Source organism: Balearica regulorum, chromosome 1 (genome assembly GCF_011004875.1).
Source record: "Balearica regulorum gibbericeps isolate bBalReg1 chromosome 1, bBalReg1.pri, whole genome shotgun sequence".
NCBI lineage: Eukaryota > Metazoa > Chordata > Aves > Gruiformes > Gruidae > Balearica > Balearica regulorum.
In genome coordinates, this window is record NC_046184.1 from 49,820,367 (window position 1) to 49,892,455 (window position 72,089).

At 41.5% G+C, this 72,089-nt stretch overlaps 1 long non-coding RNA gene across 1 annotated transcript; it reads right to left on the reverse strand.

Annotated features, from left to right (window-relative positions):
* Positions 1-15,797: 15,797 nt before the first annotated feature.
* On the reverse strand, positions 15,798-40,718 carry LOC142601038 (uncharacterized). Its single transcript, XR_012834596.1, has 5 exons — positions 40,185-40,718; positions 32,054-32,151; positions 30,480-30,544; positions 30,124-30,302; positions 15,798-22,869 (listed from the first exon to the last, which is right to left on the reverse strand). It is a non-coding gene; the product is annotated as an uncharacterized LOC142601038 (long non-coding RNA).
* Between the last annotated feature and the right edge of the window lie 31,371 nt (positions 40,719-72,089).

The following is a 72,089-nucleotide window of genomic DNA, read 5'->3' on the forward strand; positions in this document are numbered from 1 at the left end:
TAATTTAGGCTGCAATAATCAGCTTGGTAGGGTCAGGCTCTTATTTCTCATGTATCACAGTAATGAAACAAGACATCTAAAGCAGGAGGGAAAATCTGGCCTAAAACCTATTGGGCAGTAACACAGTATTCACATTCTCTTTATAACCTGTCACTCACTGAGTTGCCTAATTTTCTGGGAAGAGAAATATTCCAGTGCCTTCCCATGAATTCACATGTTTTATATTTGCAGAATTACTCAACCGTTCAAGTCTATCTATCCCAATAGTTAGGAAGTTCTCCTTGGAGGGAGAATATTCACTTTCAAATGCTTCTCTTCAGACTCTGCTCTAAATCATATTAATTAATCACTGATTATAAATCAGTGCTTAAAATGTAGGATCAGTCTTTCGCCTATGCATAGATGTATCTGGGTAATATGTCACTGTTCAGAATCTGTTTAGGCTCGAGCCTCTGTTCTTAGATTACATCAGACAGTACATAAAAACATTTACTAAGTAATGTAATTTGTCTGGCATACCCACACAAGACATACTATTATGTACAGCTGCTGATGGTTGAAAACAAAATTACAATCCAGATAATAGTGAGAGGTGATGATCTATTTGGTAAAGGAAAATGGAGATCAGCCTTGTTTACATGTAATCAAGCAAAGACCCAGACTAAGCGCTGGGCAATACAATTTTAGCTCATCACATTCAGAAGAACCCAAACACACTATTTTATGATGTGACCATGTCTGAATTTAAAATATAAATAGAGACAGATATGTAGTCCAGCTTCTTCTAACTGACTAAATGAATAAGTGAAGTTCTTCAAAATAATGCACATGGTACCTTTCTGCTAAATGTCTTACACCCATTACAAACTTGGTTTTAAACCAAGTTGCTTTATTTACTTTTTCATGAAATGGCTTTGCGGTTCACTTATACTTAGATATATAACTGTCCATAAAGTCAATACAAGCATGGTAGTAAAGTGGAACCAAAGTTGTCAATACAATGAACGTGCTTAAGAACTACTACATGAATTTGGTTTTGTTATTTTGTTTTCTAACAAATACGCTTTAGGTTCTTTTTTGTTTGCCTCATGGTTGCTGAGCCTTGAGGACATATAAGAGTCACATTTTGATGCTTTCTTCATTGTGTCTGGGAAAAAATAATACTCTAAAAGAGAAAGGCAAGAATTAAAAATTAATAAGAACAGTGGGAAGAATGAAGAGGGAAGGTGGAAAGATAGATGTTGATAGATGTTTCCAACTGACCAATGGTCCCAGCTGTTCTCAAAGTAAGCCCCTTTCAGGTCAAAGACCTTGACAACAGAAGGCAACCTGGGACCATAGTGCAGACTGGAGCATGAAATATAATAAACATAATTGCTTTCTGTTCCTTGAGGAGAGAAGAGAGACTGAATTTTATGCAAGGCCAAATGTTGGAAGAGATTGACAGTGGGAACACAAAGTGTTGCAGACCTCTCTTGCTCAGCACTATTGCCAAGCCAGGGAGTTGCTCCTGACATACACCTCTCTCACCAGGAGGCAGGCTGCTCCCACCTCCCAGGATGAGGGTCTATGAAAGGTCCTTAAGACAAGACAAAATTAGCAAAACCCAAGTTGTTTCACGCTTCCCTGCTACTCTCAGTCAGAGAACTACTTATTCACTAAAGTTCCTACATGCTCTCTTGTGTGCCCCTGCTTCTTATTTCACCATCAGCTTCCAAGACCAAGAGGTCATTTACTCCCTCCTTTTTTTTTCCTTTCATTGGCCTCCTGATCCCCTGAAGATGGCCCCTCTGCACACCAATGCAGTTTGAAAATTGCAAGAAATTAAATTTCAATCTCTCCCACAATGGCAGGTGCATCCTTTTCTACTCTGCTGGTGGAAGAAGAATAGCAGCTGCCCCGCCAGAACAATAAAACTACTTTCCAGCTCTCTGTGACTGGCTGTCATTGAACAGCCGTGCATAAATATAATCCATGGAGATCCCAGGGGTGGCGTTTCTCATCTCTTATCAGCTCTGCTGCACACACCAGAATTTGATAAGACACCTAGAAGGATGATAAAACTGGTATCAATCTGTCTAAGGAGAAATAATAAGAGCAATAGTAACAATATCAATAGATTTATGGAAAATCAGTGGCTATATTAGTTTGATGCTGGTTTAATTATTCATTTCTAAAATCTTTTCTTCTTCTCTTTAGGCTAAGGGCAGCTAAGATGATAGCAGATCTGTATTTTTATATTAACCTGACAGATTAATGTCCTTTTGTATGCCTGAAACAAGCTCAAAATATCTTATAATTAATTATAAAAAAAAGAAGAAAAATCAAATATAATGCTTCAAAGTAACCTTTTGAGCCCTTTTAAACATCCACACCACTATGCACATACACATCCATATCGGGCCATTTCCATCCCAAGTGTTTGCAAAGTGGTAGAACACGTAATCCTGCTAAAATTATTTTGTGACTTATTAACACTGGAATAGCCTGGTGATCTGGCTGGTTCCATATCCTCTCTCAGGCAATGCTCTATGGCAGATGTTCCAGAGGAAAACATTAAATTCCCTACAGTGTACTTGACAATTGTGTAATACTACTGCTCGAGGGGAAATTTAAAACTTTCCCCAGCTGGTAATCAGCTCATATATTGAAGTATGAGGACAGATAATTGTTATCCTACCCAGTGCGACTGCAAATTATATTTTTATTCCTGAGCCTTCCTTTCTGAATCCTACTGATTACTTTCTTTCAGTAATACCCTGTGACTGTGAGTTCCCAGGGCTAACTTTGTGTTGCATTTGGTTTTGTTCTTGTGGATCTAAATAAGCATGTTTCAGTTTCATCCCATTTTCTCTTGCGTGTCTTTCTCTTCTTTGTCACAGGTTGTGCAAAGAGGAGATTCCAGCTGTCTTTGACTGTCTCTATAATACGAATCATTTTATATGGCTCTATGGCATCCATTTTTACCTCTTCACTCCTCAAAAGAAAAAGTTTGTGTATTAAACAAATAGTTCTATTAAAAGTCACGCTGTTCAATCTTTCCATTCAAAACCACCAATAACCCATCTAACACATCTCTGTGACCTAAAGGAAAGCCCTATATGAGAACACAGTAATAATAATAATTAATTACAATAATTTGACCTTTGTAACTACCCCCAACTGTACCCTTGCAGAAGTTTCTCTTGAGTACCTTAGCAGTGCTGACTGACACTTTTGCATGTCAGGTAATCCCATTCAGAGGAGCAGTAGTAGAGGACCAGCATGAGCTGGTCATTGCAATATTTTCAGAATTGGTGCTACAGATGCAAGCATTACTGCAAAGTACACAGAGCAATATGCAGTCAGTGAGGCACATCTCTCTCACTGAAACCAGTTGGCAGCTAGAGGATCAGCCTCTCACCACGCTGTGGTGCTCAGGGAATTATAAGCAGAGACTTTCCTTACACATCTGTGTGACACTCTGTGACTGCAGTATCTTAAACATAGAAGGGATGTCGGGAGCACTTCCAATGAGCCTTTCCATGCCATAAATATATAATTGCTGGTCTCAGATTTCCACATGTTGAAATCTGTTGAGTGGAAGAGGTATCATTTGAATAGATACTTCTGTGGAAAAAAAGTGTGTTTTGTGGACAAGATCTAGTGATACTTGTCCAGTAAACAGAAACCTTTTTAAAGCTTGATTATCCAAATTATTTCCTTTTGTTGAGGAAAAAAACCCCAACAAACTACATTTCTGGTTTTTTTCTTATACATGTTTGATGGGAAACCAGAAAGCACAAATTCTCCCTTTCAAAAGGAGAGGAAAAAAATAAGGTCAGCGCTGTAGATCTTCTTGAGGTATTGGGCAAGGAAGTACGCATGAAGCTTTAAACGTAGGAGGCATAATGAAGCACCATAGGGAATAGAAGTCAGTGGAGTGCACGGATGCTTCCTTTCAGAATGATACCAAGGGGGTTAATGTCTGGCCTGGTGATAAAATCCTGGCATCTGTTACAGAAAACACAATGAGCATTGTTGTCATTGAGAGAATGGCTCTGTTTTTCCTGGCATGAGTTACTGTTTGGAAGCTCTTTTAAAATAGAAAAGAAAAAAAATCTCACTCTGAAAACTTAAAAATAAAGGGCTTTGCCAGAATCATGTTCTCCACTGTATTTCTAGGAAGTGTTGCTGGTTCATTGTTCTGACAACATTATATTTATATACCTTAAATACAATTGCTGCTGAAATGTACAGCAAACTGTACAGACTTTGACACAGACACCAACTAGTGCACTGAATGCGCATAAGCTCAGAAATACAGGCTAATAGAAGCCTTCCCAAAGGCCAACTGCAGGCACAGGGCAGTAGTCCTGCTGGGCTTTCTCCTTTGCCAGAGGAGAGCCTGCCATCCCCAGTGCAAGATTCAGAGCACCCAAATTAAAAGCCTCTTTGGACTGTCCCTAGATGAGTTTCTTTTCTTCCCATTGGAGATTAGCCCCTAGCTAAAGTTCATCTTTCTGGAATGCCCTTCCAAAGCATGCCAAGTATTCACACGTGAAATGGGATTACACCCTGCCCTCTTCACTAACTGGTTCCCATTTTTATGCCAGTTTTTCTGCAAAGATGAAAAGATTTTGTTTGTACCTTCTAGTCCATATACATTAACAATGTATAAAATATATCCTTCTGCTATGACATAGCATCTCAGTTTATACCCAACTAGACTCTGCCCTCACTGGTTTTGGTACCAGAGGCAGTGGAAGTATACAGCAGGCTTTTCATTTTCCCTGCTAATTGCTCTTTCCATGTTCTGTTGCTGTCTGCTATTTGTTGGCTTTCAGCTAACTAAACACAAGCACGGAGAAAAGGTGAAAAGAAACAGTTCTTCAACCTTGGTTTTGATGTCACTGATTCCCCTGTTATGAAACTTCAGAACTAACGAAGAAAATAATCTCTGTAGGTGCAGCGCAGAGGAGATAATATATTGTTATTCCCAGGCTGCATTACTTGCCTCAGAGCAATGCAAAGGATCATGCTGACTATGACCACAGCTTGTAATGAAAACACTGTTTTCTTTCTTATTTCAGACAATGTCGCCAGTCTGAGCCAACTGCAGAAAGCCTAAGCTGTACAACCTCGTCAGCTGTAGCCAAGATATGCCCACGCCTCTGGTAAATCTGTGCCTCATTCAGTCAATTCCATGGCTCAAACTGACTGCATTTCAGAAAGCTGAGGACCCTTCCACAGTTTGTCAAAGCCATCATCAAATGGCTTATCTAGCTTCCAGATTGCATCATTGAGAAGCCATACAATGGGCCTGATGGGTAAGTAAGTCAAGAAAAGTTCATTGCATCTCTTTGCAACTGGAAAATGCACTTTTTATTTTCTGCAGAGTTAAAACTGAAATTTCAGTTAAACAAATTATAGGAGAAAACAAACAAAAAGTACATTGAGGAAACTCATTAAAAAAAAAAAACGCTATTTTATATTTCCTACAATGATTGATTAGATTGTAGGTAACAAATTTCATTAAGCTGTAATGCATAAGACAGCACAGATAAGTACCACAATGGCAGAAAGCCTAGTTCAGTTTGGTCCAGTTATTCAAAAATAACTTGTAAAAGCCAGGAAGCTCAGAGTTGTGATAAAATATATGGGAAATTTCAAATACCATCTGCTTCACCCATTTTTCAATGTACAGAATGCATAAATAACCCAGCTAACCTTAAGCCTCTACGGTTTCACCAGCATCAAAGGAATGCCACAGGAGGCACACTTCAGTCCTTTAGCTGAATGGTGCATGGATACCTAAATGTGCTTTGAACAGTTTGGATTCATTTCCAGATTCTTGTCTCTGGGCACCTGAAATCTATTCCCCAATCCTCATTTTAGTAGTAGCAGAGAACTGCCATAAAATCTTGAATTGCACAATTCATTAGTCTCACAGTACTGGATAGGGTATCACAGAGCCTTTGCTGGCAAGACAAGCACAATATAGAAAGAAGCTGGCAGCAGAAATGCGATGGACTGAGTTACGCCGTGAACTAAGGAAAGAAGCTCTACCAGCCAAGAAGCAGCCTCAGTACATAGCTCTGTTTACTCATTACCCAACATGACTCACGAGAAGCTGGTATCAGCCTCTCGCCCTATGCCACCTCTGACACATCTTTTTTCTCACAGGGGGCAATTTGGACAAGACTGTTTTGGCAAAGGTATCCCCACATGAGCACTTGCGGACGTATTTCAAGCCACTCCTTGCCCCTGAGCATGATCAGTAAGTAGCATGGAGCTGTGGTTTGCTGCTGGCAGCAGGTCTCCAAAGCTACTACAACATGGTAGAGTTCGCCAGGAAGATGATCCCCCAACTGAAGAGCCACAGTCAAAGCATGTACTGCATCCTTTGTGTAAATGGCAAGGAACCGCCAGTCAGCTTAGTGTGAGCCGTCAGCAAAGCAACTTTGATAGGGTCAGGGTGTCAGAGGACTGTGACTTGCCCAAGGACATTTGCTAGTCAAACATATTTTTTTTATTTTTTTTTCTCAAAAGCATGTTCTAATAAAACAGGTCATCACAGAATTAATAGCAAAAATCAGGGAAAGTTTGGAGCACCACAGTAATTCCATTTTGCTCTGAATGAGGTAACTGATCTTACTGAACTGCAGCCTTGCTCAGTCTAGCCATCTGTGACAGGACAGTGAGCAATAAACAAAACACCATTGCATAATGAGCATTTGGGCCTTCACTGTAGCTGCATTCTGACCTTTGTATAGATTCAAATGGCAATACCTGCTCATGTGCAGCCATAGCTTTTTAGTGACCAAGTTGGATAAAGAGATTACTTCTTTTTTTTTTTTACCTGGGAAAACCATGAGATGGAAAGAAAAAACGGAGACTGGCCATTTTCTGCTAAAGAGAATGGACACAGAGACACCCAAAAGTCCACCCTATTTGCATATACTTTTAAATAAAACATTAATTTTTTTTTTCCTCTGTACTAGTTCCCGGAGATAAATTACACTTGCTGAAAGACTAAGTGGGTATGGAGGACAGAAACCTCTCAGAAAATTCAGTCACTGTACATTCTGAAGTCAAAAAGCCCCATAAAAATTTTACCCTCTTCCATTCCTGCCTCCCTACAGAAAAGAATTGCAGCCACCCACTGTGCTGCTGGGGACACATTTTTAGGTTCAGTTTAAGCTGCAAACCATCTTGACTAGAATTCTCCAGTTTGGGATGAAAAAAAAAGCTTCGCGTAAATGTTCACTGAAAGGGAGTTACAGGCATCGTCTCAGTTAGAATCCCACCTCTCTGAGATGAGCCATCAGCAGTACTCATCAGCAGCACTCTTCGAAATATTTAAAAAAATATTCCTGTATCATCATTAAGAGAAGAAAAAGATGTGAGAGAGGAGGTCTCTGTCTTCCACATGAGCTCAAGCTTACGATGGTTTGCAATATCCTTACGCAGGCATCCAGGACAAAATCAATGCACAGCATGTGTCTAAGGCCAGGGTCTTGAGGCTTCACCTGTTGGTCACACACAAAGGAGCCAGTGGCTGTAAGGTAGCACTAGCAGAGGTTCCCATACTGCCCAACACTTTCTCAAAGACAATTCTTGCAAGACTCTGGGTTTGTTTCTGTGACCCCCCTGCCAACACAAGGAAATGTTACTAATACCTATGGATCATTATACATGGGTTTCTGTTCATGCGGATGTTTATGCTCCACCAGAAAAGACACACTAAATTGCCTCCTTCTCTGGCAGCATCTAGTCCACGCATTGGGTCTGCCAGAACAAAAAAGTTCTTCTTGGCTATGGGAATGTGCATTAACAAATAGCAATCAAATGCTCTCCTGGGCTATAAGCAACCTCTCAAGCCAGGAGGACGTTATTAAACAAAAAAATACAACTTGAAGCCATATTCACATCCCTATAATGGCTCCTACACACTGGGAAGCCCCTCCTTTGAACACAGCCTCCCTGAGGGGATAGCATTAAATTTTGCCTCCAGTGAGATAACCTGGAGGAAATTGTTTAGAAGTGTTTGTCTGTTTGTTTGATGCTGTTCTCTGTCTTTTCTTTTTCTTTCTTTCTTTCTTTCTTTCTTTCTTTCTTTCTTTCTTTCTTTCTTTCTTTCTTTCTTTTTTTCTTTCTTTCTTTCTTTTCTTTCTTTCTTTCTTTTTCTCACTTTTTTCATGTGCTTTGTTTACTCTTGAGGAAGGATTTGTGTGACTGTGAAGAGGATTGAAGCACCACTTTCTCAGTCTTTCCTCAGATAACTTCTTTGTGCTTTGTGCCATCCTTTCTTCCTGTGACTCTTCCCTTTGTGGCAAAAAGCACTCCTAATTGCATAGATTAGTTTCAAATCCAGGATCAAAGGTTTAGCATTTCGATTTTCTGCTCTTCAGGCATTTTATTTTCTTTCTCTCATTATGGGAAATTTGCAAAACCACTCACTACAGAATTGAATTGATTTTCCTCTGTAAGTTGAGGGAAAAGGCTAACTAGGGAAGGGGAATATTCTTATTTGACCTTATCTGGTGTTTTGGGAGGTTGATATATTGCATTGTATCACTGAAAATGCAGAGTGCTGTTTTTCAAGAGTGTTTACAAAACACCTACTGCTGGAAGCCACATTGCTGAGAAAGAAAAGACTGTCACTGTGTCACTTTTACCATTCATGAGAGTGATAAAACTGAACCAACTCTAGGCACATAGTTCGGTTATACACCATTTGCTAGGTTAAATGAAAAGATATGTTGTGTTCCTTGTCTATCAAAAATTTGTACATGCATTCAGAGCGGACAGCTGGCATTTTGAAAACCTATTCTGAGCTTTTAAAAAAGAAAATTTATACTTCAGCTGGCATGAGAGACTTCTATTTCAAACATCAGCAAAGAACAGTGCTTGTGAGAGTGCCTTGTTCCTGAGGGCAGCAAGAACTTGGAGTTCCCTGTGCATTTCTCAGTGAAGTTAAGCCTCATTTTCTCAGCTGTTATCAGAGTTTTTTTAAAAAAGGGAGAGGGGCGGGGGGAGAGATTTTCATATTTTAAACCTGGCTTTACTTATCTTTTGCCTTTGAAAATAAATTTTGTCTTTGATGCAGTTTTGGCATTCAAATTTTGCAAAATTGCTTGCATGCAATTTGAACAACTGTTTAACACTATACCTTGACATGCTGGGTTCAAACAATCCCAGGTGTAATACTCCTGGAATAAACAGACTTATACTGAGAGTCAACCTATGAAGTGAAAATTGTGTACATGAAAGTAGATATTACTAATTCTGTGCTTAAAACTTTCAGCCAAAGAAAAGAACTTAATGGTATGGGGGTGGTGAAGATGAAGCTAGATAAAAGCATAGCTTTCCACAGCACCGTGTTAGAGTTATTTTTCTTATGTACAACCACTACAGAGCTTTCCTTTCCCTTAGCAGTACCCAATCAAAAAAGTGCAAAAATGGCAGATGACTAAAGCATCCTTAACAACAAGCAGCATACCATTTGCTCAGTGTCTGCATTAGCTAATTAAAATAGAAACTGAAAGAATCAGAAGCAGATCCATTACGTGGTTTGCTTTTATGTAAGTTGGATTTATTTGTGTTCAAGCTTACAGATAAACAGTTCATGGTTCAAAACTGCCTGCATGTACAGTCTTTTCATGTGATATTTTGTTTCTTGAAAGCTTCTCAAGATAAAAAAAATAAAATTACCCTTCCTATAGCTACATTTTATCATCAAAGACAATGGGAGTGCAGAATTATGGTTGACTCGCCCACACACTGAAGAAAATTGTATGTCATTCCTGCATCCTAATTGGCTGATGACTGCAAGGGATGGATATATTTTCTTTCTCCTTTCTTTTGTTTCTTGCATTTAGGAAACTTGAATGCCCTCTTTCCTTGGTTTTCCCACTTGTCCATCTACAACATCTAATGGGAATTTTTACCAAAGGTGTTTGGTCACACTGCCAGACTGTGGGAATGAGCTTTTGCTATTATTTCTGTTGTCACACGGATTTGAAAATATAAACATCTTTTTCTGGTTTTGCTTTCTGAGGCAGTGAGAAAAAAGGGCATTGAACAAACACACAACATGAAAGTTATAAAATATAAAATGAATTTCTTCTATATTTTGAGCTAATTACTTTTTCCGCTTTGGTCACACACAGCTCAGAAGCATTTAAAGTGATGCAAATTAGAAGAGGGTTGATATACAAACTGTAGCTTCATCTGCCCCTCTTCAAGCAGAGAATCACTCTTCCCTCTCAACCACCACTTTCAAGTCCTATAGCTTAGTGTAACCATTTTAATTGTTTTTTTTCTGCAAGGCATGAAGATAAACCATGCATGAATCAATACATGAATGAATCAGCCTCTGGTCCAGCTTACTGATGTACTCATCATTTATATCCTTGCATAATTTACAGAAATTGAAACTGAGTCTGGGCTTTGCATTCAGCTGAATGTGGCTTCTTTACACAGTCCAATAGGGTTTCATGTTCCAGAAAAGCTAATTCTGTAAGGATTGCTCAGGCAGAATGAAAACATCGAAGGCTTTGTGCTAAAACAGATGCAGTTAAGTACTTAGGTGTCCCAGCACTTTAAGCCAAAGCTTGGTAAGATCACCAGCCTCTTGGCTTTGGCACATATGGTCTCACTTAATTCAAAGGGATCTTTGGCTCCCTAGGCAAAATGTGTTTGGGCCCCAAATTCAGTAAGCTGAAATGTTGGCCACTGACTATCAGACAGTCAGATTCATCTCGGTGAACTATAGTTACTTAAAAAATAGGCATGTATTCTAAATTACTTGTCCAGGTTCCTGCAATTCACTGAGATACCTCCCCCATCCAGCTGTTCCCCAGCCCCTGGGGTTGTCCCCCAAATAGGTAGGATTCAACTTCTGGGACCACCACTTCCTAACTGGATGACTCTAGGATCTTAGCCTACTGTCTTCTGCCACTGACCTTAAAGGGAATGAGATCTGAGGCAACAAAAAGCAAGTCACGGTAACAATTCCTAACATTTTTTGAAAACTCCTCTTATTAGCGTGTTCCCTTCTGCTTTCTGTATCCTCTCTTGTCATATATCACAGGGACGAGGACTAATGGGAACACAGTGCCTGCCAGGTTCCTTCAGAGATCTTCGCCTTGGGGAATGGTGTTCTTCTCTTCCTCCATTCTCTGCCCTTCCTCACAAACACACCCTGCACTCCCCCAGGCACCAGTGGAAACAGGAGGCCCTTACAGACTATCTGCCTCCACAGTCACTCTCTTATTTTGTATTTCATTGGCCTTTGGTAGCGCAAATCTCCTTCTGTCATCTCTCTTGGTTGCATTCTCCCAGGGATATGTCTTTTATATTCTGAATTTTAAAAGATTCCAGGGAAGAATCTGTGTCTCTCAAAAGTCCAGTATCTGTTTGAAGTGCTCAGATTTAGCAGTTACAATTACAAAACAGTAGAAGCCTGTATGTGAGGAAAGATTTTTTGGATTGGAAGGATATTTTCACTTTGGTTGTAACTGTCAAAGGGGATTTCACAGCTATCAACGTTACATCTCACCCCTGCAGCTGACATCAGAGCAACCTTTGCTGCTTGAGTAAAAGGAGACTCAGGGAGATACATTATTCAATTTTGTCAAGAGAAGGAACAAAAAATGTATTGTCAGAACCAGTCTAGAGCTCCACATTGAATAACATCTGTATTTAAAAAGAAACATGGGGTCGTGGTCTTAATGAGTAATTGCTATTTCCTAAAGGCGCAGATGAAGTGTTTGGTTCTGTGAAAGTCAGAAATCTCAAAACAGCCATGTCCCATTAACACGGCACATCAAACACCACAGGCTGATTTTTAGTTCAGCTGAAGGCTGAGGATTTACACCACTGACAACAGCCACGCATCTGGTCACATACAGTCAGGAAATGAATAACTCTGCTTGAACCGAGGACAGCGAGGGTGCAATAAAAACATATCCTGCAAAGGAATCTGTGAGGGGAAATGGGAGGAGAGCTCAGCTCACATGAGAAGAACAAAGCCTGTCTCACGCCAGACCCCACTCTTCTGCAAAACACAGCACAGGAAAGGGCCCGAGCCTCAAAACATTACCAGGGAGATATTTCCAGGTCAGTAATTTAGCAACAGTCAGTACCCAGGGTACCAAGAGGGCACCAAGAGATCCTCCTTGCGTCGAGCAGCCTTGCCTCTGAGCAGAGAGCCCAGTCCTGGGCTGCATGATGCTGATCAGTATGTTTGGCTTGTCAGTCACCAAAATGCCTATAGTAACTAAGAAGTCAAGACTGCAAGGGAAGAAAGAGTGTGAAGTAAGAAACTACACATTTTATTTGGCTAAGCCAGGTACAGTTTTGGTATTCATTTCTGTAACCACAGATGGATTTTGGAAGCAGTTAAACAAGCACCCCCAGAAGGGCTGGGAGAGAGTACAAGAATGCATACTCTCTTGGTATTTCTGATACTCCCAAAGTGAAACAAACACAGAAAAAGAACGTGTGAGTCTTTTTTAACACATTATAATGCAGTGAGAAGGAGCATAAATTCTGTTTTGTTTTGTCTTGGTACGGTGCCCCCAATGACTTCAGTCTTGCCCACCTCAGGCAGAAACAAACTCCATTGACCTCCCTGGAAAGTGTGTTTTCAGAAGGGAAGCAGGACCAATCAGTCCCTAAGTGGGTTAAACAGAAAACGTACCTACTCTTGCTTAAAAGTTAAACAGCTTTGCACGGTGACACTTTGGTGACTTGGGCTGTTTCAGTGACATAGTACATCTAGTGATACCATGAGCATGGCCCTCCTGTTTGCAGAGAGATGTTTGTGTTGTACAGACATATGCCTTGTTGATATCTCTGACCACCTGCTGTCTTGCTTTATCTGATTAATATTTTATTGATTTTTCATGTAATCGGCATATCCATTCACATAGTAATTAAAATCAGAAATATTTTGTTATGTGGATATCTGCACTAAGTTGTGACACCTGGCCCAGATGGTGTACGTGAACATCTTTTATTCATAGATTTTGTGACCTAGAACTAGAATTCTTTTAAAGTAATTAGCCATGACAGATGAGTACTAAATCAGATGACAAACACACACTGTAAAACATAAAAAGGATTATTTCTTCTCTCACATTGCTGATAAATGGCAAGAAACTTCAGTGTGTTTGGCAGAGTCTTCTACTGCCTCTTCTGTATGCATGTATGAAACAAAAGGTACATTTTGTATTAATGTAGATGTACTACATCTAAAAATAAATGCATTGTGATCTCATCTTCACCCAGGAGTAAATGAGAGCAAAGCTAAACTTGCATCTTCAGAGGAATGTAGACAACGCTGAAGGTACGCAGACAGAAGAGGTGCTTGGGCCACTTGGGCTAATGGTGTTATTTGTAAAGCCGATTCAAAGGCCTCTGAAGTCAATAACCTCCTAATTGGCCTCCAAGGGCTTCAGATCTTTGGTTCCTGTGACAAAAGTAAGAATCTGCTCAAATTTATCTGAGAATTTCAGTTTGCACCTAAATTTCAGTAAAACAAATGGTGTAGTCCATACTTTCTTGTAGGTTATCGCAATTTCTTTTTGTTGACAGATGAGGTGGGATTGTGTATCACATGCAGGTGACATGTATACTTGTTTCATGGTTTGGTTGTTGGTTTATTTTTTTGAGAAATCAGATATCAGAGTAGAATTAGGTGCTTGAAGACTCCTGACAGTAAAAGACAAAGGGAAGAAAGACACACTGCACACTGCAGCAAAAACAGACTGCATGTTGCAAGAAGGTTTTTATTGTAACTGTACAAGAAGAAATCCTTGAAATAACTTTCAAGAGGCTCAGCCTCACAACTAAATTAATGGCTCACTCTATTCCGTCTTTCTTTAGGACCCTGGGTAACTATGTTGAATGCACACTTGCTTTTTATATTTGGATTTAGCCTCTGTTGTGTGTGGCCATGCCTGTTGGGTGATCCTACCTGCCTTCCCAAGGGAAGCATATCTGGCTGGCTGACAGATCGTGAGGGAAACTGCCAACCACCACCAGGACAGGGTGTTTCTCAGCTTGGAGCTTCACCTCCAAGAGACAGGAAGAGCCTGTCCGACTCATGAAACACAGCACCAAGGAGAGGAGCAGCGCCGGGGCAGAGGCCTTGCCATGCCCCACTGCTTGGGATCATGCTGCAACAGGGAGCCTCTGCCAGGCATGGGCCTGCTGGATCCATAACAGCCCCTGTATTCCCCAGGGGTGAGCGGGGGCTACCCAGCCAGCACTGGGCAGCACACAGGCAGCACTCCTGGGCCACTCTGAGCTCCAACCTCCCGCAGTCCAAATGGGGGTGGGAGCCCCGTGAGGTGCCCACAGCCATAGGTCAGGGATGGAGGAAGGAGCAGCCTCTCAAAACACCTCCCTACTGGGGGCAACGGTGCCGACAGCACCCCCCGCTCTCTGTGCAGAGTGAGCAGACGGTGGTTATCGGATCTAGCCTCACTGACCTTGCACCAATGCGGATATGGAGCAGCCACATGGCCAGGGCACTGGAAAAGAGGCTTAAAATCTGCTCCCAACTGTTTCTCAGAGACTGTTTACTTCCTCCCAGCTGACAAACACGACTGACTGTACAAATACTCCTTGCCTCTTTGAGGACAAAGTCAAACAAGCAAACCTTCAGGAGCAATTTAAGTTTGTGTGACTTTGCTCTCAGACCATTAAGAGTGATTATACGGCAGGTAACCGCCTCTTAGCTGGGAGATGGTAACAAAGAGCTGGGAGTTCAAAGACTAGCCGGAGTCACCTATTCAGTTATGATAATAACCAGGGTACACATGATAACAGACTGTGAAACAGAATTGCCATTAGACTTAACAACAGATGGGTAATTGTTCCCAAATGCTTTCAGTACTGAAAAGTGCACCTCAACAATTTTAGCCCCATGCAAAGTAACCTGGCTTGGGCTCTTCCAGGCAGGGAGCCTCAGGTACAGATTCAGACAGAAGAGCAGCAAAACAGGGACCTTCCTGAGCAATGAGTAGCAACATCACCCGTCTGGTACCTGCTCCCTCCAGCAGGTCCTCTGCCTGCATGAATGCTGGAGCCCTGGCTGGAGAACCACAGGGAAAAGAATGGTGGGCTAGCCATGAAAAAAGGATCACAAAACCTCAACGTGCGAAAGAAACAGAAGACGACAGAAAGGAAGATGAGTGGGATGTGGAAGAGAAAGTTGTCCAGAAGAAGAAATAATGGTGTTTGTCAGAGGGTGGACATCTCCCTCCTGCCAGCCCATTACCCTCCCCCGGAGGTGGGAGTGCTGCAGGGAGGAGCGGGGTGACGCAGAGCACCCCATCCTCCCCCTGAGCCAGGACCGAAGGAAGGGCTGCACGGCACCATGATGGACGACTGACTGTATGGCGTGAGGTGTTGGCACCTGGATGAGACATAAAGCAAAGGCCCTGTTTACTATGTTTACTCATCAAAGCTCTTATCGGTTTTACTTCAGAAGAGCAGGATGTGACACCTAGTTTCCTGCCCAGATTTTAACCAGGTCATTAATTTATTTTCCCCCCTTCAGTGTAAACAGTGTTTTGCTTTGTGGTGGCATTCAGTGCTGCTGGGTGCCCTTAAATGCTACACTGCTGTCCTCCCTGACAGAAGTCATGATTGAGGAAAATAATTTTAGCAACACCAACTATTTTTTCAACAATATTTTGGTTGAAAATGCATATCCATCCTTAAAGATCTACCACGTCTCAGCCTCAATTCTGCAGCAAGACTTCCTGTAATCTCTCCAGTGAAGCTTCGCTACACACAAATCAAATCAAGAGAAGCTTTTATTGGCATGAAATACAACTGAGAGAGTGTTTCCCAGGCTAACTGTCCTAATCAAATAGATTTTCCTTTCAAATTTCCAGCACAATTTAGATTTTTCACATGCGTTACACTGCTGCAAAAATTGTTGTCATGCAAGACCAAACTGCATTATGCTTTCAAAACTGTCACCAAGTTGAAAGGAATATAGAATACCAACATCAGAGATAATTCAGCTGCAGATCATTCTCCTTTGTGGGAAGAATTGGATTTTGGCCACCAGGACCTGTAGAGCAATCGTCCATCTCTCTGCAATAAAATGCAAGACAGCGCATATATTTGGAGGAGTTTGAACAACCAGTTCCACTTTATAGCAGCTGTCAGTAGTCTGAGGTTCCTAGACAAATATCTGTTATTCCATATTTATTAACCATCAATTTATAGGCCAAATCTTTAGGTGGTGTACACCTGGACTGCTCTGTTGAGATTGCACCCTTGTATTACACAAGCTGCTGCCTGACATTGACATACTGCACATTTCCTAACACTTACATCTTTATAAATAAGGTGTTTTAGACAGACAAGAACACTCTTTAATGCTTTGCTTGGAAAACAGAGCACTCTCTTCTTTTGACATGAGTGCATGAGAGGGGCAGGGACTGAGGGCAGAGAGTGAGCAATGGGAAATATGGTCGTTTATTGTCTTGCATCCACACGTAACCAATCCAAGGATTTTAGACTTTAAAACTTAAAAGTACTACTTAGCACTGGCAAAGGCACCAGGTGTTACCTGATAAAAAGGGATTGGTTCAGAGCTGCAGAAAGAAGACATATCAAATGCTGTTATGTTTCCTCCCTTGAAATTAAACATCTCTCATAGAATACTGAGGTTGACAAATTAACAAAATATCTAATTGAAGTAGATACTTTTGAACCAGAAGGCCATAGTCCTCTGAGGTCACGGACAGCCATATCACCCAGCACTCCCAATACAGGAATGAGCCACACAGTCACCTTGTATGAGTCAGTCACGGGTGACTTTGCTTGTGACTTCAGATAATTTTCACAAACACACCAGTTAGGATCTGTGGGGCCAATTATTGGTATTCCTTCACTGAGTGCTGATTGCAGAGCAGGACTTGATAGGCCTGACCAACCAGTCTCTGTGCTGATGAAAGGCCACCAACACTGCACGGAGGTAAATGGAGGGGCTGCTGGGGCACTCTGGTTTGAGTCAAAAGGCATTCAGTGGCAATCCTAAGCAACAAGCAAGGGCTGACTCTGCTCCAAGCAAGAGAAAAGGAAGAAAAATTAATGCAGCTGTAATTGTTTTGTTTTTTAAATATATGTCATTAAATGCAAATTTAATGATTTTTTTTTTTCCCCCCCCCCAGAGTACTCAGCTTTTGAATAAACTACAGTGCTTCCTCCCCTCACAATGCTGTCAGATGACTTGTCAGTGACCATGTTGGTCAGCTGGGTCCGCTTCCAACCCCTGTGCATGCGACTTTACCTGACTTTTTTGGGTGCCCTGTTATCTCAGACAGGTTGCACAAGGAACAGAGCATCACAGTATTTCTGGGCTTTGCACCAGGCCAGTGATTTGTTAGAGTTTCAGCCATGCCAGTGTGTGCTGAAATGTTCTCTCCCTTCTTTGAAAGAAACCTCATCATAAATTCAATCAATCTGTAAAATGAACCATGGCATAATGTTTTGTAATCAGCTACAAAGTCCCTTTGGTTACAAACCAGACACTGAGCTTCTTTGCAGGAGAACGTAAGTGGTATGAGCAAACACCATCACCTCCACAGCTCCTGTTCCCACTTGCTCTCCAGCTTTGGCAAGGGCCGGGATACAAATTCCTTCACGTTCCCATTTGCTGGGTGATAACAGCGCTAATGATGTCAGTGTTGACAAGGCAGGGCCATTTATCAGTCTCTTGCCTGACCGCATTCAGAGCTCAGCTAGAGATGGCACACTGGGAGTCACCAGGCACTGCCGCCTGTCCTCAGGGGCTGCCAGCTCAGGACCTCTGCAGACCTTCCAATGCCTCCAGAGAGGCCAAGCTCTTTCCATTTACCAGGCACATCAATTGGAGTTGAATGTGAGTCACCAGAGCATGACTCATAGTGCTAAAACCACCGAAGCTGCACATCCAACGTCATTGCAGCCCTCTTCAATCCCACCTGGTCTTTGCTTTCCTGGGGCAGAAGGTCCACCTTCCTTGGGTAGCTGCAAGAAACTGAGTCCCCTGTGCTGCTGCTGCTTACATGGTCTTACCTCTTGCAGCACAAAGGGGCACAGACCACATGTGGCCCTCAGGGATGTGTGTAGTGTAAATTAAATTAAAAGTGCAGAGGGAGCTACTAGTACCATCAAGGTACGTTGTGTTACGTGACTCTTCTCATCATAAACCCCTGTTTTGCAGCTGTTCATAATTTTGTCAGACTTTGGGGGAGGGCAAGAGGAAGTTTTTCATGCCAGGTGTCTCCCCACGGCTGAATCTTTTATTTAATTATTTTATAGAGTTTCAGCAAAGTGGTTTAGCCATTTCCACGAATGAAGCTGGGGGCAGGGGAAGGAGAGAGAAATGTTGTCAAGGCAACAGTAATCCCATTATTTTCTAACTTCTGAGTGCCTGAGTAGGCAACCTTTATCTTCTTTTCATGCCATTTTTGTACATAATAATAATAATGTTGGAGAAAATTATTCTCATCAGTTTTAAGAAAAGAGCATGCCGGGGTAGTGAAGGGACAGTAAGACATGCTTCTGCAAACAAAACAAACTGGCACCTTCATATTGTTGGCTGCTGGATCTCCTGCTGCTATGTTGAAAACAGGCTTTCAGGGTCTAACTACAACATCTCTTTAAACTGCCCTCCATCCGGACAAGATCAAGAAACTCATTTCCCCGGATGAAGTGCAATTGACAGCCTCCATGCATTCCGGTATTGAAATTGTTGAGCATATGTTAGTGTTCAGTAATTATGGTTCATTGTCATTTCTCACACAACAAAATGTTTTAATGAGGAGGAAGGCTCTGCTTTACGTTTTGGGAAATGTCCCTGGGGAGAGGATTTTAATTTCTGCATGATGGGGGACTTTTAAATCATATTGCATCAGTTGCCATTTGTCAGATAAGATGTGTTCTTACTATAAACTGAGCCTACAGCACATCTGTAAAGTGCACTAAATGAAAGAAAAAAATTAAAAGAAAAAAAGCAATAACTGGCCTTTTGGGAGTCCTGCTGGATTTGCATGCTTTCCTTTCCCTCCTCTAGAGCAAATGAAGTCCGTCAAAAAAATTTAACATTTTTGGTTTGCAGGGTTTTTTGTTGTTTTTTTTCTCTTGGAAAAATACAGATCTGTCAATACTGGCAGTACATACAGGAATCTAGATCAGAGATTGTTTTAGGAAAAACAAGCAGAGTGGAATGTGATAGTCACACTTGAATAGATCATTTTATGTTTCCATTCAGAAAACATTTTATTTCCAAATTTATTTTGGGGTTTTTTTACATTTGTCTGTTGTTTTTCTTTGAGTAATTTCTGGTATTTTAATACCATTGCTCCATATTTTTGTATTTTCATACTGCAAAATATGGAGGCAGCAATTCCTAGCAAATAGACCACTGGGCTTCAGCAAATGAAATTTAAATTCTATGCAGGGTTTTGCCACTGCACTTCTGGTCTGTATGACAAGCCATTTTATTTCTGTTTCTCTGTTCCCCAGCCCATGAAACAGGAATGATATATGATCTCAGTGATTAAGTGCATTGACATCTATTATAAAAGGCTCTGTGGAAAAACTGGGTTTCATTATTTGTATGTTATATATAAAATATATAGTATAAGAAAGTGTTTACCTGTGCATAAGAAATCTAATGGGCATGAGATCAGACATGTTATAGGAGAGGTCAATATTATTGATTTTGTTCTTATTCAGATTGAAAGGTCTCCAAGAGTAGGACTTTTTCCACAGAAAAGAAGTCTTCCTTCTCATGGCTTCTGCTCATGATTTACACCAGCCAGCAGGGCCTGTGTCTTTGATTTGCCCTGGGTATTACCCTGCTGTGTTACCTCCCACATCATCAGAGCTTGTCACCTTTCTGCTAGAGGAAGCTGAGCTCACATTTCTTTTCCAAGTATGTTCTGACAACCCATGCAGCTTTGTACCTAGCTAATAGGTGCGTAGGTACCGAATCCAACCCAGCACTGTACACCAATTAAGTAAATGCACTTTGAGAACAGATGTGACATTTTAAAAATCCCAGCAAAACCCATTTCAGCAAAACATCAAGCACAATATTAACAGCACTATGAAGAATTTCTGAGAATATCAGAGACAATTTTACTACTGCAACAACAGCAACAAAAATAAACCCATGGCAGGAACAGGAAAACGCGCTTGTTAAATAACAGCCAAATCAGCCAGTGTGAAAATCTGACAAGAAGTTATCGGCTGCAAAGAAGTATGTGTGCAAATACCACATCACCACCACAGAGACACAGGATGTTATAGTACAGTGTGAACCTTCACTCAGCTGCCATTAAACCACAGGCTATGCTTGCTCTTGTGTTGTTTAACTAATTCTGAGCTACATTTCATGGAATCAGCTGTTCTGCTGCAAAACTTACCCCAACTGTTCTTCACCTGACAGAGTGAACTAAGCCATGTGTTGTCACGTGGCAGTACTGAGGAAACAAAGCCTCACGTGCTTTCTCCTCCTCCTCAGCCCCCTCAAAAACAAGGTATCGCAGTAGTGCATGGAGAACTTGGACCCATACCTGCAAACGATTAAATGTATGCTGAATTCTACTCCTGAACGTCCCAGTTTGACCTAGTGCGGGGTTTAATCCTGCCTGTACTTAAATAAATGGCAGGATTCCCACTGGGAAGAAGCTAAGTTCTTGTGCCTTTGCAGGAGCAGAAATATGGTTCTATGCCCGCAGAAATACATGTGCTTTTTCTCACTACTCATGCATTAATCAAACCCTCGGTTCCAAATAATAACAATAATTAAGTACATTGCATTCCCAAGAGGCAAGTATAGTGGTGCAGGCAGGGGTCAGCACAGTTCATGCACTTCCAACACGGTTAGTCCAGAGTTTACTCATTGCTGGGCTTGGAAAACCAACATGGATGCTGTTTATCTGTCATTTTAATTACTACTATCACGTTGGCATGGTGGAGAAATCCACAGTTGTGAAACAGCAGCTGGCAGCTGTATTTCCTGCACTACTCCTATCTTGAATGAGGTAAAACACCTGATATTTTCTAGCTCTTCCAGAAATATAAAGGTGATTTGCAAAAAGTAGCAGAAGTCTTATTATGGCCACACACACACATATACGCACATGTACAGAGACATCTCTGTAATTACTGAGAAACTGAGGGTCAAACACAAGAAAAACTGAAGAAGTTTTTCAAAATTAGACAGTAACCAAAACTGGAAATGGGCCATAGATGTCCTCACAGCTTTCCTTTGAACATTAGGACACAGTTCAAACAAAACACAACAGCCAGTGTAGCAGCATCAAGCAAGCATTAATGGCCTTGAGGGGATGGACTCTCTATGAATTCTCTGCAGTTTTTGGTCTCGTAGGCATTTGCAACATGCTGAAATGCCCTGGCATTGCTCTCTTTTCACCTAAGCAATGTATCTGACCTTTCCATATCAATTCTTCTGCAACATGGATAGCATGAGAGCTTTAACTGGCACGAGAAATAAAAGCCAACGTACACGATTGCAGTCACATTCCCGGTCTTGGATGCTTTTGCTTAGCGATTGCCCCAGCTTCATTTGCTGAACAGCGAATGAATGGAACTTTTGCAGATGTAACCTTTGCTTTATGATACTTCTCATTTCTCTGAGTCACAAGGAGTTTATTCTCTGCTCTTGAGCTCACCTGCAAAAAGCACAATTTCCTTTCTCCGCCACAAAACATCCACACATGTGTAGAGACAGAAGAAACACTGTTATCATTTCTCCTTGGCTGATTTGAAGAGATCAAGCAGCTAAAAGCAGCAGTGTCTCTGCCGTGTTTACATTCCTGCTGAGCAGGTACAGGCAGGGCACAGACTCAGATGTGTCTACCAGGGTGCTGCTGCGCACGCACAAGAGCTCCTCCAGAAATTGAAGCTCTGCCAAAGGGGAGCTCAAGGGTCTTTTCACAGTATCTAAGGTGGGGATTAACGCTTGCAATTGTGTGCAGTTTTTCATTTCCTTGGGGCAACATTTCTCATGCCATAAAGGCATAATTCTGTTATGTTAGGCTTCTAGTTACTCAGCATACCTCTCATAAAAAGAGTAATAGAATATTATCTGACTTGCTGTTTTACAGATCATATTTTGTCAGCAATGCCTTGTCCAGACTGAGGACACTTTCAAAGCACTAGTCAAAAAGGACTCTTTTCCACATTTTTTAAACCTGAACTTCTCCTTTCATGTTCATTTTCTAAATGTCTGACTTGGCCCAAACTTTCTCATGCAATTCCTGAATCTGAGTACCTCCCCTTTTGCATATCTGACAACAAACCAAATTTTTTCAGAGAAGGAATGTAAGGACTTTTGGAAAGTCAGACCTCTTAAGCATTGCTCACATTGGACTTAGCCAGAACTGTGATATCCCAAACAATTTGGCATTTTTAAAAATATGAGAAAAATTTGTAGCCTTTCTAGGGAGGCATCTTTCCAGCAAGGCCAGAGATTGACCTGCCAGTGGTGGTGGTGAGCAGGATTTTGCCCTGCACCCACACAAACACCACCAGTATCCAAAGGTGGAGAAACAAGCAGGGCTTTCTGAGCCAGGGAGATGGCTTCCACTTGGCGCCCGTGTCCGTATGGCTCCTCATCTCTTCCATGGCCACGTACATTTGATTGTTCCACTCATGCGGTGTGTGCTTTGCTGCAGACGCCAACGGGAGGATGCACTTGGGATGGCACTGCTGAGGGCCAGCAGTGTCCCTGTCGCCAGCTGCAGCAGGGACGGGCCACCTCCAGCTCACAGGCAGTGTGTGCAAAGAACACGGACTTTGCTGCTGGGGAAGGGAGGAGGCAGGGAGGGTCTGATCCAGCTAGCAGAGAGGAAAGGAAAACAAACAAAGTGAGAGGGAGGCAGGGTATCTTGGGAAATTGCAAACGTATTATCTAACAGGCTCCCAGGGTCATAACACCACCAGTTTGGCCCATTGCCCCAGACATTTCTTCCAGTTGTTCCTGGTGTCATATGGCCCCGAATGCCTGCCTTCTGCTGCAGTGCCACTTGTCTCCTTTTCCATTGCAATTAATAAAGCCTCAACTGCCTTTGTGCAGTTCTTCTGAACTGCTGCTTAGTGCTGATGATACATTAATTCTCTTGGAAAAGTTTGCAACATTTCAATCTAATTGGTCTTGGCAAGGAGGGACAGACACACTAAACTGCTAAACTGTCAGCAGCTCGCATTGCAGTGACTGGTTCAGACTTCTACGGTTTAACTGGGAAAGAAGCTGGGGGAAAAAAACCTTCTGGAACTGTAACAGCTTCTAGTGAAACAAGCGGTGCTTGCACAAAGCCTGCTGTGTTGCTCCAAGCTGCACTCTGACTTTTGCTGTTTTACTGCTTGAAATTCTACATAGTCATTAGTGAGAACTTTTTTTTTTTAATAATAATTTGTGTAACCATAGTGTCTTCATCATGACTTCTGCTGTTAGACATTCACGTCTAAATTGAGCTACTGTAGCAATTTCCACTGAAGCGGAAAGCTATACACAGGTGGGGAAGTGATGCCTGGATGAATTGAAGTAACTTCCTAAGGTTATGCATAAAATCTCTGGCTTGATGAGGAAATGAGCTCAGATCTTGCAAGTTGGGGTCCAGTGCCTGGACCCACACAGATAGTGGTCATGAGTCATTCTAACGAATGACAACGCTAAAGAGGAAAAGACACTTCTCAGAAACTGCGAAACCCAAGAGCAAAAAGGCAAACAAAACCTCAGCGCTGTAAAATCCTTCCACAATGTCAAATGAGCACCTGTGCATGGCCAGGATGAAACTCACCCTTGTGAGAACAACTGTCTCCAATCCAGAACATCCCAGTGAGCTCCCACTGTGAACAAAGTCTCACGATAACTGTGGGTAGTGACAAAACATTCTTGGCAGCTTTAGCTGTGCTGGAGCCAGCTGTGTCTGCTCCCTTTGCAAAGCAAGCGAGGAAGACAGGGAGGATGTCTGTCAGAAGCAGGCACGGCCACCCCTTGCCCTCCTGGCAGCAGTGAGAGCAGCAAGCTGGCTCTCCACAGCACTCCCCCACACGTCTCCATCCACGGTCCATCCTGCCTCTAGTTCTGCTTTCTGGCAGGAAGCAATTTTTTTTTTTTTTAATTTTTTTTTTTGGCCAGCACTGCCAAGAAGCCTTGAGCTGGCTCTGCAAAGCCCCACTGAAATCCCAAAGAAAGGCATAAGTCTGAGATTTATGTTAGCTTTGGCTCAGGGATAAATCTCACCTGCAGTGTCCAGATGCCCAGTTTCTGCATTCATTGGATCTACTGCAGTTTAAGATAGCATGTCCAAAGACATGTCCAAAGGTAGGAGTTGGCCAAACAGTAAACAAGAGTTCAGTTCATGTACGAGCAGAGACTGGATCACATTCTTAACTGCCTCTGGGTGACACGAACATCCCTGTGAAAAGCATCCTGCGCCTGGAATGCAAAGGGCTGCGGGAGCTGCCCCGCTTCAGCCCAGAGATCTTTTCTCTGAGGCCACTGTGTTGCATTGCTCCAAGAATCGCAGATTTATCTCCTCAGTGTGCCAGCTCTTGGCAGACCTACCTAGGAAATACGCAACACATAGTATGACATTTTGACAGCTGCTCTGCCATGGACATACCTTAGAGTCCTGTTACTATTCTCCTTCTCAGCTGTGGCAAATGTTGCTCTAGGAAGCCTGAAGAACAGTACCAGTAATGTTAGTGGGCACTGGGGTCTGCCTAGGGCCTCCAGTAGGGCTCCACCCCCCCCCAGTGCTGTTAGAGTACCTGTATCTACTAATTTGTTAACATCTGATATATTACACAAAAAGCAGGATGATCTAATGGCTTGGTTAGCAGCAACCAAAACAATGAGGGGGAAAAAAACCCCAAACCAACCAAACAGGAAGAACACTGTAGTGGTTCGTAACTTAATTTCAACTTGCAAGTCATCTGCTATTTTCCACCAGAAGTGTGAATACTGTGAGAAATTTCATATATGAAGGTTCAGCCTTTATGAATATTATTTTTATTTTTGAGACCCCTTTGCCTCAGAACAGTGAACTGTTCTCTTTTGAACTTAACATCTCAAATAATTCTTTACCACATAGACATAGACCATAGACTACGACTTCTGCATCAGTGAACCATAGACTATGTAAGGATATTTGCAATTGGGAGTAATGGCATGCAGATTCATAGCTCTGGGTTTCTGCTGAGAGAGAAAGAGTTGAATAGTCATTGGCACCAGGCTGGAAATAGGAAGCTGCAAAATCTAGGGTCTTTGGTAAAAGTCTGAAAAAACCATAGCAAATGTTAAGAATCCAGGTCAGCTGCACTGGTAGCTCACTGTGTTGCCTTCAGCTGGTCTCTGTCAGCAAACCCACAAGCATGCCACCTGAAATGAGCTTTAGTGGTCCCCACACACATGTGAACACACACATGGTATCCAGTAAGACAACCATAAAATTTCCCTAGCAAACTGCACAACAACTGGCAGGAGATATCTGGCTGCTGCTTCAAAGATTAATGGCAAACCACCAATATCCTTCATGCCTAGCTTCACACAGCTTTGTTTATTATTTATTATTTATGGGGCTGCTGAGAGAAAATTCTAGGATGATCGACCTCTATTTAGTAAGTGGCACAGTGTGCATGAGGGAAAAAAATGGAAAAGGCCATGTGCACCTCCTGTATGAAAAAAGCCTATAAGCAAACAATTCACACTCTAGTAGCTCTCATGCTGCTTATAGGATTCATACAATAGGATAGTGTGAATTTATTTGTCCAGAAACAATGAGTTATTGTCTCTTCAATTCTGACAAGTATGAAGTGCAAGGATAAAGGTCTGGAAATGCTGTCAAAAGACATATTTGAGCAATGAAAATTTTAACAAGTACCCATGTGCTGGGGTACTTCAGGTTGCACATTTTGTCTTCTACAAAGGATAGGCAACAACCTTTCACCAAGCTGCTTTGAGATTCAGGGAAATGAGGCTGGATGGCTTTTACAAGAGATGGCAAACGAAAGTTAAGGACTTGCAGACAGAATGTTAGTAACCTACCAAAATTGGTACAGATACATGAAATGTGAACAGAAAACAGGAAGGAAAATACTCCATAAGGACCTGTCTACTCACACAAGCTACACTTTTTTCTGCATTTTATGGAGACATATGGTATTGTGAAATCTCTTTCCTTACATTTGGATGGTTTATGTGTCTCTCATCATTTCAAAACAATAGTGAGAAAATGGGGGAAAATCTGTTGTTAGTAAAAATTTCTCAGCATTTCCAGGAATGTTCGCCTTTCCTGGAGGGAAAAGTTCCAGCTACTATTTCAGTAACCCATCCTGTCACACTGTCAGCTGTTTCAGTCTCTCCTTTAAAAAAGGGCCATACAGCTAGCACATTCAGCACAGAGAGCAGCCATAAAGCATAAAACCATAACAACTGACCTACTGAATAAGACCGCTGGTCCATATCACATGGTATTCTTCCTTTAACAATGAAAAAGCAAATGTTATTTTGGAAATGCATGTGAATGAGGACACATTCTTCTCTTCTTTCCTCTTGTTGGGAGTGCTAGAGGGGACCTCCTTGCCTATTTCCTCTAGTATTCACGAATGTGTCTTACCCCTTTCTGAATCTGCCGATGACGTCTGCAGCGTGTTCCAGAAGTTTGCTGCTCAATGAAAAAAGAAATCTTTCCTTTTACTAAGTATAAGCTGATCCTCTACTAATTTAATCGAGTAGCACAGACCCAGAGTTCCACACTCAGTGTATCCACCACCTTCATTTTATGACAAACCTCAACCTTATGTTTTCCAAACTAAACAGTTCCAGATTTTTTAGTCTCTTCTCTTAAGGCAGCTGCTCCATCCTCTTGATCACTTTAGCTGCCCTTTTCTGTACCTTCTCCACCTTCACTAAATCCTTCTTGAGATGCAGAGATCAGGATTACACATGGTACTCAAGATGGGGGCACATCAGGTTTCAAACAGCAGAAAATCATGACCCCTGTCCTGTTCTCAGTATCCTTCCTGATGATGCCCAACATTTTGATAGCTTATTTGGCCATGCTGCACAACTGAGTTGATATTGGCAACAGCAACAACTCTAGGATTTCTTTCCTGAGTTGTAATGGCCAGTTTCAAGTTCAAGATCATGTGAGCATGATTTAGATTATTAGATTATTAATGCAAATACACAACTCAAGCATATATTGATACTATACCTAAAACTGTAATGCAAACCAGCTCTTTTTACAGTCCTTGGAACATGGATTTATTTCATCCTTCAACAACTTTTATAGCGTAAAATCTGATAAGTGTTTTCTTGGAAAAAAATTTACAAAGTGTCTTAGAAAACTAATTTTGTAAGCATTTGCTTGGGCATCTGAAGCACAGCAAGTTACTATCAAAAGAGTTCTGCTTATTTTTCAGGACTAAAATTTAAAGCAGACATCCTTCTAAGCTTGGCAAGCTCTTAGACTTATTTTCATATTGATATCTATAATGATTATAAATTAATTATAAATGTAACATTATTAATTCATTGAGAATTGATTGCATTAGGCATTGCACTAATAACTCATCAGAACTGTCACCACGCACAACATGTAAAACAGTAATATTCAATCAAATTAAATATTAGCCATTATAGCTAAGTTTGACAAAAAAATTTTAAGGATAAGGCCAAAACTGAAGGAGGTCATGGGATAAAATTTCCCTATGTGCTGAAGGATGCCGTCAAACTATATACTATGGGTCCCACCTTTAAACTATGGCAATGTAGGGGATTCCACCTATTGTGAACTGGAGCTATTTATTGCCTTTGCGGATATTTTTACCAGTTCCCTGGACTCTTACATATGTGTACGGAAATCACCTGCCTCAGATGATTGCTTTTGCTCTAAGTAAACTTGGCTGTTTTGCTAAATCTGCTCCTTGTTTTCTACCAGGATGTTTTGGAAGTGGACTAGACAGCAGGCCCGCCGATTGCTACAAAAACAGCATTTACCAGACAGAGGAACTGATGCTTATGAATTTGTGCCAAAAACAATTGACCTGGTTATCCTGACTGGGTAAATATCAGAATATCAGTTGTAAAGAGTCTGAGAGAAGTGTATTCATGTAATCCTGTTCATTGATACTTTTGCCAAATGGAATGAAAAATAAATACACAGAATAGTCTCTGTAAAAAACCACTGGATGCTTATTCTACACTGTGTAAACTGCTGGAATATTCTTGGTCCTTGTCTCTTTATATGAATTCAGTCTACTGAAATCTGTATGAGCTAAAGTCTCCTGTTTGAAATTGCCGCACAGGCTGGAGAGAAGACTACCCAGTTTAAAGCAGCTCTGTTGGGTTTGATAGCCCTGAAAGGAAATACCTAATCGTTTTAATTTTGTATTTCCTTAGTCTTGAATAATTTCCTACCTCCCTCTGCAAGTAACAACAACCTGCCTCCTATCTCCCCTGCTGAGAGCCCGAGCAAGCCCAAGATATGTAAACGAAGGTTTGCGGGAAAATCCTCCTGCCTCTGTGTCTTCTGAGCTGGGACCTTGGATCCTTGTCATTTCAATACTCAATATTCTATGTCTGACACAGATGGCTTGCTAGCTCTCGTCCTAGATGACTGTGTCTTCTCCCAGGAGGGCAGCAGGGAGAAAAGAAACACACTTGGAGATGGTGTCTCCCAGTTTGGTTGATAAATCTGCCTGGGCCAGGAAGTCTGTTCTGCCTCTACGTGGGGCTCAGACAAGGCATTCATCACCTCTCTGCTGTGCTAACAGGGCATGTTTTGGCTTCTGTCACATAAAGATGAAGAGAGACTCTGTCAGAATATCCTGGGATGTCATCATCTGCAAATCCATTTGAAATATCCTGTATTTTGGGACAACGCAGGCCATTCCAACACCAGAGTATTGCCTGCTGAAGGAATATTCTTCACCTCAAAAACAACTTGTCTCTATCGGGACAGTGCCACAGAAAGGGTTAGACTCTGAGAGCAGCAAGGAGATCACTCTGATTCCCCATCCCTCTTGACATGGGTGGGAGGATTTCAGCAGGGGTCTCCAGCAGCGTTATCCAACACATCAGAGTCTGGGGGGGGCACCTTTGTGGATGTGAGAGGAAAGTGCAGCTCTTTTAAGTAAGGATGTAATGCTGCTGGGAATCAAGAAGGTCATTTTCTATAACTGGAAACAAATTTCAAAAGCAGGCTGATTCTTGTTTGATGTTTTCAGACATGCCAGCTTAAAGCTAATCAGGCAAAGTAATTTTTTCTAGTCCTCTGAGTTTTAAGCTAATGTGTTTTGCTGGCTAAAGGACTTGATATTAGCGCTACCATAAACAGCCATGAAATCTGCAATGCCTTTTGTCTCCTTGTGGTTCATGCAGAGAGCTGTAGCATTTTAAGCCCACCAATCAGTATAGAAAATTGACTTGATCGAGATAAAAATGATGTTTTATTTGTCAAAAATGAACTAGCTAACAAAGAACTGAGTGAAGTTGAAGAGTTAAAGCAAATTAGTGCTCAAAGAAGGGCAAAGAACAAAATGTCATTGCCATTCTGTCTTGTGTAAGTAGAGAAGAAAATGTGAACCCTTCCTGATTTCTGTACCATCACCCGACGCGGGGCAGCCAGCTCAGAGCTGTGCAGGACTGCAGCACTCCTCGCTGCTGCTTTCGTAACAGCATCACCCGCACCGATTCTGCTGCGAGCAAATCTGAGCACACAAGCACTCTGAAATGACAATAGGTACAATTCCTTCCCACTTGGTACCTGGGAAAAACAGTTCCCTCATTGATTCCAGAACTTTCATGAGCAAAGGGAAAAAGATTTGGTTCAATGTTTGTATACTTCCAATGAACTTTCTTCCCATATATATAGGTATAGAAAGGTAAACTTTCTCTCTCTTTCCCAGGAAATTAGCATCTGTGTTCATTGCTTTCCATGTTCTCGGTTTTCAGGAAGAGCTGTAATCCAGCTACAGTCATAGCCCTTGACTTTTAATTTCCAGAGTGGTGCAGACATTCAGGCCCTCACAGCATTCCTCCTGACACATCATCACTGCCTGTGAGAGCAGAATCAAACCTACCGTATCAGCCTGGCATCGCTTCCTGCAACTGCACACCTGGCTGGAGGGGAGGAGGAAGGTGGGAAAGCCCAGGGCTCTGCTGAGGTTGTAACTGTATGAATAAAAAGCCCTGAAATTTTCATCTCTCCTAGACTTTTATGGGAAAATTATTTGTTTCTTCTTAGCTCAGGGATGTCTGGCTGGAATTTAAGATTGAGAAAACAGAAAATCAGATCAGGTTTTAAGAAAACAGTTAAAAGTCTTAAATGTCATCTATATTTTAAATATCATGAAAGTGCATCTGCTGTTCCCCTCCCCACCTAGCCCCAAGTTAACATCTCAGAGCAATTTCTATGGATTGCATCATGCCAGGATACCTGGTTGGTACTGCTCCAGTTGATGTTTTACCAGCAGTCTGCTGACAGTCAGCTGTGTTTCTACCCTGCACAGCAATGAAAGCAGACATTTTGTGCGAATAAACCATGGGGATGGACACGGATAGGAAAACAGCTGTTTAAACATTAAGATAAGTATCTGAATAGTTCCTGACTGGGAGCTAATTTTTAACAATCTTTGTGGACGTGGGCAGACATGAGAAAAACATTGGAGCCATTCATTTATAATTCCAGTCTGCAGGCAGAAAGGTTGGCGATGTAACGTCTTTATCTTCTGATAGGAAAAAGTCTTTCAGTTAAAGAACAATAGGTCTAAAAAGTGCTGAGCCACCCCTCCTCCTGCTCCATCCAAGGAAAAATTGGAAGGGGCTGTGAAAGTACTGCCACATGTGCTGGTGCAGGGCTGGGGCAAACATTTCTCCTCGGGGTCAGGTAAGGAACGCTTCCAGAGAGAGCATAGCAAATGCTCATTCTGCAGCCAGAAAGAGAGAAACAGGCTGATTGTTTAAGCAGACTCTCCCGTCCCGGCAACAGCATTTTCAGGAAGGTTATGGACTTCTTATATGAAGGTGTGTGGCAGATTAATCTAGGTAGTTAAACAGTAACTATCTATCTTGGGCAAACCCTCCCACCCCTCCTTCTCTTCCCTTCTACCACTGTTACCAGCCTCACTAGATGATGTTAAAGCAAAGAGCAGCCCCTCAGCAACCACAGCTGTCACCAGGGAGGGAAAGAGCGTGGTTCATCCTCACAGAGCACAACTGCCCCACTAACAGCAACGCTGCCCACCCCCACAGGTGGGGAGACACACAGCACACAGGCACATGCCCTGGGGGCGGCAGGGCCAAGCCACAGGCAGCGAAGACACCTCTTTTTTTTTTCTAAGCAGAGTGATTATAAATATGAGCAGTAACCAAAAACATGAGAGATGATCTCTCCTCTCAAAAAAAATAGTCTTCGGATGGATTACAACTCAGGTGGTAAACTCCTGGTAACAGAAACTGTTTTCCACTGGAATTATTTTTTATTATTATTATTGGAGGGAATAAATGTGATACTGCTTGCCTAGATCTTTTTTTGCCAAAGAGAAGAGAGCATTTTTCCCCTCTGGTAGTTTTCAGTCATGACAGAAAGCCTTAGTGGGGGCAGTGGGCATATGAGGGCACACAGCAACCCTCTGCTGGGGTCTGAAGCAGGACAGGTGGCACTGGTGTGCCATACTGTCCATGGTCTCATTTGAAGCAGTTTCGGTATCTGAAGCAAGTTCAGTGACACTGCTGCTGCCTCCGTGGGGGCGAGGAGCGGGTAACTAGCTGGGATCACCAAGGGTGTCCTGCTGCCCGGTCAGTTGAAGGAGCACCAGCCTCTGGGCCTCTCCCACAGGTGACTCGTGTCCCACCCCACCTACCCTGGAGACACCCGGGGCTGGTACCTTCCCAAAAGAAGCAGTTCATGCCAGGCCCAGCTCTGCCTTCCTCCCTCCCTCCCTCCCCTTCCTTCCCCCCTTTAACACTCCCTCCGACCCTCAGTAGTCCTGACTCCAGCTCAGATGTTACCCTGCAACCTTGTTTCTGTATGTAGAAGGTGGTTTCCTGCTGCAGGAAGTCACAGTTCCCCTTCAACTTCACCAAGTAAATCACCTCTTGTCCTTCACCTGCATTTTCAGCAAAACAGATGAGTTATAATCTGTGGGTATTTTGCTTAACAAAATGATAGATAAAAATGCTTCCCTTTCATCAGGCTGTTCTTTCTCCCATGCCATGTGAATGGCAGAAAGAAGAAAACCCAGAAACTCATCAAAAGAAGAGCAGAGTTTGTCTCTTCTCTTCACCGTCTGTGGTGCTCTGCAGTGAGATAACAGCTGCCATGCCACCGCCGCAGAGAGCAAGCCCTCTTGGTAGGGGGAAATGCAATAAGGGACTGAATTTATTCTATCCCAAGTGTACGATCCTTTTTTTTTTTAAGTTTTAATTTCACATAGACTCACATCCCACAAGTTTAAGCTTGAGCTTCACATTCAGATAATCCCTCAGAACCTTTACATGCAATTTGGCGTTAAATGATCAAATTTATACACTCTCCTCATCTGGTTCCATTAATCACTTCATGGCCCCAGTTTTATCCAAATGTCTTGCAAGATTTTCAGTAAATCGGGGGGGTGGGGGGGTGGGGGGGTGGGGTATTTCTAGTGAACTTGCCTGGGTTTCAGTTTGATGAGGTGTGCTGCACAAGCTGTGAGCTGGGCAGCTCTGGAGCCCTGGGAGTGGCACCCAAGGGCACGTCCCAAGAGCCCACTGGCTGGTGGCAGGAGAGGGCAATTTGTAGAAGTTCAGCAGAATAGCCCAATCTGAAGTATTGGATTTCCCCTCCAAAGCTGAAAGCAAGTAGCAGTCATAAGAACTAGAAAAAGTTATAGTACCATGTTGCATCCACATTAGAGTTATTACATACAAAAAGTAAAAATCTTATTAAGGCCAGTCAAGTGCCCAAAAATGACCTAGTCAAGGTGTATCATACAGCAGAGGTATTCTCAGCCTGAAGTTGCCCCAAAAGCTTTTGGAGAGCCCCAAATGAGGAAAGTGCTTTTAAGGGCACCATAGTTCACTGCTCAACTATGACTTCCCCTGCCAGAAATGCTGACATGAGCAGGTAAGTAATGCCTTCAGTACCCCTTTGGATACAGAAGTTTTGTCCTGGTAGAAAGTTGTTCTCAATTGTTTCCCATCTGCAGCCCAACTCAGTCTCTTCCAGGAGTAACCAACCACATTTTGGATGTGTCAGTGTAAGGGAACGTGACATATGGGGTAGGGAGAGAGTATGGGGAAAGTATTGCACAGCAGCGCAATACTGTGGCTATTCAGTTGAAACACGTGCCAACTGTGGTGGTTTCATTGAGCTGTTTACAAAAAAGGAAGATGAAGAGATAAAAATATGAATGTTTTTGATGCCTGTAGCATGGGCATTGTGTAAGAAAGGGATTTTATCAAGAGACTATAAAACACTGTATTCTGGAGAGTACCAAGCAATGGTAATCTGTCTATAACATCATACAAGAATGCTCCAAGGGCAGCAAAGATACTGAGCAGACCAGAACAAGGAGACTCCTCCACTCCCATGCATACAAAAAAGCTGTTAAAAAAAATGCATGGATGCTTCCTTGGGAAAACAAATTAAAAAGAGCACCCAAACTGAAAGCATCACTCCATACCCTGAAAGCATTTTTCATTCTCACAAGCATGGAAGCGAAGGGGTTGGGAGTGGGAATTTACAGCCAAGGACATTGAGAGGCTTCACAGCACCCTGTGATGGAGCCAGCATGAATCCCTCTGGAAGCCTCTACGAGATTACTCTAATGTTTGATTCAGACAGAATAGTCATCTGCTCTTCTGGTGGTATGAAGTGTGACAGCATAACATGGAAAAGTCATAGATTAATTTAACTCTGTCTTCAAAATAGAGCTAAAATGATCCGCTCAGAAAGATAAATGTGTAGCACTGTGGGTATTATACTGGGCCAAAAGAAAAGAAAAATAAAAGTCACAGACAGAAGGAATTAAAGAAGGGAATGAGGACAGTGAAGTCTTAGGGTGCCAAAACGTAGAGTGAGATTTAGGGTTCAAACTTCCTTGATTACCGTGAGCAGTCTTTAACCCTAGAAAATGTGAAGTAACGTGAGTTATCTTAACCCGCATTCACTGAAGTTTAGGCAACGTGCGTACGCTCGCCTCGGCTCTGGCTCAGAGCATGCATGTGTACATTTAGTGCAGCAATGTTGAAGAGCAAATTAAGATACAGTAATTGGATTGTGAGTCCTTGGCCTTAAAGAGAAAGGAAATTGGCAAGATTTAGGAGCTTGGTGAAGTAGACTAGTGGGTATGCATGGAGAAAAGGGAGCAGTTGGAGGTTTGGGAGGAACCACCACAAGTGAGCAAACACAATGTCTTCTAAGAAGGAAAAGACAGAGAAGATAGATGCTGAGGATAGCATGGGAAGGAGGTCTTGTCAAATATTGCAGTCTTTGCAGAAGTCATCTATCCATGATAAGACCAAGAAAGAAGCTTTAAGGAAGAAGCTAAGGCAGACCAACAAGGCACAGAGACTGTAGGCACAAGATGCAGCAAGACAGAGAGGTGGAGGTGCTAAACAAAGCAAGCAAGCCACTGCTGGATTTCTGCACTGTCTCCAGACTGTTCTCAGTGTGTTTGTTAGGAGGAGCTGATGTCTTTTTGGTTGTATGGATTTGGCTGGATGCAGGCATACATCTTTGGCTTCCAAAAAGAGATACACTGAATTTTGGAACAGACATCTAGGTTAGACAGTATAAGGTGTGCATGTGGGGCGGGGGGGGGGGGAGACACACACATGACACGGACAGACACTAAGGGGACAGCTAAAGCCACTGGTCCCATTTTTAGATTGTTAATTTTTTATTTGGAGAATCCATCTTTAGGAGATCTTCTATCATTCCCATTACATCTCTGTATATACCTACAAGCTTGTAAACACACCCTTTGGGCAGCTCACACAGGGTTTTCAGCTTGAGCATAGAGTGTTTCAGCTCATACACTTATTTGGAGAGCCCTTCTCTCCAGCTACCCACAGCTTTGAAAAGCTCAAATTAAACCTTGTCATGCACAAACAACTGAACATGCACAAAGCAGGTGACGGATTTAGCAGGTTAGCTTACATGGGTTCACAAGACTAGGAGGAACCTTCTCTAAGCTTACCACCATTTCTGTATACCCACAATGCTACAGGCTCCCGGGTGCTGTGCTGCCAGCACTCCCTTTGCTGCACCTTAAACTGACTGCCATTCCTGCAGCAGGAGCAGCCCAGCCCTGTGCTCGAGCACACAAGGAAGGCAGGGAGGAAGAGGGCCCACTGCACATGCAGCGGTCAGTATCCAGCGTTCGGTGCATGAAATTACATTATTCCCTAAATATGTGACATAATCACATCAGCATGTATCCCACTTCAAGAATCTCATCCAGTTTTTAGAGGTCTTAATGTTGTCAGCACTGGATGCTGGCATACGGTTGCTGAGATAAACGTCCAAGGAAGGACATGTGATACGACAGTGGTATTCACCCACCAGAAGTGGGAAGGAGGCTTTCTAGCTTTTAAACTGTAGTTATTGCTTCACCCTTGTTTACCCTATTCTTTCTTGTCAGTTGAGTAGGAATTTAAAAGCAGAACCAAATTTTTTATATATATAAACATTTGCGGTAAGCACTGAGCCACAACAGTGTCGCAACCAAAACACAGTTGCTCAACGGCACCTGTTAGTGCAATTACTTTGACATAAAACGTGTTCTTTACTGTTGTCTACAGGGAAAACCAGCAGCAGCCTGTTACCCTGCAGCTCCAGCTGGCAACAAAATTTGTTACCTTGATCTTGCATAATATTACAGATGAAAATAACAGAATTCCAGTGATCAAACTTGTTTTTCACTTATTACCAAGTGCAAGCTATACCCTGCAACCAGATAACCTTGAGAAGCAAGACTAAACCAAGCTGCTTATTTACAGATAAATATTTTCATGGGACCTGAATTTATATGCATCAAGGAAAGCATACCTGAAGGCATATTTTCCCTTTATTTTTCTCCATGGCTGAGTTAGTGCTAGAGAGAAGTCAGATCCTTAACAACAGTAATCTTTGTATGTTCTCACAAACCCTTCCACAGTCCTAAGTAGGGGGAGACTCCAAAGTAGTGGCTAAAAGCAAAAGGGCAACCATATAATTAGGATCCGATCAGAAGTTCTGCCAAGTTTCTCCTGAAATAACTGTCATTGTAGAGTGCACAGTGCAGATGTTACCCATATATTTGGCGTTAAGATCTTTTATGGTTGTCAAAGACTTTTTCTAAGAGGTCTGTGAAAGGTAAGTGAGCAAGAGCAAGCCACAGAGGTTATTGTTCACTACAATGGGGCACATAGTTCTGGTGGGAAAGGTGTACAGGTTCATAAACTTACAAAAGGTGAAACTGTGTTAGCCAATGTGAAAGGTCAAAGAAACACATCTTCTTAGCAGGTCTACAGGGAGCCTGATCCATAGGTCCCCGGGGGAACCATGTGAAATTGGGACATTTCCTGACAGTGGGCTCTTGGAGCAGATTTTTATACATGTGCAAGAAGCAACACAGGGAAATAGTGTGGTAGGCATGGGTTGTCCAAGGCCTTCTGGAGGGCTCGGGATTGGCATAGCTCTCTGTCTTCTATGCAGAACTGTAGCACAAGTATGATAATTTGGCTCTGAAGGTGTCTACACGGTTTTGACACCATTACAGCAATGTATAGTGCCTTACAGACAGTCTATACAGTCATGCTAAAGCCAACTTTGTTGGAATAAAAAGGCAGTAAAAAGTTGGGAAGCAAGCAGATGGAAGGATTAAAAAATTCATCTAACTGAAATGAAAGAGCATGAGAGAGATACTAAAGTTATCATGGACAGCTTTCATTATCAAGATACGACTTCAGGCTGACGGACCAAATACTGAGAGTCAATTCTCAGAATATGAATGGCTCTTCTCACAGAACATGCTCAATGGCCCACAGGGTAAGGTCTTATTGTATGAATTATGATGGATTGAGGTCTGCAGAGAAAGGGCTTATTCCACCATTTAATGGAAGTGCTGGGAGCTGGTAAAATTTAGGCTGCGCCCCACAAAGCCAAGGAAAACAGCATGAAAGCGGGGCCCCATAACAGACATAAACAAGACTCAAGAAGAAACGGAATTTAAGAAACCTGAAAGTGGACCCACAAATCTATGTTTAGCATCTATTCACAGCAGTGAGTAGAAGACTGGGAAAGGTCTCTAAGCTTGTTGTTCATTTTGCTATTTTTATATATTCTTTTTACCTTTAAAATTGGAAAAAAAAGAATCTCAAAAAATGAGCAAAAAGCACACAAAAGGACACCTGAGGGAGAAAGGTTGTTCTTTATAACTTGCAAAGCTAACATTGTATAACAACAGAAGGAATAAATGTCAAAAAAACCATTGTGTACAGTGCTAGCAAAAGGGCATTACTCATAGCCTGATATAAACAACTAACAACTCCCATCTGGCAACAAAAGTCTTTGCGAAGGGAAATACGCTAAAACTCCTGCCGTTGATAACTGAGGTCTGTTATGGGAAATGCCTGCAGGATCCAACTGTGATTGCAGCAGAGGGAAGGGAAATGACATGTTCATGTCCAAAATAGCTTGGAGTCCAACAGTATTTGAGGCATTTCAAAATAGCACACATTCAGAAATGAAAAGCAAGTAAAAGTGGACAGTGGGTACAGAGCGGTTCAGGCAGCTGAGCTCTGAGACAGCTCCTTGCCCCTGACTTTTTCATGGTGGAGCATCCACGTTACCGTCAGTCCTAACATCTCATTTGGAGGACGGAAGAGCAGAGCCAGGTATCAGTGGTTCAAACTGAAAAATATAGGTGAAACTCTTTGGGAAAAGAAAATCTAAACTAAAAATGAGGAATTTTTGATAATTCCAAAGAAGAAATTGTCATTCATGTAAAGCTTGAGCCAGAGCCCACAGAAGCTAAAAAGAGCCTTGCTGTGAGATTCAGTGGGCTTTGGCTCATGTCCATAGGCTAAACGCTTTCTCTGGCAAGTCTACAGAGTGATTCAGCCCCAAACTGCTCAGCACAGCCAAATTCAAAAGCCCTATTCATATTCTAAAAAAAGCAACTGGACATCATTCCATGGTCCCAGTTGCACAATTGTCTTCAAACAGGTGGCAGAAACAACCTCCGTCGCCGGCCAGCAAACCAAAGAGAAAGTCAGGAGCCTGTGCTAGAGCAAGATTTTACATCTAACACTCATACTGTGGGACCAATTTAACATTTTCCATTGAAATTACTCTCTTTAAAAGCACTGGTCAGGCGCTTTTGCTTTTTTTTTTTTTCTTCCCCCCCTGATTTCACTGCAGAACTAATATATTCATCTCCTTTTACAGGAAATCATATTAGCATGTCTAATCGATAGGGCAAACAGTAGCAGGCATGGTAAGATACTTGAGGGGCTTTCCATTATTGCAGGAAGAAAGATACCTCAAGAGGTTCAACAAGGCTACGTGCAAGGTCCTATACATGGGTTGGGGCAACTCCCGGTATCAGTATTGAAATTCCCATTTTGACATTTTTAAAATTGAAAGGTTTGGGTGGAAGAGGTGAAATGTTTATTTCAATATTTTCCTAAATAAAATTTTTACTTTTCATTTCAAAATAGCATTTTTTGCTTTAAAACAATCCAGCTGACAAGGGAAAAGCTGTTGAAGATCCCACAAATTTAATAAAAGGTTTTGAATTTAGCTTAAAATTTGAATAGTTTCTCTTCTGCTTGACTCAGACTCTTCTCTCCTCACGCTCTCCTTTAGCTTTTCAGATTTGGGCCAATGGACGAGAACATCTATTATTTACGTATGTTGTTTGAACAATGACATAGGGTGAATCTGCAATGTAGTGATGCTCCAAGAGAACAGGCAATATCTTGGCAAGGGAAGAAGAGCTCCTTATGAGAACGACACTGCTGAATTCCCCATTGCTTTGTGCTTGTTGTAAACAGTTCCTACAGGGTCAATGCCTGTAGCACACCTTCACTCTCTTAAGGCAATACTCCTTACCCATTTGCAACTGCTGAAAATAGCAACAGGACAATACACCATCAGGCCCTATGGGTCCACATCATAAGTAAGTGTTGGATGGTGTTGCAGCACAAAGTTGTTCTAGAAACCCCTTGATGAGAGAAAGCAGAGAATAAAACTAACTTTCCGAAGAATTAGAAGGCCAAGTTTTCATCATCAGTGAAGAAATCCTGGCCATGCTTTAAATCATCAAAAAGTTCCCAGAGACTTCAGTGGGAACAGAAATTCAAGAAAGTATGCACCAGTCTCCCTATGGACAATTTATTTCCTTTTGTCTTGAACTTAGTGTAGGGAGTTTTATTGCTTGCTTTCTTTTTTTTTTTTCCCAGTCCTGGGCAAGGATACAAGGAGGAAATCTCCATTCCATGGTAATAGGTGCATGTAGGAACTTGTTGAGGAAGAAACAATGAAATGCATTCCTATTGGAATTTCTGAACTTCTGCAATTTCACTGTTCACGTACTTCTAGCACTAAAAGATAAAGGATCATACAAGTATTCCCATTTACACTTTTATAATTTTTTCACAAAGAAAAGCATCTTGAAGAACTTGCCTTATGTTTGATGAAAACATCCAAAATCCATTATATGATAAACATTCATATTTAATAGAGTTACCACAACCCCTTCCAAAGAAGCAGTAAAAAGAAGAATTAAAAAAAAGGCAGGGAAAGGAACATGTCACAGAGCTATGCTCCAAACACTCCACACTCGAGCTCTGCTTCAGCTTGGTAGAAATGAAAACAACAGGGTAGATCTGAGAATTGCTTCCTTTTACCATCCCCCTTCCCTCCTCTCTGCTTGGGAGGAGAACAGGCTAGCAGAAAAAATTCCCCTGGTGAACTGTAACCTGTGTTTAATAGTCTCGAGGCCAAATTATACAACTGAATCAACATACTTTGATCTTTTACTGTCACTTTTCTATCTTTTCATCTCACATAAATCATTCAGCTTTCTTCTCCGAATTTCTCCTGTTCCCCTGTAAACACACCCATTTGCCGTCTGCTGTGCAGTTCTGACCTTGTCTTCAAGATCCCACCAACCTGACAAAAGGTGCCTCGACCTTGCTAAGGAAGAAGGACAAGGGCTGGTTGTGCAGATTTGCTTTCCCAGGCAATTCTAAACATACAAGAAATTTATAACTGAGAAGTTTAAACATGTTCTAAGAATCTAAATATGCAATATATAGTATGTAGTAATACGTCCTAACAGGAACATTTGCAAAAAACTTTGGCGAACAATCAAACAGTATTAAAAAGCTGTCTTTCCTCACTCCACATTGCAATGTTTTCAGTTTCTTATTGTTAAATTAAATGAATATAATAAGAAATGAAATAACAAGACTTGAAAGGAAAAGGTGTACTGCAGAGCTTCCCCAATCACAAGCTAGATCTGTAGATAATTAATTCTGACCAGCCATATGGCCTACTGTGCCACATTTCTACTGTTTTCTATTCACATACAGTTAAAGTGCATTAAAACTACACTGAAGTTGCAGAGTCAGCATTGAAAAGGTTCAAAATGCCAGAATGAAAGCTGCTTGGGCAACATCGATCCAGCCCATTTATGCGAATGCACTCAGGTATAATCTTAATTTTATAACCACACATTTCTTCCCTGCCCTCTCCCACCCTGCCTCAGTGCGCACAGCAGACTCAACACGCAGCTATTTCAAACTCTATTTCATACTTCCTTTCCGAAGGTTGATTAAACTAAAGAAGAATGGGACATAATCTGGCAGCAAATTTCACAGATGTTTGCTGCTAGTGAAGAAACTGGCACTTCATTCCAGGCTGCGGATAGGGGGTATGCATGGAAGAAGACCGTACGCTCTTGTCCTGACCTACCTGCCCTGCTCCTGTCTGTCTCATCTCTACACCTTCTACTTTTTTCTCCCAGTCCCAGACTTTCCACTTCAGCCTCCTTGTCTAAAGCCCAAATATTCCCTTCTACCCTATTTGCCGTCACAATCTTCCCAACATTTTTCGTGCAAATATCCTTCATTCCCACTCCAGTTTTCCCTGTTAATTTCCTAGGTTTCACCACAGCTTCTCTTTTGGTCTCCCAGACCCTCATGATTTTACTCTCTTTCCACCACTAAGAATTTCTAACTCATCCTTCGTGATCCTTATCTTAGTAAGTAACCGTCTATCACCACCAGGCTTGAATCTTAGCTCTTGATCACTCTTCATACAAGGCAAATTAACTCTTCTTCCAGCCAGCTGAGCAGCCACAAGCAGTCTCCTTACCTTCTACAAGGACTCCTGGCACCCAGGTAGCACCCTTCAACTGGGAAGAGCAGCACCAGACAAAGTCCTGATTTGAGCAAGACACCCTGGAGTTAGCATATGTCTGCGAATGACATTTATTTTTCTTCTTTTTTTTTTCTTCTTTTTTTTCTTTATCTTATCTTTTTCCTTTATCTTCTTTTTTATTTTTTCCCCTTTTGTTTTGTCTCTTTCTCCCACTTTCTGAGAATTTAGTTGCCAAACTGTAACAAGTCTCAGCAGAGCACATATGAAGTCATTTTTCTAAAATGTTCAGGCTGGCCAAAACTGGTCAATTTGTCCAAAGGAGAAGGCAAAAAAGAAAATTCCTTAAAAATAAAAAAACCTTGTCAGGTTTCAGAATGCCATTTCAGAGCTGTAGAGGTGCAAATGTTCTCCAATTAATTCATTGAGGGGTTGAGGGGGTTTTGCCTTTTATTAAGAAAAACATCTTTTCTCTTAAAAGTGGCTTTCAGAAGAGACTTAACTATTTTGCCTTTAAAGTATTTTCCAGAAATGTTCCATCCAAGGCAGATAGCCATTTTGGAAAATTTCATATGGACATATTTCCTCAGAAAGATCCTCGCGGGCCCGCAAAACCTGAGGTAATCCACCCAAATGGTCATCCCACTTCCACCTTGCCGCTTAATAAAATGCTTTGGTTTCTTAATCAAAGCAGATTTTTATAAGATTTCTTTTTTTTTTTTTTTTTTTCAAAAATGAGTATGTTTTCTCTGTTTTGTCACAAGTGAGTATTTTTTTTTTTTTTGGTATTGAAAACTCAGTTACCAGAAAATGGAAATTTGGCTCACTATAAAGTACCTCAGATAAATAAAATCACATGTATCCATCACACCCCTGATACTCAGGAGTATGAGAGAAATCTGAGAGAGATGCAATTCAGGAACCCCTCCAAGCAAGTCTACACACAATGGTTTGGAAACATTCCCTGATTTTTTGTTGCAGTTTAATTTGGCTGACATGCACTTTGGGGAAAAAAAGTGCACATCTTGTTCCTGCAAAGATTGAGCTACATGCTTAATTTTACCATTTGAAAAGTCAGTAAGATTAAATACATGCACAAATCTTTGAACAGGTAAGGCCTAAACAACCTTCTGATGGAAATATAGGGGAATATGTGTGATCATGGATGACATCTTCTTTTTCTCTCTAGATACCACAAAGGCTAAATGCAGTCTGCAGCACCTTACAGATTAATTATCGACTGCACACTAAGATTTTTCATTTCTTTCCTCCTTTCCTCCTTCTTTTAGCTGACAGCTGGTAGTTTTACTTTGTTCTCACTTTGAGAGTGCCTACATTTTACTGGTAATAAGTCCTCTCAAAGAATTCTACTTGGAGTTTCTTGTGGCACAGAGGATCTTCCAATCAATCCTATTTCTTCTGGCAGAGAGTCCAAAGATTTCCAGCAACCCACGTTGAATGGATCAGAGCAATTGAAATACCCTTGAAGACTTCTCCTGGACAGGGTAGGTCTGCTCTGGAGCACTTACAGCTCAAAGGCAATTACTGTTTATTTCCAGTAGAAACTCTGATCTGGTGGCACAAAGGTACAGTACCACACGGGTGAGAAAAGGCATTCAGGATGATTTAAAAAAAAAAAAAAAATCAAAAAAATCCCCCAAACATTCTGGGTTTTCTTTTATTGGACTCTAGAAATTATGCTTTTCTGAGTTTTTTCTTTGGAAATGAACCACCTAAATGCAATGTTTTTAAAGATGACTATCAAATGCTTTGTGGACTCCAGCAGACAAGACACTAATATAGTCACTCATAGATTTGCTGGTGTAAGTAGGCTAAATTTCCACAAAGGTTGCACTGGGAGAAACCCTTTGAAGTCAGTCCTACAGCAGATGTTGAATCTCACTCCTGAGAGAGAGAAAATATCTATCAAGTGCCACGCACCTCTGACAGACTCTAGCTGGGAGATGAAACTCAAAATGAATGTAGAGAATAAGGCCTGATTCACGGAAGCAAATCTGTGCATACCTTAGGAAACTAACTTTATTGAAGGTATTTGTATTAAAACAAACAAAATGCTAAAGCAGATTTAGCATCAAAAGCACATGAAGGATCAAACAACTCACTATGCTTATAATCCAATTATTAATAAAACAGCTTCAGTGGTTCAAAGAAACACTGCGCTAGTAGAACCTGCAGCGGAACAAAATGGAGCTTGGAATGAGCTCAGGCTGCAATCCAGAAAGTGAAGAATGTTTCACTAAAAGGACCTCCAGAGGCCATCACCACGTCAGTAGGAAAATAGAGTGGGACCCATCCTGCGTGTCACTTCAGCAACCCCAGATGTCTAAAGAATCACCTAACACATTATAAAAGCTAAAGATTGATGGTTGATAGGACTGATAAAAATGCAGATTGAAGTGGCCAAAGATTCAGAAAGTGTAAGCAAAGGAAACGAACCTAGAAAACCATTCAGGCAGGAGGTTAAAGATCGTGAGTCAGGAATATGATGAATGCTAATGTGCCTTTGAAAAATGCGAGGCAAATACACAGAACTGGACAGAAATGAGGTTAAAAGAGCCAGTGTAGAGCTGACGTAATAAGCTAAGTGTTCAGCCTAAAAAGAAGGAGCAAAGCAAATCCACTGCTGGTAGCTGAAATGTGAAGAAGTGAGAGAAATTGTAACCTGGTTTAGTGTACCAGGAGTGGGATCGCGCTGGAGATGAACACATCTCAATCACTACAGATGCATACTGTCTGTTATAAAACATGCCATAATCAGAAAAAGCTTAGCTTAGCTTAATCTGTGGCATATTCCACCCCTTCTCCCTTCTCCCCACCTACCTCTGAGTCCAAAAGAAAAACGAAACAGTTTTGAAAAGTATTAGTAGGAAGAAAGTCCCACATCAGAGATTATTGTAAGCACATTGTAGGAGACCTGGGTCCCCATTAAGGATAAGGCATTGACGAAGCAATCAGCAGTAAATGTAAACAGGCAGAATGCTCAATAACTAAGAAATAGTAAAACTTTGTAAATCACCGAAATCAAGACACGTATGCTCATGAAATATTGGATGCTTGCATTTATCCCACTGAGCTCCTGGCGTTGCAGGGCTGAGGCTTAAATTTGGATTTGAATTTCACACTCTAACTGTTGCAAGAATAAGTTTAGAAAAATTGTTGGAAAGGTCGGGCTAGTTTCATATGTTCTGATACTTCAGTTCATTCTATCCTTATAGCAGATACATCTAAACACACACATAAAAAACCCCCTCTGTGAGGTGACAGTAGAAGACTTAAAATATTTTTTTCTGAACTGTGGAGAAAAGAGTTTTGTTGTAATTCGCTTGAGGTTTTGGGAGAGCAATACATGGGTGGTTAATATTTTGCCTGACCCATTGCAAAGAACTAATAAAAGTAAAAGCTGTGTGGCTGCCCCTTCTAATCTGAGAACAAATCGCAAAGGCAGGCACAGAAAAAAGGCAGGTGAGTTCTCAACTGAACGATTAGGAGGAGGACAAACAAGGGGGAAAAAAAGGTAAAGCAATCCACCCAACCTCTTCGACAAAATTTAATCAGAAAAGCAGTTTAGAAAGGGGCCGCAAATCTACTGAAAACAAAGTTTCAAATAACAAACACCAATAAAAGTACAATATAAATAATAGCCTCAAGGCCAAAGTCTAGAGATTAGCAGAGCAATCAAAAAGAGCCAGAAACAAACAATCATAAGTCTGTGAAGCAGTCTGTCAAGCAAACAGCTCTAAAAACCAGATTTAGAAAATAAGCTCTGTGGAAGGAATGGTCGAAGGCTGACTGATAGAGCCAATATATCCACCCCAGCTGGGATTTCTTGGTGAATATCAGTCTAATGAAACAAAAAGGCTTTTCCTAAAAAGCAGCTACACATTGCCAGGATAAGGGATCATCAGGAACAACCAGAAGTTTGCTGCCATAATCTTAGTATTAAATAGAGCTATTCCCACTTGGCACTGAAAATTTTGGTGACGTTAACTAATGTTTACTCTTAGGAAATATATTAGAGCTGTACTGTGGGATACGGTACGCATTAGCCTAAGCCACAATAATCAATACACCTTTGGCATACAGACAATGAAAATACATACTGAGATTCAGCAACCTTGCCCTGAGTATGAATCTGGGTACTTATTTGAGACAAAGTTTGCAAAATGTCCCTGTTTTAATCTTCTGCCCCCTCCTGAATTAATGAGATTTGGAGGCTACCACAGCGCTCAGGCAATTATGGACTTCTATTCTGGGGATAAAAGTGTCACAACAGGACCATTTGCTCATACATGACCCTGTCCTTGCCTGCAAGATCATAACACCAAGGACAGTAATATTTCATAATAAGCCAGCCCTTGAATCCAGACAGTTGGCAAGTTGAATTTTATAATTGTGCCTGAATATTTCAGAATTTAATTATCAAAAAATCATAGTTTTCTGCCAAATCTGTTTCCCAAAAATATTTATTCTGGTAAGTTGACTTTCACCACTTACTCTTTTTAGGATGAAACCTCATTTCAAATCTCAAGTTGCACCTTCTCTGCTGAGGCATGCTGCTGCTGCATTTGGCGGTGGCAAGCCCCAAACCTGCAAAGTCTCTGTGTATTCTGAATTTTCTGGTGACAAACCGTGTCACTGAGGTTAGCAGAACTAATGGTGTGCATGAAGATAAGTGCACATCTAATCAAGTATTTGCAGGGTCAAACCCCATTATAATATTATCAACACAGGATCATTTAACGGAGAGACCAGAAACTTTTCTTTGTGTTCGAGGAATAAATCCCCTACTGTTTCAAAGCTCCTGAACAAATAGGGTTTTCATATTTGTCTGTGTCCGCTGTCTATTTTGGATCTTTGTCATTTACCCTGCCCCACATTTAGGCCTGGAGCAGCTGAGACAAAAGTCTGGATGTGTTTATTTTTTTATTTCCCATGGAGCCAAGCCACGAACTAGTCCTCCCTGAAAGGAAACTAACCCTGATTGCATGACTGACGGGGATTGTAGTAAAAAAAATATCGCTCGTTTTAAAGTTTACCCAAGAGCAGCGTCTCTTCAAGCAGCGTGACCCTGTGGCTTCTTTTAACATTTCTAGGACAGAGCCTGCAAGGTTAATATGTTAAGACAGTAAAAACATTCCCTTTGCCTGGGGCACATCACTTCTATTCAGCAAGGCAAATAATACCCCACCTACAGCAGCCTGCCCAGGAGCCCAAAGGCTGCACAGCAACAAGCCTCCGTTTCTTCCCCGTCTCCTTGTCTCCTTGAGACTGACATTGCCTGGGTGCTGAATAGCCTGGTGGGAAGAGTTCAATGCAGGGTTTGCACTTTCCCAGCCATTAGCCAGCTGCCACCGCATTTCATTATCTTAGGGGGTGCTTTTATACATCAAAGGCACTTCCAAACAGTGTGATGAAGTGGAAGTAACCGAGCTCGTCCACGTCGCAAGCCGCAGTATTATTTATTGTCGTTATTTTTTTGTGCCCATCTCGTGCCATCTGGCCTGCTAACTGTAAAGGCCGGTGATGGAAAAAAGACTCAACACACCCCTCTCGGTTTCTTGGAGTGAATCCTGCTGAACAACTAGGCCTTGGAGCAACTGCCTGTTGTTGTTGGGACTCTATTGTTCTGCACAAGGAGCCCTCTAAAAAGCAAGGGGAAAAAAACAAAGGTAGCGCACAGGATCTCATGTGAAAACAAAGTAAGCAGAGCATGAAAAGCGGCACTGAGATGGCTTTTTCTTTGTTTTCTTTCCAATGTGGCCAAGAAATAAAGAGCTGAAAAAGGTTTTCTTTCGGTCTTCTAAAGAAGCTGCCTGTGAACAAGCCAAGGTAGTGGGTTTTGCATAAGACCGCCTCAGATCACTGTTCAGCTGTTTTAACTTACTTCAGCTTTTGTCTTATTGTGGCTTTCTTTAATGACAAAAGTCCGTATGGTTGGTGATTTATTGTACTTCTCCAGAGTTTGAAACCTGATTTCCATTACCGGAAATCTCTAATTGATACATTCATAAAATCTTGAGAATTACATCAAAAGGTGAAAAAAATGCAAAATCTCTCTATGTGTCACAGACTGCTAATGAGCGGCTTAAACAGAAGTTGTCAGTGGATGTATGATTATAGTTGCACTCTTTCATGGTGACTTGGTTCTACAGACCAGGGAATAAACTACAACACATTTCTACCTTCCTACCTCTGCTGTGCCTGCCTGCCACCAAAACGCCCTGTTACCAGAAAAATAAACTCAATAAAAATGCTCATACTTCCGTATTGCCCTTTTACAGTATAGATATTTTGGCTAATGATTTATTTTACTTTCATGTAGCCATTAACTTGACGCTTTAGAAATATAGTAGTTTGACTGTGAATGAGACAGGGCAATTGATTGTGCAAGGTCAAGGTATTATGGCTTGATAAATTCCCCAGACATGCAGATCACCGTTTTCATAAAATCACAATATTGTTTTGCATTCTTAATTGCTTGCTATGAAAAGAAATATTTGGTATGGTGAATCCTGGTGCAAAAGACCCTGATTGTGTAAACCAAGTTATGTAGGTAAAGCTTTTGCTCACATAGATTTCAAAGGTGAGTGTGCATGAAAAAGAGCTTGCAATATCAGGGTCAAATTTGGCAGCTTTTTAGTAGGCTTGATTAACTTAATTGGAGATTGGCATGAATAGGGGCTGAGACAGCACAAGACCTTTAATTTTGTCCTGAAATCTCTTTCTTTTCTGTGCTCACTGCAGCTAACCTGTAGCTGTGAAATATCTCCCTGTGAGCCAGCAATTAGATTGCTATCCGAGATTGACTTGGAAATAGTAGGCACAGAAGTCAAGCTACTGGCAGCCAACATCAAAAAACAAAAATCCCTGACCTTCACTGTTCTTAATACAAAAGCCCTTTTCCTGCTGTTTTTGAATGAACGAACAAACGAGAGCCAGCAAATGATATAGCAGACACTTTCTTCTGAAAAGATAAAGCAAAATTGTTTTATTTCTGCATACAATCTGCTTCCCAAGCACGAAGACAGGAAGCAATATTGGGAAATTCTTAAAAATATGATTTATGCTGGATAGAGTCTCTTCCTTCTCCTTTATATCACTTGGAACAAATAGTGAGCCAAGAATTTCCTGAACTTCTGCAATTTGCTTGGAAAATGTGTTCTCCCAGCCTTGCTACTGCTCTGTGAAGTAAGCGTTTATTTCTAGTAGTACGTTTGAAATGTCACTTAAAATAAATCTGTGTCTTATACACTGCTCTGTCTCTCCTCCTGCCACCCTGGCTTGCCTTGTAATGGGACTGAACAGGTGCTGTGACACAGCTCCATTTTCAAGTCGCACACAGCTAATCTTCCCCATTTTAGAGCACGGCAGGCATCCCTTCTTGGGTAACCAACCCTGTGCCACACAAATGGAGGGAGCAGTCACAAATAAAGAAGTCCTTTTCTCAGTTTGAGAAATATGAGCAAGCTAGATGTATCCAATAAGTCTCCACCAGACACATTTGTGAAGTGTCCCAAATGAGCTGCCCACAGGAGATCTAAGGCTCATGGGACAGATATTTTTATGCGGCTGAACTAGGGGAATTGCTCAAAAGCAATATGGCCAATGCAAGTAGGTTTCCCATCTGTGTAAGGCAATAGGATAGCACCTCTTTTGTCATTTCGATGAGCATTTATTCCCTATTCAGGACCAAATGTGTAAGACAGGGTCCCTTGATAGGCTGGACGGGCAGCATTTTACTCCAGCGGCCCCACAAGCTGTCGTTTGGGCTATAGCACCTGGATAAAATCCCACTCAGGGAGGGCGAGGCAGTGTGCAGTGTCTTCTGCAGGGAGGTGGGCAGCCGGCACGACCCCTCTCTACGGGAGTTGGGAGGAGGAAGACACAGCTGAGTGGTACGAAGCTGCAAGGCGCAGGGCGCCGAGCAGCCGGGGGAGCGGAGGGAAAGGCTCCAGGAGGGGCTTGTTCTCTGGCGAGGCAAGTGCTCGGTCCTGGCAGTGCATTTGTCTGTGGGGAGAGGCTGATTTCATCCTCTGATAAACCGGATTAGGGAAAAATTCATGGAGTTAGCCTTCAGGCTCGGTTCTTCACCTGATGAAAGCAGGACCGTCTTTCATTGTCCCGCTGGAGCAGAGCAGCAGCTGAGGACGTGGCCCCCAGCACTTTGTGCCCTGCTGTGGGCTCTCCCCTGGCAGCGATGCTGTCAGACCCTCGCCACAGGCAGGTGCACGCTGAGGGCCAGATTGCAGCTTGCCTAAATGCAGCTCCCCTGGAGAGTGCGGTCCTCTCCAGCCCCCACGTCCCCTTTGCCATCCCGTGCGGCTGTCATATGGACGCTTTTCTTTGCCAGCTGGTTTGGAGCAACCCAAACTGCTACTGTGGCACGGCTCTGGCACGGTAGGAAGGAGAAGGGAGAGGGGATCTGATATTTCCTTGCTGCTATGGGAAAAACGGGGAGGAACTAGAAAGAGAATATGCAAACAGTGCTGCATTCAGAGTTACAAGTAGTTCTTCCCTTCCAGGAGAAAGGGGTAAGGTGAAAACAGGCTGCGGCTCTCAGGGTTGCCTGGCAAACCGTGTAGCAGCCCTGGCTGAGGCCTGATCAACCAGGTCCTAAATCTGATGGCCAGAAGGAAGAGAGAGTTTGCATGATGCATCCCACTCACCAAAACAATGATAGAAGTAGGCTGCCATGTGAAGATATGTTTCCTCTGCACTAGAATATCTTTAAATATCGTGACAGCAAAGACTAGAGATAATAATAGGTCTCGCTTTGTTTCAGATGTGGTAAACTAAAAGCAGCTTTCTTTAGCTTTGCATTTCATTAAAGGTCACCGTGAATTATGAATCTCTCTTCTGAACTACTCAGCTATTTCCACGCAGTGTCACTGTCTGGACAACCTTCCTAACACATCAACAGCTAACAAGCAATGACAATAAGTTATGAGGCACAATTCAAGGAAACAAAAAACAAAAATGGAAGGATGTGAATTCTATGGAGCACACAAAGAAAAATGGGTGGGATGCTCGTTTCCTCAAATTGTGTATCAACTTCATAAGTTAGCTACAAATTATCCCCCATGCAAGGATGAGGGTATCATCTTACATCCCACCTTTGTGTTCTTTTTCCAGTGCTCCATTGTGGAACCAGATCTCTGCTGCTTCTGTTTGAGGAACTGTAATTTTTTTACATGTTTTTGAAACATAAAGTACAGTTGTTGAAGTGATTCAGCAGTCTTGTGGCTCAGAAAATCAACAGATGACTTCAAAATATCTGAAAAAAAGAAATCATAATGCAGACTTACACTAACTTATACTCAAATGAAAGTGCTTAGACTATCTTTAGCAAGACAACAAATTAAGGATGAATTACAATATCTTGAAAAGAAAACAGATTTTTCATACAAAATCTTGCAGCATCTTTCAGTCAGGATGTCTACATTTCTGAGATATTTTTAATGTATATTTTTAAAGTTTCTAGTTTTAGCTTTCTGTTACTTCATTGTCTCTTTTTCCCCTAAAAAAAAACCCAACACCCTTTCCTCTTTCATTTTTTGTAACTTTACTTAAGAAATGCCTTTTTAAATCAAGATGTTTAATTTCTACATTATCATTTATGTCTTCTGCTTTCAATATGAGTACACAGTATACCAAATGTGTGTTTGTTTTTAATGCTTCGCAGTTCTCAGTTATTAGGCTAACATAACTTTTTTAAAATTTTATTTTATTTAAGAAAAAAAAGAAAATTCTGAATCCATTTTAAGAAAATAATTTATCCTCTGCTATCAAAAGGTTTGAAACATTGGTAAAATGCAGGTTTTCCAGGACACAATGAGAAATGACTTCCTGTAAAAATACTGATTTACAGACCCAATTTGTATATCTTTTGCTTCACAAATATGTACTTGCAAGACAAAACAAATGTGTTATAAGATGGCATTTTCTAAGAAAATACTTACGTGTTCAGGAGATACTAAACTTGTTACTGTAGGAGAGATTAATTCAATACCACCTCGCCATTACACCAAAGAACATATTTGTTTATTTTATTGCACAAAACAGATATTTTCTTTACACCAGGAAGAGTTACAAATAGCTATAACGAGCATGGGTTTGTGTTGAAAGACAAAATAGCAAACATATAGTGTAGTATTGCAAGACAAAGAAGAATAAATTAAGTATTTCTTTTCCATTGTTAGAATTTCATAAAATAGATGCAAATTCTGAGTTAATCAAATCTAGAAACAAATGAAACTGAAAGAGGATGCTCTGTACCAAAGAAAATTTAGTTTGACAATGATGTTAAACAGATAGCTGGGATCTGCTGGGAATACACACCTTGGTTTCATCTGATTGACCTCACATCATTGCTATGGCACATAACTACACCTGACAGGTCATTGATTTGGCAGTATGTAAAGTGGATCCTTAAGGAAATAGCTTGGCAGAGAGCAGCTTCCCATGTTTTTCACATTCCCACAGCAAAAATTCAAGTCCCTATCGTAGTATGCATCACATATAGAGGGGAAAGAAAAACAATGCTCTTACAAAAGGCTTTATACGTAGAAAAGATGGTTAACAACAGCCTCATGTGTCAATTAACAAATTTCAGTGCTCAGAGCAGAAAAATGACAGGAAAATATTGATTCCAAATTTCAGAGTGAAAAAAGCAATACGATTTTTTTTCTCTTTTCAGTTCGGCTTTCAACTCCACAACTCTAATAACCTTAACACTTTTCTGCTTGGTTCTGCCTGATAATTTTGCCAGAAATATGCAGCACACACACGTGCACAATAACAAAACCAAATTAGAATGCTATTTATTCTGCTGCCACAAAAGCAATTTTACTCTACTTTGTGCCACCAAATGTACCACAATGTTTTCATCACCAAGTTAAAGAGAGTATGCCTAATGGCTTATACAGTCCTAGTGCACAAGAACCCTATTCAAACATTTGCTCAAGTCATGCATGGTTTTAGTCACATGCATAATAGCCTACAGACAAAAGGCACAAGAGACAAGGAGGGCTTTATGTATCAAACTGAAAGTAGTATTTCCCTGTGCTAATACTATGTAAACAACAGAGAGCTACAGGATATCATATTAACATGATTTTTTGGTGAAAGAGAAAGAACAATTAATCGATACCTAAAAACTTCAGTACCTTCATCTGGAGAGAATAAACACATAACCAAAAATGATAATGAGAGACAAAACATTGATTTAGATGTTAACATGAAAAATAACCAAAACCAATGTTTTTTACATGTTTTAAATTAAACTAAATTATATTACTTTAATATAGATTAGTCAAAAAAGCTTTTTGTCAGGAGCCAGCTTTTTGGTTTTTATTAGATAGAAGGACATGCTCACAATTTCAGAAAGAGACATAAAATAGGTAAAACATCACTATATATTGAAAGAAGAGTGTTGAATGATAGCATACTTCAGTGCCCAATACCTGCATAAAGCCTTACGCAGTAACATGGGGCAACTGCTCTGGAGTCCACACCACCCATAAGGTGTCACCCTGAGAGAAAAGAGTAGGGAGAAGGAAATCGTTAACCAACATCATCAGTTGATATAAACTGACAGCGCACACACACACACCCCCATCCCCAGCAGCCAAAGCTGCACTTCACAGTAGCAAAGAAAGATGACTACAAAACTATGAGTGAAGAAATAGTAATCTGACCATATTCATGGACTGGATATGTAACTCTTCTACTAATTTAAAGGGCAGTCAACAGGGTTGTCTCAGATTAGATGCCTACTCAGTAACATAGGACTGATTTCAGGATAAACTATGCCGTTTTCCAAGCAAAAAGCAAAGAACCCATAGGTGATGCACTCCTATTTCTTGCTTCCAGCACAAAGGCAATATAATGTACCTCTTCTACATGGTTCAATTGTTCAAGAGTGCCAGTAATAAAATTAGATGTTTAGAAAAGCCCAATCTTTGAATCTTGCTGGTACAAAATGTTGCTTTAGAATATGCATAAAACATACATAAAATACACTTACAGCATCTCCACCTACAGATTCTGAAGCATGCTGTGAACGAGATCAGTACCAGTATTCTCATTTTCAAAGAGAACAGCATCAGGAAAAGGGAACTGAACTAGCCCCAGTCCCTCAGCAATCTGAAAATGAACCAAATGCTCTGTAGACCAAAACTTTCTGAGTCCAAGTATCATATCGACAAGAATGTGTCATCTCCCTCAACACCAGATCGGGACCTCAGCTGACAAAGACCTCTCTCTATGGCATAATTCTACAAAGCAGTGCAAAATGGAAGTTCGTTCCACCCTGGAAAAAATGTTAATTTATAGAAAGGGAAACGTTCATGAGAATGGCTTACTTTTGATATAATGTTCAGAAAGTAATGGTTTCTCAGGTCCAGAATAAAATTTTGATTCAAAATGAATGAGAGATGTCCCTAAAATAGCTTCATAGTTTGAATCCCCATGTACAGTGTAAGCATTTCCCAATTAACATTTCTTACTCAGGCAGTTTTCACACAGCCCTAGAAGACAGACTGGTGGCATGAGGTTAATGGAAGAAGGGCTTCAGCATGAGCCTTCTGCCTCCCATTGAATGCCTCATCACCAGGCTATTAACTGTTCTGATGCATTCATATCTGGTATGCCTGTGGCCCACAGCTTCAGTGTCAGGAGGACTGAAATTTTTGAGGTGATATTTTTTCAAATATTCTTCCAAGTGTTAATGTCAGATGATCTTGACTTATTTATTGCATGGGAATAAGAGGTCAACAAAATTCTCCCTCCCCCTCCCAAAAAACCCCCAAATAACCAGTGAAACACACAAAAAAGCCATAAGCCCTTGTTGGGTAGAAGACTACAGGATAATGTGCCCTCAGGAGGAAGCAGAGCTGCTGAGCTGGCAGTTAGACACCAGCACTGCCCTTTGCAAAGTGTTTTGCAGGATAGCTATCTGGCTGCTGCACACACAGATACACCCTCAAAAGGAACATAACTATTCCTACACAGTGCATATTTTGCTTCTCATATCTTTTACATATTGCTCCAAAACCTGAGACTTGTTAAGAGATTATCTCTATTTACCACTACATGTAGTGTGCATTATTGTCAACATATTTTTCAGACTGTCCAACTGTGTGCACTAGCATTTCTAAAATTAAACAAAAACCATCACATATGTGAAGTGGCAGTACCAACAGATTAACTATATCCCCAGGTATTTAAAATATTAGGGAAAAATCAGCAATATTACCTTATATTAGAAAAGATTCAGCAATATTATGTTTAAGATAGCCTGCAGCCTGCACTGTGTCACAGGTCAGTCAGTGCATTGGTGTTTGCAATGGGTTTAAGCTCACACCAGAGCCACCCAGAAAAGCCTAGCAGTCCCCAGAGTGTGCCCTGCCCATCATATTTTCCTTTTACCAGTTTCCAACTTGGAACAGTTGACCGGCGGTGCCCTGGCCACCTGATGTCAGGATATCAGGAACAGGACATGAAGTAAAGGAGGAAAACTTTGCCAGAACTCCAGATTTCTGCTCTTTCCTCCTGTGCCGGTTTAAGCAAGGGTTACACTGCATGTGATCCCGAGTACTAACTTATCAGATCACTTATCAGGAGTGACCTTTGGAAGAGCTTCATACCACCATTTGCAGGATATAAGTCTATCTATAGTGTTTGAACAAAACAACCACCCACTGTAAAAGATCAGGTTTGAGATCATCTAAGAAACCCGAAGGTGCACAAGTCCACAGAACCTGATGAGATGCATCCAAGGGTCCTGAGGGAACTGGCGAATGAAGTTGCTAAGCCACTCTCCATACCTGAGAAGTCATGGCAGTCCAGTGAAGTTCCCACTGACTGGAACAGGGGAAACATAATGCCCATTTTTAAAAAGGGAAAAAAAAGGAAGACCCAGGGAACTACAGGCCGGACAGTCTCACCTCTGTGAGAGCCTGGCAAGGTCACGGAGTAGATCCTCCTGGAAACTATGCTCAGGCACATGGAATGTAAGGAGATGATTGGTGTCAGGCAACATAGCTTCACTAAGGGCAAATCATGCCTGACAAATTTGGTGGCCTTCTATGATGGGGTTACAGCACTGGTGGATAAGGGAAGAGGAACTGACGTCATCTACCTCGGCTTGTGCAAAGCATTTGACACTGTCCTGCACAACATCCTTGTCTCCAAATTGGAGAGACATGCATTTAATGGATGGAGCACTCAGTGGATAAGAATTTGGCTGAATGGCCATGCTCAAAGAGTTGTGGTCAAGGGCTTCATATCCAAGTGGAGACCAGTGACGAGTGGTGTTTCTCAGGGGTTTATTGGGACCGGCACTGTTTAACATCTTTGTTGGCAACATGGACAGTGGGATGGCGTGCACCTTCAGCAAGTCTGCCAACGACACCAAGCTGTGTAGTGTGGTCGACACACAGAGGGACCTTGACAGGCTTGAGAGGTGGGCCCGTGTGAACCTCATCAAGTTCAACAAGTCCAAGTGCAAGGTCCTGAAGATGGGTCAGGGCAATCCCGAGCACAACTACAGGCTGGGTGGAGAATGTATTGAGAGCAGCCCTGAGGAGAAGGACTTGGGGGTGTTGGTTGATGAGAAGCTCAACATGAGCTGGCAATGCACACTTGCAGCCCAGAAAGCCAACCACGTCCTGGGCTGCATCAAAAGAAGCGTGACCAGCAGGTCGAGGGAGGTCATTCTGCCCTCTGCTCCACTCTCATGAGATCCAACCTGGAGTACTGCATCCAGCTCTGGGGTCTCCAACATAAGAAGGACATGGAGCTGCTGGAGCGAGTCCAGAGGAGGGCCACGAAGTTGATCAGAGGGCTGGAGCACCTCTCCTATGAAGACAGGCTGAGAGAGTTGGGGTTGTTTAGCCTGGAGAAGGCTCCAGGGAGACCTTAGAACAGCCTTCTAGCACCTGAAGGGGACGTACAGGAAATTTGGAGAGGGACTGTTTACAAGGGCATGGAGTGACAGGACAAGGGGTAATGGCTTTAAGCTGAAGAAGGGTAGATTTAGATTAGATATAAGGAAAAAATTCTTTATTGTGAAGGTGGTGAGGCACTGGAAGAGGTTGCCCAGAGAAGCTATGGCTGCCCCCTCCCTGGAAGTGTTCAAGGCCAGGTTAGATGGGGCTTTGGGCAACCTGGTCTAGTGGAGGGTGTCCCTGCCCATGGCAGGGGGTTTGGAACTAGATGATCTTTAAGGTCACTTCCAACTCAAACCATTCTGTGATTCTATGATTCAAATGGAAGTGTGTTAAAGCTTGAAACTAAGGTTTTGTCTTGGCTTAACACTTCTGAGAACATACTCAGATACAAGAGAACAGGCAGCTCCTTTATTTACTGTTGTACAAGAAGTGCAGGTATATTAACCTTAAGATTGCTCTTTTAGTACTGACAGAAACAAATCACTTACTAATAAGTGAAATTTCACATTAGCTTTTAACACTAAGCTCTGTGGAGTGAAAATACAGTCTCTCTGAAAGTTAGCAATGAAACTATCATAAGCTTTGCTGAACTGATCTTCAGGTTAGAAGAACTAGGAAGTACATGAAGAAGTAGTTTTTCATTTTCTTTAGGGATTCAGAGAAAATTATGAGAACACAGGTGAAATTACAACTGAGGTTTTGTTGTTGAGATTTTTTTTCCCCTTTTTTTGTAAAAGAAAAAATGAACCACTTACTTAAAAACCTCTTTCAGAGATACCAAAAGCTTTGCAAATTTGGATTAAACTGACTGAATGAATTTGACAGGCTGAAATGAGGAAAAAATCAGAAACACAGAAACCTTTGCTTTCCACATTTGCTAGTTAAACCACGTAGGTTTCTGATTTTAGGATGTTTTCATTCAGAAAGCTGCTAAAGCTTTTTACAAGCAGCACAAATTTTAGTGGATTTTGCTTTTGGGCAATTTGAACACTTTTTTCTGCTGTGTGGTTTGATTCTTAAATATATAATTTCTGTAACATTGATTCTTTAGATTATTTATTATGACATAACATTTGTGTAACCCTGAGAAACTAGCAAATTCATGTTTACTGTGAACATAATGCAGGAGAAGAATGTACAAAGCTGGTTGCTCTCTCTGGCATTCACACCTTTCTCGGCGGTTCCTCATTGCTACGCAAAAGCGGTGCAAAACTATAAAGCTGCCCACAGAAGGAGCTTTCTAATAAGTCTGGGCTCTCCGATGATGTAAATCTGGTGTAACATTTGTGGTGTTGCTCCCCAGGGCTGTTCTGAAGGCTCATTTCTGTGGGAAGAGTCAGAAAATGCACAGGATTGTGGCTTCTAAGAGGACAAAGCCACTTCTTTCGCTACTGACATGGCAGTGCAGAAGCTTTCATGTCCCTGAAGTCCCTTGAGTCAAGCACACCAAACTCTTTCACTATTGCAGTTTAAGCCCATTTTTAAATGGCTGCTTCCACCATTACAGCTGCAGGACAAAGACATGCACCAACATGGGCAAAGATGACTATTTTTTATCAAGGAGCATGGACAGGAAAGGATGTCCAGGGCTTTTACTTCAGTCCCCTTTCCCTCACTGTGTTGCAGGAACTATACCATATAGCCTCTTTCACAAAAACTGATGGAAGTCTCTAAGGATCTTTATTGTGGTTTAACCTGGCAGGCAGCTAAAACAACCACACAGCTCTTTACTCACTCTCACCGCTGCGCTCCCCCCCCCGCCCAGTCAGATGGGGGAGAGAATCAGGAAAAAGAAAGGTAAAACTCATGGGTTGAGATAAAAACAGGGGACATAAATAGGACAGAAAAGGAAGATGATGATGATGATGATGATGATGATGATGATGATGATGATGGAATATACAAAACAAGTGATGCACAGCACAATTGCTCACCACCTGCAGACCACCAATGCCCAGCTAGTTCCTAAGCCATGGTCCAAACCACCAGCCAGCTTCCCCCAAGTTATATACTGAGCATGATGTTATATGTTATGGAGTATACCTTTGGCCAGTTTGGATCAACTGTCCTGGCCGTGTCCCCGCCCAGCTTCTTGTGCCATGCCAGCCTCCTCGCTGGCAGGACAGTATGAGAAGCTGAAAAGTCCTTAAGTTAGTGTAAGCACTACTTAGCAACAACTAAAACATCAGTGTATTATCAACATTATTCTCATCCTAAATACAAAACACAGCACTACGCCAGCTACTACAAAGAAAATTAACTCTCTCCCAGCCCAAACCAGGACAATCTTTTATTTAAGAAAAATAATAAAAAATAATACTCTGGCAAAGAAAATAAGGTGATTTCTGAGTCACAAAAAGGCCCAAACAAAATGATGACATGAAACCCAACTGCAGCTGTAAACTTCCAAAATTAACTGCTTCCCAATCATAACAATAAAATGTAGGAAAAAACATCATATGCTTATTAATCCAACATCTGCAGGACTGAATGCAGGGATCACTTCCAGGGATCCCACTGGCTCACAAAAATGCCCAGGTTACAAGAACTTGGATTTGTTCAATAGTGATTGACAAGGTGTGAAAATGTGGTCCATCCAGATAGAAGACAAAAGCTTCTCATTCATTTAGGCTTCTTGTCAAAATTTGTGTTTAAGCAAAAAGAAATCAAAGATGAGCTCTGTTAAGTTCTGAAATAAGAAATACCCACCACAGTTAAGGGAGCTGGATAACCTGTGTTCCTCTCCTGTCCCCTACAGCAGACCATACTACCGTGTTTTGGTCAACATATGCAAAATGCTACTGCTTTTCAATCACGTCCATTGAGCTTATATATTCCTTACTTGGGGGACCCTCTCCTCCTAGAAGCTAGAGCCCAATCTTGGTTTTCATTTCTAGTCACTAGTGTACTTACAAAAATAAAAGACAAGATCAGTCAGGCTTCTGTCTTTCAACACTGTGGTCTGTTCTGAAATATTGTACTTAACACAGCAAGGGCCAAAAGCCACAAGACCTCTGATGCAGGTAACTAATTTGCCACTGAAGTGGCAACTGATGCTCTGCACTTGTGAGATGTATTCGGGATTCTAAAACATATTTAAACATGCATTGAAACAACTGTCCCTTGTAGACATACAGTCACTTTTCCTATATAAACTCTGGGCATGTTTTTGTTTCCCTTTTGCATTTACCTTAACCTTTATTCATTAAACTGTGAGCTCAAAGTGATAACATAACCTAAGAAAAAAACAGGCATCAAAGCAATGAAAATGTTAGTTTTGAAAGGTTACGATTTCAACAGTATCAAATAAGGAGGAAAAGCACCTTTGCCTTTCAGATTCCTTGAGCACCTCTCCCCTTCCTCCAGGCTTCCTATACCAGTCCAGGTGAACATACAAAAGACTTTATCTTCATAGGACTTTAGTACCTGTATGCTACTTTATGTCTGCCAGAGCAGAAGTTTTCTTACATTCCTTCACTTCCGTAGTAATAGAGGGGTTGACTACAGTCAGAAAAGTGGAATAACGCCAAGTATTTTAAAAGGCTTAGTTTATAGGTAGATATAGATTGTTTAATCATGCACTTTTTTTTTTTTGAGAATAAGAGCTGAAAACAACTTAGTGGTCCCTAAAAACACAGGAAGCGTCTCTAAATGTGTATGCATCATTGATGTTAATGGAAGGAGAGTTCTTCCTCTCTAAGAAAAGGCTGATCCCTAAATAGTCTTATAACCTATTTAAGATGGGCTTTTTTGTCAGGACAGCTGCATAAGGCAGCTTGGGAAGAAAGTACAAAAAAATCTGCACATTTTTAATGGACCTTAGACCATATACAAAGAGTGACTACCAAGACAGCATGGTATGGCCAGCTGCTGCTCAGGAAATGTAGGGAAAAGTGAGAAAATGCCCAAAACATAGAAGCTTACATATTTGTAAACTCAGATTTTAAGGACAAAAATGGGCCTAATGATGTGATATTTTAACAGTTCTATTGTTTCAACCTCTCATATATCACAAGCCTCCACATTTCATCCAGTTCTTCTAATAACAAACTTACTAACTTATGTTCGACTTAAATATATGTTGTGGTTTAACCCAGCAGGCAGCTAAAACCACGACACATTCGCTTGCCCCCCTTGCCTAGTGGGATGGGGGAGAGAATTCAAAAAAAGTAAAATTCATGGGGTAATATAAAAACAGTCTAATAGGACAGAAAAGGAAGAAGATGATGATGATAGTAATAATAATAATAATAATGAAGAATATACAAAACAAGTCATGCACAGCACAATTGCTCACCACCAGCAGACCACCGATGCCCAGCTAGTTCCTGAGCAGCGATCCCCTGCCTGGCCAAATCCCTCCCAGTTGTATGCTGAGTATGATGTCATACGGTATGCAATATCCCCTTGAGTCAGCTGTCCTGGCTGTGCCCCCTCCCAGCTTCTTGTGCACCTCATGCAGAAGGCTCATGCCTCCTTGCTGGCAGGGCCTGGGAAGCTGAAAAGTCCTTTATTGTAAAGACTGCTTAGCAACAATTAAAGCATCAGTGTATTATCAACATTATTCTCATCCTAAATACAAAACACAGCACTATACCAGCTGCTAGGAAGAAAATTAACTCTATCCCAGCCGAAACCAGATCAGTGTATCTTCCAGAAAGTCACATGGTCTTGATTTGCAGACATCAGGAAATGGGGTCCTTGGTTCCTTTGGTGGGCTGCTCGAAGAATCAAACCATCTCTTTGTGAAAAATGTGGGATCACTGCCAAACAATGCCCGGATTCAGGCATTTCCCCAATTCTCATTATCTCCCTCTCCATAAGGCTGCAGGATTCTTCCTCATCCAGTATTTTGTGCTGGGAAGGTTCTTTCAGGCTGTTAAGTGGCTTCTCAGTCCTGTCCTTTTGATATGCTAACCAGGATAGAGAGCTAAGGTCTAACTACCAGGAACTCTTTCAACCCTGATGTCATTCTGGTGGGACTGCTCTACCCTCTCCCCAGTTTCTGAAGTCCTTACACCAACATTGACACCAACATGATAAGCAGTTTCCTAGCATCCGTCATGCCACATTTCAAAGTAAAATCACACCTTTCCTTCCCCTGATTGTTATACACTCGAGGGTGTCACTGGCCCTTTCTGCCATAACACTGTGCTGTTAGCTGCTACTCTTGCTCATTTGCCAAGCTACAAATTCATTCCAGCCACTGATTTTCAGGATATAGTTTCCCATTGCATAGGCAGAGGACCTGTATTTCTTACTCCTAAATGAATGAATGACTTTGAATATGTTTCAATAAGGTCAAATATAACATAAATGGAGTGCCTATCAAGCAATACAGATCACTCAGTATTGGCACTTCATTGTCCTTGTTTTATGCTCCTCCAAACTGTGACTTATAAGCATTTTAAGAGCAGAGGTTTTATATGCATTTTCAAAACACTAATGAAAATCCTTAATGGTGCTTTTACAGTGCTGGTCCCTGCAGAACTTGACTGGAAACATTTCCATTCAGTGATGAGTCTCCATTGACAGTCTTTTTGAGAACAGCCAGTTCTACTCCATTTATTGTGTTCTGTGATACATTACACAGTTCTTAACAAAGCTATTATGACTGGAAAAAAAAATCCGAACAAATGAAAGCTCTGGATGTTAGAGCACCAAGGGACAAATCCTCTTCTCTCTGAAATCAAGTAGAGCTTGGGAATGTTCTTTGTTGAGAGTGGGAGCAGACTCAATCTAAAAAAACTAAACCACAACTCACTCCTATATTGCCACACATACAGAGGAAATTCATTTGCAGCAAATCATCAGCATCTTTCCCTGTAATCCAAGGTCACACTAATCTATTCCATGTAATCTGAATGACAGTAGTCAACTGAGAAAAAGGTGACGTTTAAATATCATTGTGCAATAAAATGCATGGTGCAAGATAAAACCAAACAGACATCCTCCTACCATTTAAAGGAAACACAAGTGAAAAACATAGGAGAAACAATGAAAGCCAATAGGCTTGTGTGCTACTCTGAAGATGAGCCCACTGCCTGGCCCTTTTCGCCATCACTGATCTTAGAAGTTTTAGCTGGACAGATAAACAGCAGTAGGAGGGAGCCTTATTTGCAACACATTAAACAAAAGATAAAGTGGAGTTCAATGCACCACCTAAAACAGGGACATCTCTAAGAGTCTATCTATTGCTCTCTGCTCCTTTAGTGATCCTGGCTGCCCTTCCCTCTCATGAGTAAGCATCTGCCGTGCCATGAGACAGCCCTGTTTCACAAGATGTTGATTCAGTATGACCAATCCTCCTGGTTTCACAGAGCAAAAAGAAAACAAGCACTTTAGGAGAGTGTTAGTAGTGTCTTAAAGTAAGAGAACATGTGGGCAGCCCCTGTTGCTTCCAAAACTTCTTTCACTATTTCATAATGATTTTAGAGTTGTCCTGGTTCCCCAGCTGCCCTTCTGGATTTGAAAGCCCCAAAGCTTGGCAGCAGCATACCCCTCTTGTGCAAAATGGACGTCTGAGAAGACAAAGATAGCAATGATCTGGAACTGTATAAGAAAAATGAGTTTTAATCTTATTCTGTCTCCTTATGGTTAGCTGTTGATACCTCCACCAGTGGGTTACAAAAAGTAAACAGGTACATGATCTCTAGCTACTAAATAAAAGTAATGATGTCATGTAAGTCCGGTAAGATCTCCAAGGAAGCCAGCAGTAGTACTGGGAAAAATGTTCAAATGGTCCACACAGTCTTTGCAAGACCACAGAGCGCTACAGGCAGCATCTATTCCCCAGTGGGGTTTGGCTCAGAAAAGCAATCATGTTGAACTGGCAGAGATGCCCTTCACCCGGCACTTGCCAGGATGCAGTGAGAGTACGTCCCTTGCACTTGGGTAGCTTTTCTATTCCTCTGGGTCTGCAATGCCACCTGAAAGAAACAGAGAGACCCTGTACTACTCTGTGATTCCTCAAACAGTTTATTTCCAACCTGATACTCCTGTTTGAACCCTGCACAACTGAGCTGGGGGTATAATTCAGTCGTCAGAGCTGCACCCCCAATGGCTACTGCCCAAGAGCAGGAGTCCAGCTGGGTTGCCCACACAACACGGGGCTGCTTCCTGGCAGCTGAAACAAAACCAAACCTCTCCAGTGTGTTTTATGTGTAAATTAGTGTAGCTAATATAAAAAACCATGTGTGTGTTTAGGTCTTCTTAGAGCACTTTTTTCTCAAGGAAGCTGTGCTTAAAATGTCCAGTTTTATGTTTAGGGAGCTTAACTTGGATAGCAATTACATTGACGTCAATGCAATGATTTCAAATGAGCCATTTTACTTTCACAATAAACAGCAGAATTTGGCCTCTTGTGTTTGGGAACTGACTTTTGAAAACTGCGAGAAGCATGAGATGAGGGCTGAAATACTTATTTCTCCTTTACATCAAGAAAATAATACATACAAATTAGCACGTAGTACAAAGTTCCCTGGCAAAAAGTGTGTGTGCCCACAGACACAGAGCATGGGAAGCTGCCATGGGACAAGCCAAACCCTGCAACTTCTCAGAAATAAATTTCCCCCCTTCCAACTACTCAAGTACGTGTTTCCAAAAGTCAGGAAACATATTGCTAATGATTTCCTCTAAGGTACTGCAATTCCAGTGGATTGCAAAATGAACATGTGAGCAGAGTAAGCTATTCTTTATTTGGGGCATTAGGAATTAATAAAATAGTTACAGGTATCTAATCAATATACTGCAAGTTAAAGCACATTAAACAATCACATGTAGAACCATTTAGGAGGAGAGGGTGAGACTCATCTAGCTAGATGGAGTCAGTGATATCTGAGCAAGCTGTCTCCCTCTATACAAAGAAAAGAAGCCAGCGCTTATTCTAGAGTGCATCCCTTCTAGCCTAGGACACTGAAAGCAGTCTGAGAATTTTCCCACAAAGGGTCTGTTTTTCTTCATTGACCATCAGGATAGCCTAGGGAAGAGGTCTCAGACTCAGGTGTGGAGATGACTGTAGGGTTAATATTGGGAGAGAGAGAAACCAACAGGCCATGGAGAGGCATTCTCAGCTGGATGTAGGGCACTAGCAAAGGAGGTGACAAGCCTCTCAAAGTATTTTCTCCACCTGTGGATCAGTATCTCTAACTTCTAATAAAAATCAACCAAATTAATTTCAATTCAAGTTGATGACACCTATGACACAGTTCAGAAAAGGACATTTGTTCATGGCTTGAGCATTTTATAATGAGATTTAACATGCCCTAACTTCAAGCTTTCATTTGACTTTCCATCCTCCAGTTTCTCCTGTTCCCTCCTCTCATTGCCATTTCTCCAAGGGGCAGAACTTCAGATAACAAGCCTAAGTATAAGAAATCTCCCAATGTTTCCAGGGAGAAGGACACATGGTGCTTTCTTGCCTTTGGTTGTGTCCACCACTTTTTGCATAAATATTATGCAATAATAATTGTTTAACCATACCAAGGTATTTGCAGAAGTTTCTCACACATTTTAAGCCACTCCAATCTCTTCTTTCATAGCAATGATTTAGGTTCTTGTACATTTGCACGGATGAACCTTCACGTACATGCAGCATGTAAGTAACTGAACTGTTAAACATTTTAAGCAACCTGACCATTTTCGAGAAGGTAAGGCAGTGTGCAGACCCACCACGGGTACAGCTAACCAACCACAATTACCTCTCCCAGAATAATTTCCACTGAAAAGGGTTCTTTAGAAATCATTAGCCAAAAAGGCCTTTTTGCAGTTTATATTACACCCCCGCCCCCTGATAGAGTAATTGCCTCCTCTATCACCGCAGCTCCCCTATCCGCTGACCAGTGTGGATCTGCAGCCCAGGCTGGATCCACACTGCCTACAGCTACATCTGGAAAGCAGGCTGCAGAGAAAATAATCACTTGAGAACCTAATTCCAGCAAATCAGCACTGCCCTTTATCTTGGAATCCAGCAATATGTAGTAACAGTGGATGCAGTCAAACACATACCAAACTCAAGGACCATGAAGATGAAGGATAGGATTATCCAGTGAATTGTGAATGTGCAAAGCCAGTTTCCCAAAGTACCGCTGCCCTGCTACCTAACGAGCAGGTAACATGAATGCTGCAGAACGGCACCGCACGTTCCTGTAGGTGTCTTAAAAGCAGCTGTACAATGCTTGTAAGGATTCTAGCAAGCACGCTTAGTTCACAAACAAAATTTGCCAGGCTTATTAGGACAGGAGCCTGGGGCAATGAGATTTAGAATAAGTGGAAACTTTCAAATATACACAAGAAAGAGGTAAGCTAAAATTAAAAGCTTGTTGGGATTTTTCCCCTGTAAATTCCCTCGGTTGTCCTCAAGGACAGCATATAAATATGTACGTTACAGCCCATGTGATCAGACACTCTCTCAAGAACTATAAACAATGGGACTATGAGTCATTATTAGGCTGGAATTACATTCAGTTCCTTCCCACTGACTCACCATATGGATTATTTGTCTGGTCTTTTGCTCTCTCCACTCCTTTCCCTCCCCCACAGATCATACACGATCCCTTCCCAAAATTTCAGCACGAGTGTGTTTGCTTCGCACATCCCCGCTCTCGCAGCCAGGTGACAACAGCAGTCTGCAGGGCTCGCACGTACAGGCGTTGAGCTCGCCACGTCTCCAACACCCCCAGCCGTCTGCCAGAGGCTGCCAGTTCCCCGGCAGCTGTGACAGCAGCACCGAGCTCCCACCGTGTCTCGGGCATTGTGGTCTGACGTGACACAAATCTACCAAACCTAAACCGCTTCAGCTTATTTTGAGCAAGAGTCAGAAGAACCATTTCTGCCACCCCACCTACCAGGATGGTAATTTCTGGCAAAGCGAAGGAAGGAGTGGGTTTGGATAGCTACACATCTTAACCCACTGCAGCTAGGTCAGACCTAGCAATACATCAGTCAAAGCTTTCATCTTTCATTTAAAAGAAAAAGGTAAATCTAGTTCTTCGCCTTCATAGCCGTAGAAAAAATATGTTGAAGTTACGACTTCCAAATCTTCAAAGAGGGATTGTAAATAAAAGTGCTGACATTTATTGCTTTTAAGCAAATCACATACTGGAGTGTGACTCATGAACATTGGAACTGGCAAGCACCGAGGCAATCATGTTGAGAATGAGATCATGGTGCAGTAGGTGTGCAGCATTCTTTTTTCAGCCTATTCACTATCTCTATTCTACAGTAATAGAGAGGAAAGTTTCTTTTCAATCAATAATAAAGATTTTAATGTGCCTTCCAGTGCCTATGGAAATAATAAAAAACACATTTCTGCTTCACTGAGAAAGCTCTTGACACATACTTGATCTCATAAAATACTGAAGGGCACATGACTTATTCACATGAATAAGTCAAAAGGCTTCATGGTACTCATAACGGTAAAATTAGGAATGTGCAAAGGCTGGGAATCTTAGTTTTTAAAAGTGCAGATCACATTGGAACTCCAATCTTTCTTTTATCAATTGTAAACTGCTTACAAAGGGATGCGCCTGTAGATAGGGGGGTGTACCAAAAGGGACAAGAAAAGGACACCAACATGTTTGTACTGCAGAATTAGTCGTGGGATTACATCAGTTGGACAATTCAGGACACATTTTGTACACATATCAGCTTGGCTTGGAATTAACTTCAGCAAACTCTATGGATAGTGATTTCAAATTTGAATGACGTACACATATTTTTCTACTGAATAACTGCGGAAACTATCACTTTCAGTCAGTGTTCTGCTGTTCATGATGCAGGACTTGTCAAGTCTGCAAGCAAGAAGCTTTGAAAATAGTCACAGGAACATTTGGATAAACAATCAAGCAGATATATTTGTTCAGCTGTCCTTCTGAAAAGTACTTACATATTTGCAACATGTTTTTTCTCAGTTATATTACAAAAGCCTCACACATATTAAATATATCCAGACAACAAATAAAGTATGATAAATATAATCAAAATTTAGAGTCTGGTACCTTCGTCACACAGAAAGAGATCCTTTACAAACACGGAGCTAAATTTATCATTTGCTTTAATGTCATCATGATTCAGACTGATACTGCCATTTCCACCGTCTTATTTTTTCTCTACCAATCTGAAGTCTACAAAGAGAATGACCTTACACTGACTGCAAGCTGGGGAGTTGGATGATAGGCTGTAAATGACAAAGGAAGCAAGCAGTTAGGGGTTAAAACCCAGATTATTATACAAGCTAAATTGAGAGGTGAAATTGCAAAGCTTGGCTAATATCACCAGTATACGGTTATACCAATAGGTGTTACCACATGAGTAGCTTGATTTTATTTTGCAACTGTGATATAGAGCCTTTCACACTTGTGAACAAATTTCTAATTTACACGCTATAGGAACTTGAACATTACCAGACAGAAGCAAGTGTTCTGGTGTTCTCTGCGCTCACCCAAAACGGACCTTTTGCCGATTGTTCAGACGAGTGCTTACCAGAAACCAGAGAAATCTGTCTCCTGCATTACAAAGTTTTAGCGTGAATATACAATTAAGATTCTAAAATTATCTTAGCTTTATTTCACTTCAGCCTGGTATTAAATTGATTTAAATGTTGCAAACATTCCTTTAGACAACTGCAGTTTGCTTTAAAACTCTACAGGAAATCTTGAAAATCTGCTCAACTGACAAGCAAATCGAGTCGAGCTGCAAATTCACATTCAAAAAATTGAAAAAGAAAAAAAAAGAATACATGTTCCTGTTAATAGCAATGTATTAAGGCATAAAAAGTGAATGAGGAGGATAATTTTCCCCTGTCTGTGGTAATATGCAATCTTCAGAACACCTGCAGTGATCTGTGAATTAAATCACAGCAAGCAGGGACTTCAGGATGACCCACTGAAAAAGACTCTAGTAATTAAATGTGTGTATATATATATATATTTATACAAGAAATTTACATATGTGCCCCTGTATATATGTATATATAAATAAAATTTGTTTTAAACTTCAATGCATGGAAGGAATGTTTTCTTTCAATATTCTTCTTAAAGTACAAGAAATTCATTAATTAACCTGTGGCCAGCAGAACTCCAAAGAAACCAATTATTACGTGTTCTTAGGTTACAAAAACCAATAATAATTGAGTTTTATAGAACACAGAACAGCAAGGGCACACTGTTGGAATTTCTTAATTGCAACCAATGTCAGCAGATGATACTATTGGTACTAGAAATCTGTCTTTAAGCCCATCTCGGAGTTAGAAGCTGTACCCAAGCCTTAGCTCCATGTTATAGCCCTTTAGGTAAGTGTTGCTGTCGTGGAACTCAACCGTGAAAGCTGGGCAGCATCCCCAGCCCTGCCTCTGTCATTGGGCATTTCAGACACTGCTGCTCCTTGCATATATTCAAGGCTGCTCCAAGAACGCTGAAGTTCTCCTCCCTTGCGTCCTTACAATGCTAACAGATTCATTTGTTTATCGTTTTCTTCAGTTATATAATCAGCACATAAACCACGCTGGATTTACAGTGCCCCAGAGAAACTGCAAAGCTAGAGGCCATTTCCTGACATCCAAGAGGTAAAAAGCCTCAAATAAAGCTACACCTCTCGAGAAAAATGTAAAAGGTTGTTGCAAGCCGTGACGAGACGCTGAGCGGCTGATCACAGGAATCACAAGGTAAAAACACTTCCCTCTGCAAAAACGTACTTGCCATTGCCTCAGCCCGGGATTTTTCTCGTTCGGTATCATCAAAGTCCTAGTTCCCTTCCTCGCGTGCTGTCAGGGGGTCACTTTCAGTGGAGAAAACCTCAAAACTGAAGATGTGGCATTTTACTCGTTTTGCTTAGTTGCAAGTCGTTTCTCCTTGCCAGCTTTGCAGTCGCAGAATTGCAATACTACGAGGGCAAATACCTGCTGTCACGCGCGCAGCATTACTGCTCGTGTGGATTTCTTCCCAGCAGCTGGGAGGAAATGTTCTTCTTGTTTAGACAAAAATATCAAATGGTTAGGAAACAAGGACTTAGGAAAAGCTGTATACAAGGTTTCATGCTTGAGAAACGAGGGCACAGAAGACTTAGCCACTAAGTAACAATGTCCAGTGGAATTTACAATAATTTAGATCTGTTCATTTATGGTAAGTCAGCCATTTTACTGTTGACCTACTTTGGATCAGCAATAATTTGTCACAGTGCATTCTCCAACTGCTACTGAAAGAAAGGTTGAAACCATACATTAAGAGCATAGTGTCAAAGCAACTGATGTTAATTATACCCTGCAATTCCTATGTTGATGAAATTGTCACTGCTAACCATTAATACAGCATTTACTGTCTAAGCCCAGCTTGCTCTACCAACCCTTGAAAGCCACTGAATTAACATCCTGCTTCACAATGTTCACTTTATGCCACATTGGAATGTAAATCTGAAACATGTAAAAATAACCTCTGCTATTACACCAAGAATGTGTAAATATACATTCCTTTTTAGGAGAGCTATTTATCTCCAGTCTATACATGTTTCACTCTTTAAACTAAAAACAGCTTTAATGTTCTTCAGTCAAGTGGCAGCTTTTGCCAATATAAACTATTTTCCCTAAAAATTATGGCATCAAGCAGAGGAAACTTTGGAAAACGTAGAGTGCTACTTGATTTATGGAAATTCGGAAATAAGCTTTACATAGATACACAATAAAGAAAAGCAGCAATGTTCTTAATTTTATTCATTGCTAACCTGCACATTAACAAGAGATCATATTCTCCCAGCATAAGTAAGCAAGGTTAATTAGAAGGACACCTTATGCGGATTTAGTGTTCATGTTCAGTGACATCTGCTTAATTTGGTGACAGAAATGTTTACAAGCATCAGCACTAACCAGCCACTCCAGGAGCATTAACTGGATTCTTTATGGTTTGCACATCAGTAAACTGTTTTGTAAGGTCCTGCTGCTGCCGTACAGCAGTAACTTGCTTCTAAATCATCTCTCAAGCTTCTCTTTTACCTATTTAAATTGAAGGCAGTCGAGAGCATACAGGCTTAACAGTATTTAGGCTTCAGAATTGTCATCACTAGCTATGACACGAGACAGCACAACATGATCTTCTGATCCAAGACGACTCTTTTTAGTGATGAATAGGAGAGACTTTTTTATCCTATGAACTGATTCAATACGAGATGCAACTAAAGTGGAAGCCAGTGACAGTATTTTCACATCAGAAGAGTGCCTTACATAGGTTATTTCCAATTTCTCATGTAGACTGATAGAACAAACCAATAGTAAGAAAATCTTGTGGCACAATGAGGCCTGTCATACAAATCTACCAAAAATCATTGCAGAGTCAGCAGAAAAGGAGAAAACTACAATCAGCATTATTAGCAATTGAATTAAAGCCCTCACATCTATATTCAGACCTAAGAATGACCCCAAGATCTACAGGAAGAAAAAGATCACGGTCCAAATGACTGCTTAAGCCAGATGCACATCTCCAGAATAAGCAGGAAAAAACCACATAACTGCAAAGAGAACAGAAGAACAGAGATTCTTACAGGATACATATAATACAACCCTACAGGAGGAGCATCATTACCGAACATGAAATACAAACGTCAACTTGAGTGCATAGGATCTAATACCAAACATAGCACAGTGGGGGAATATGCTGTGAGAAAAAGAAACGTTTGCTCACCTGGCATAAACTAGAAGGCAATTGTACACTTTATAAAGACAGTCACTGAATGGTCAACAAGTCTAAGCAGACTGGTCCGTCAGTCTAAGGGCTGTAACATTAAAGCTGCGTACAGGTGAGCCTGCCCGCAGAACACCAACAGAACAACAGGATTATTCGGTGCTTCACAAGGAAAGTTCAACTAATTTAACTAACGTGCACCGGGCAAGCAGGTCTTGAATGTGCTCTCTCATCTGTAATATAAAATAAAAGCCTTGCTGGTTTCGTAATGGCACCTTAAATGAAATTCAAAAACAACAAGCATTTAGCTTAGTGCACTGTTTGTTCTACCTGCACCAAAACGTAGGATTGGCAACAGCCTCCTCTTAGAGACATACTCCATTTCTCTCAGGAGCCCTTCCTATGCCCCGCTGCCAGAGCATGCTAAGTACTTTCAAAATCAGACAAGGGCACATTGTGTGCACATTGGGGTACATTTAAATTCCAGCTGGAAGAATTCCAACAACTCTGAGGACACAGGTTGTACCAATTACTAGTTACAGCTGCAGTTAAAAATTATGCCATGAATGAAAGCACCCTAACGTAAAAGGACTAAAATGTTAACCATCTAAGGGAGCAGGCTCATTCTTGGTTCAGTGTCACACGCCAGCCCTGCAGATGCAATACTTGCTGCCTCGCAAAGCTATGCTTATCAAAAAGAAAGTACTGACAGCTGATGCTTTCATAATTTGCATAGCTTGTGTCAAAGACCAACTATACAGTTAACCCTTTCCGATGCTGTTCTTACTGTGCAGCAGAGAAGACTATAGGCAGCACCACGATATACCTAGCACAGCTCAGTCAGCAGTAAGCTTCATGAAAATTTAATATGGCTTTACAGGAAGCCAAGCTCAATGTTTTTCTTTCTGTTTGGATATACTTATGCTGTCTGCAGACACGTAACGCAACAGAAATTTCTTTGAATACTCCTACTGCTTGAATAAATCTCTTGCCTACGGACTTAACTTGAAAGCGTCATCTTAGAAGTAGTAGAATTTTTAAGGTATCAAGATGTGAAC